The sequence below is a fragment of the Aethalodelphis obliquidens genome, unplaced genomic scaffold (genome assembly GCF_003676395.1).
Source record: "Aethalodelphis obliquidens isolate GAN/ISIS:26980383/991018 unplaced genomic scaffold, ASM367639v1 scaffold7, whole genome shotgun sequence".
In the NCBI taxonomy this organism is placed as follows: Eukaryota; Metazoa; Chordata; class Mammalia; order Artiodactyla; family Delphinidae; genus Aethalodelphis; species Aethalodelphis obliquidens.
In genome coordinates, this window is record NW_020837951.1 from 47,110,301 (window position 1) to 47,182,389 (window position 72,089).

General features: G+C 38.8%; 1 protein-coding gene and 1 long non-coding RNA gene across 2 annotated transcripts; one reads left to right on the top strand and one right to left on the bottom strand.

The window, feature by feature from the left end:
* Window positions 1-5,706: 5,706 nt before the first annotated feature.
* LOC113620242 (uncharacterized) lies at window positions 5,707-28,084 on the bottom strand. Its single transcript, XR_003432702.1, has 3 exons — window positions 28,073-28,084; window positions 25,958-25,963; window positions 5,707-5,776 (listed from the first exon to the last, which is right to left on the bottom strand). It is a non-coding gene; the product is annotated as an uncharacterized LOC113620242 (long non-coding RNA).
* Window positions 28,085-37,501: 9,417 nt separating this feature from the next.
* CUNH9orf57 (chromosome unknown C9orf57 homolog) lies at window positions 37,502-45,209 on the top strand. The gene is given in 5 exon segments (XM_027105961.1): window positions 37,502-37,519; window positions 38,324-38,377; window positions 38,380-38,434; window positions 42,304-42,426; window positions 45,085-45,209. Coding segments are annotated over 5 exon segments (375 nt in total).
* The last annotated feature ends 26,880 nt before the right edge of the window (window positions 45,210-72,089 follow it).

Consider the following 72,089-nt stretch of genomic DNA (forward strand, 5'->3'; position numbering starts at 1 on the left):
TATCCAGGTTGGAAGACCCAGCAAGTGGGTGGTCCAATAGTGAAAATGAGAACTACAGCACATCATTGTGAAATTTCACAATGCCAGGAATGAACATGTCTTTGACACTTTCAGAAAGAAACATATTATGTATCAAATAAAACGGTCTAGGAATCAGAATGACACTGAACTAGGGCAATGGAACGAAGCATTCAACGTTCTGAAAGAAAATTATTTTCCACCTAGAAATCCATATCCAGGCAAAATATAAATGTACATCAAGTGTACAGGTAGAATATTGTGAGATCTCAGAATATTTTCTCTCTTAGGAACGCTTTCCCAAAAAACTACTGGAGCAAACTCTTTGGAGGCAATTTGATAACGGCTATCAAAATTTAGACCCAGTGTTTCCTCTCCTATATATATATATCCTGTAGATTTGTTTATACATGTGAGCAAACTTAGAATTATAGCCATTGTTGACTATTTATACTAGTAGAAAAAGACCAAAACACAGTTAAATACCATTAGTGGTATTTTAGTTATGGTGCATCACCTTAATGGGGAATTCCACACCCATTTAAAAAGGATAAATCTATATATTGACAGATAGGAATTGACCTCCTGAATATACTTTACACAGAAAACAAACAAACAAGAAACAGTGAAGTGTAATTTGTAGGTTTCTAGTTGTTTTAAGAAAGGAAGCAGAAAAAAAAAAAAAAGAAAGGAAGCAGGGGTGTGGATATGTACACATGTATGCTTAACTATATGTACACATGTATGCTTAACTATTTATATAGACTATCTTTTGAGGCTACACAAAAAATTGATAACAAAGGTTGCCTATAAAGAGATGGGATCAAATCACTGATTTGTCCCCCACTATCTATTCTCCAGTTATTCCTTAGTAATAGAACACCAGCTTTTAGCTAACCTCATGGCTGACTTGAATAAAGATGACATATCCCAGCTCTCTTTGCAAACAGGTGTGGCTCTGGCTGGCCAACGCTGTGTCCTTTAAAAAGGAGTTGTGCTCTCTTCTCTCCCACTTCTTCCTGCCAGCAAGATCGTGGACCTGCTTCCTGGAACTCAGGCTTCCTATACTTGGAGCATGAGAGAAAAGCCCCCTTTTGACAATAGCAAAGCAACAGAAAAGAGTCAGTGTCCCTGTTAATGGTGCTCTCATCACACCAGCCTTGGAATGCTTACCTCAGAACTCTGTTTTCATGGGAAAGAAATAAATTTCTATCTTAGATCATTAATACATGGGGGTTTGTATCATTCATACCTAAAGCTAACCCTAGCTGATTCAGGAGGGGATGCTAGGTGACTCAGGGAGCAGGGGTGGGGGGTAGACCTCTATTAATGAGTCCATTTCAGTTTAAGAACATGCCAGAGTATTGACAGTACCATGAACATCTTTATAAAGGACTCTATTTTCTTTTATCTTGAGCTCCTCTAACCTTCCAAAGGCTGTTAGGGCAAGTTCATCCCTTAGCATTATTACAGTTTCAGGATATTCTATTCATCCAAAAAGCCTAAAAGCCCACACGATAGAACAAATGATTTTTCACAGTATTCTGGCTATGAGAATCTATGAAAATAAGAAGTGTGCGTGTGTGTGTGTGTGTGTGTGTGTACACACAGTGTGCAAAGGAAGGAGACGAGAATATTCATTTTAGCACAGCTCAATCTCAGTTGGACTCTTCCTAATTACAGATATTCTGAGGCTGGGCTTTTTATACCATCATAAATTAAGTTGTTTGTTACTGGATCGATTCTTAGCTGGAGTCATTCCAATGCCCTGCTGGGAGAAGCAGCTATCTGATTTAATTTAGGATGTGCTGGCAAGACTGCCAAACATCAACGAGAACTCAGAAACATTCTCAAACGGAAGGCATGACACATAGCAACGATGTCAATAATCTCTTTGCTTTCAATATTTATTTATGGATATTGTTTTAGGAGAGTCAAAGGAAAGAAAGTAAATGCGAGGAACAGGATGCCTTTGACGTCTCTGTGGGTTAAAATAAATTCTTTTCATATTTCTTGTTATATACTTCTGGTCCCCAATCCTAGCTGAACATTAAAATCATCCTGAGGGACTTTTATTTAATACAAATTCTCAGACTCCATACCCCAACAATTCTGATTCAGTAGATCTGTTTAAACATAAAGCTATGTATTTTTTGAAAATTGCTCTGGTGATTATGAGAGCTCAATCCTCGTTCTGCATTTAGAAAGACCTAGCATAAATCAATTCAATATTTTTAAATGCCCGATATGTGCTGTTAAGATGATTTAAAAAGACAATTTAGGCAATAGAAACAAATTTTTAACACTTCATGGAGTGGGACATCTCCACTCTCAAAGAGTTTGGAGAACTGCAAGGTGGGGCAGAAGGAAGGAAGCTTTTATTGGATGAAAAATAGGGGACAAGGAAAATAAGGAATAAAAATATCTGATTGGCTGGGGTTACATAGGAACAGGAGATCACCTGTGTTACTTGGCGATCATGAACTGGTTAGCCAGATGGTCTGAGTTCTGGGCTGATAGAACATAAACAAGAATATGAAACCTAAAAGTTAAGTTTCATTTGCTGATGTGGTTTCCCAAGATAAGTGGCACTTGATCTACCAAGGAAGGTTAATGTGAGATCCGTTTGACAATTCTACCTTTTGATCAACCTCTGGCCAAGCAAGAGATGTGATCAAAGACAATGTTGCAAGTTATTCTAAGTTATAATTGCCTCTGTGGTATATATTTTGCAGGAAATGATGTCACGTTCATAATCCTGACGTTGTCTTTGTTCCTTGGGTCTTTTTTGTCATTCCAGTCTGAAGGAGACCATTTGTTGGCTGGCCCCTGGCTGTGTACAAGCATTTAAAACCCTTGAGGGAATGCAACTGTACCAGGGAGATAATTATTATTATTAAAAGTATTCCTAAGAGTTTTCTGAGGCATGGTCCCCATGAACCAAACCAGTTAGAATTAAATAAATCAAGAAATGATCCTGAAGAGGGAGATACTTCTGTAACCCAGTTGGCCTGTGAAGGGGAGCAGAATAGGCCACTCCAAAATATGTCTCTTTGTCATAGGATTATCTTGAGATGGTCATTTTTAAGAAACAGCAGACACAGGAAAAGCTCCAAAAATGAGTAGGTTACCCTTTTGTAAGGGAAATTTACATTTATAAGGGAAATCTCCATTTTTAAGAGTGTCTCCCTCTTTGTACCAGGAAGGGAAGGATAACTAAATTGTAAGAAACTCATCAATGGGAAAGGCATTTAAATCTATATAACAACCAGACCCTTGTTTTCCAAGCTTTGCTTGATAACTTCCCATAACTGCCCACCCCACTCTCCTAAAATCTTATTTTGTCTTTAGCTGGAAATGTTACTTAAGGTGGTGGCTTGTGCCATTTCTGGGATTTATACAGTTTCCTGGGTATCTCCCATGTGTACAGGAGGTTAAAAAGTTATTAAACTTCTGTTTGTTTTTCTCCTGTTAATCTTTTATTACAGGGGTTTCTCAGCCAAGAACCTAGAGGGGTAGGGGGAAAATTATTTTTCTTCCCCTACACCTATTTTGTGTAACCATGTCTCCACTTTCCCAGAAGCGTTTAACCAGCGAGCTTGTTCCAAAGAAACCAAAGCACTGGAAATCAGAGAGAAGTTTATGATGGGTAGAACTACAGAATCACCAGCATCAAAGCAAATCCAACAGTGCTAAATGCCTGTCAGGCACATGGAGGTGCACTACTGGTCTCGTGGCTATAGGCTAGTACACTCTAGAAATCACTAGTACTGCCTTTTCCACAAACTCAGGAACACTGTCCTCACATCATTTCCTTATTTTGCTTCTTTTTTTTTTCAATTAATCACTGCATTATTGTCAGTCCAGTATGCCCATTGGGCCTTCCTCTACCCATATTGTCTAAGAATGCTTATTCAAACTAAAGAGAGGTGGTGGAATGCAGACAACAGAGAAAGAGGAATCTCCATCCATTCAAATAGTGTCATGGCTTCCTAGTCACATGGGGTTGAAACCAAGTCCCCCTAAAACAGAGTTCCCCTGCCAAGTCTATGATTAACCTCTCTATCCAAAAATTTACTCCCTTTCTTGTCTTGCTCCTGTTCCTATCAAGATTGAGGAATATCAAAGAAAAAGGCGGACTGAAACTGAGCAGGACACTGCAGGGCTTCCCAAGTACAAGAGCGCCTCTGTGTCCTCCATTCCTTGTTTATAGAAAAAGGCTTTAGTCTTCCAGGTCTTCCCCAAGTTCCAAAGAGCAGACTCAAACAGTTACTAATTAGAGAAGTGAGGGAATGCAGAAAGAAAGGAAAAGCAGTCAAGCAAGAAAAGTAATGTTAGCTTAAACAATAGTTCAGCAATAAAACAGAGTCACAGGACTCCTAGCTCTTCCTAAAGGGATATACAAAACAGTCTGAATGAATGAATGGTGAGAACACTAATGCGTTATGGCACCTTGAAGGAAGTCTAATCTCGCTCCTCAGGCCATATATACAAATTCACCCATAAACCAAAGACTCTTGCAGCATCCCTATTAGTCCATCAAACAAATTCAGTAAGGGGTAGTAGAAGGTACCACCCCAAAACATATCTCTTTGGCATAATGATTGTTTTGAGCTGATTATTTTGAGAAACAGCAGATCCAAGAGAAGCTCTGAAAACAGTAGAATTTACCCTTCTGTAAGGAAAATTTACAATTTATAAAGGGAACCTCCATTTGTGTGTCTCCCTCTCTGTACCAAGAATGGAAGAATCCCTAAATCATAAGATGTAAGTCTGCATAACAAACCTTACCCTTATTTACCCTGCTTTTTCTGGTATCCTCCGATTACTGGTTCCCCTTCACTCCAAAACTCTTTCTTTTGTCACTAGCTGAAGATGATATTTAAGGTGGAGGCTTGGGCCATTTCGAGGAGTTAATCAGTTTTCCTGGATTTCTCCCATGTATACAGGAAGTACACGTGTTATTAAACTTCTGCTTGTTTTTCTCTTTTTAATCTGTCTTTTATTACAGGGGGTCTCAGCCAAAGACTCAGAACGGTAGAGGGAAATTTATTTTCCTCCCTAACACCACAAAATGGTGTATTTTCATGCCATTTCTCCATTGAGTGTATCTTTGTAAGCAAGTTGATTGTCGGGCAAATCCCTCCAATGTCAGCCTAATGATGGTATTAATATTAATTAACGATTTTTTTTTTTTTTTTTTTTTTTGCGGTACGCGGGCCTCTCACTGTTGTGGCCTCTCCCGTTGCGGAGCACGGGCTCCGGACGCGCAGGCTCAGCGGCCATGGCTCACGGGCCCAGCCACTCCGCAGCATGTGGGATCTTCCCGGACCGGGGCAGGAACCCGCGTCCCCTGCATCGGCAGGTGGACTCTTAACCACTGCGCCACCAGGGAAGCCCTAATTAACGATGATTTTTCAGCCTACCTGTTACTCCTGTCAAACAATAATCAGTATTTAGGCTGCAAAAAACAAAAAGTTTTATTTGGGGTTTTAAGAATTGCCACTTGGGTAAAATTGAAAGAAATATTTGTCCTGCAGGGATAGGCTGTCACTAGTTATTTTACAATATGGGTCCAATAAGTATCTTCAGTTTTTGGAATATTGTGCAGATGTTCTGGATGTCTGCATTAAGACAATAAGTGGTCAAAGTTTAGATCCCAACTGGGCTGAGATGTGCATAAATCACAATGGCCTCCTGCCTCCATTTTAAAGAGCTCTCTTAGCAGTACTAACTCCATTTTGATTTTCCTTTCACACTCTCAAAGGAAATAAAAACCTATTTTCTGATACACATTAAAAGTAAATATTAATATTCTATACACTATTATAGCATGAACTATAGGATATATTGTAGTATCATCTATTCATTGCCGTATAACAAACCATCCAAAACATATTTACTTAAAACAATAATTTATCATTTCTCATAATTCTTTGGGACAGAGATTTGGGTAGGGCCCCACAGGCAGTTCTTTTGCTTCATGTGGGTTTTTGAGTCAACGGTATTCATTTGTAGCTGGGCTGGGTTCAAAGGTCCAAATGAATAATTATTATAGATGCATTTATTTAATTATATACTTTAAAATAATGAAAAGATAAACCATTTTTTTAAATGGCTTTTTATAGGAGGAGGAAGGGAACATGGTAGAGGGGACAAGAATAGAAGACTTCTCTAAATATGCCTTGTTTTTGTAGGTTTGGCTTTAGAACCATGTAGATATTTTACTTAAAATGCAAACAAAATTAAATAATAAAAACAAGCTCTGAATTTGAAAGTAATATGAAAAAATGAATCTGGCTATATATAGTTTAAAAACAACTGAGTAAATTTGAACATCTAATTGGCTTTATTCAAGGATTCATGAATTGGGTAGCATCCCACCTAATAAATAAAAAGGCACCCCAAGGGGTTGTACAAAATAGAAGATGTTGTAGGCAGGAGGAGGATGGGGCAAGGAAGCTGTTAGCAAAAGAAAAGAAAATATTGTTTCAGGCCAAGTTACATTTTGCGGGGGAAGGAGGAAGTCTACCATGCAAATTACTTCTTCTTTTAAGCGATGGAGGGGCCCATATGACAGATTACCTCACTGGTGCTGACCAGAAAATTCCAGACTGGCTGATTAAGATTACATTTCTGGTGAAGGTCCAAACAGCAATATGTGAGGTATTAAATCTAGGTCTGGTATAACAGGCTTTTTAGTACAAGTGATGTCATCTTGAGCCTGTGGTTTCCTCTTTAACAATTCGTAGTTGGGAGAATAATCTCAAAGAGAGAAATTATAACAAAGGATTTTAAAACACAAGAAATGTATATTCCTAAGGGATACATTAGTGATGTATTTTAAGGACAAAAACAGCTGCAAAAAATTTTTTTCAACCATTTTCAGTAATCATATTGGAGGTGGTAGTGTTAGAATTGCTCTCTGAGATTGCTGTGTGTACTGTATGGGAAAAATAAAACATCTAATTAGGCTAGTATCATAGAGAACTGCCAGGAGATACAGATGTATAATTGATAAGGTTAAGTAAAAACCAAGTCATAACTTGGCCTTGAAAGGATAAGTATGAATTCATGATGTCTTTTACCTAAACAAAAAAAACAAACAAACATATTCCCTAACTCTAATCACTGTAAAGGCAAAGAACCAATGACCAACTCAGTAGCAATGAGCACCCCTAGTGTCCAGATTATAATCTCTAAATATCATTTCCCTCTTAAACAACCAGGGCTCTTTGGGTCTAGGACAGGAAGTGTAAAATACATGCTAGGAAATCTTGTTCTTCTAAAAAGCAAGGAAGCTATTGAAGACCACCAGGGTGGTGTCAAAAGGACTCAGGACTCAATCTAAACAAGTTCTGCTGGGCTAAAATAGGTTATTTGAGCATCAATAAGCATAATAACTTCAATGGATTGAAATACTTTATATATGTTTAAAACTGTGAGTTTATAATTATACTAAACCCAAACTACTTGGTATCCTTTGGAAGATGCCAGGGGAATGTCTCATTGTTTTGAAATCTGATAAATAAAGGGACAGAATCAAGCCCTTCCTGCCCTTCCTATCGAGTCTGTATTACAGGAAAACCAAATAGTTGATGAGGGGAAGTTTCTGTTTACAGAAGTATTTCAAAAAGTAAATGAAAAAGGAATGATAGAATTGTTGTATCACCATTCTGTAACCTCTAATGAAAGTCACAAAAAGAAAGACACTAGGACATTGTTTTCCTCATGAAGGAAAACACACCATGAATGAAGTAGTGTCAAAAAAAAAAAAAAAAAGAACTCTAGGGCTTCCCTGGTGGCGCAGTGGTTGAGAATCTGCCTGCCAATGCAGGGGACATGGGTTCGAGCCCTGGTCTGGGAGGATCCCACATGCCACAGAGCAACTAGGCCTGTGAGCCACAACTACTGAGCCTGCCTGTCTGGAGCCTGTGCTCCACAACAAGAAAGGCCGCGATAGTGAGAGGCCCGCGCACTGCGATGAAGAGGGGCCCCCGCTCGCCGCAACTAGAGAAAGCCCTCGCACAGAAACGAAGACCCAACACAGCAAAAATAAATTAATTAATTAATAAACTCCTACCCCCAACATCTTCTTAAAAAAAAAAAAGTTTAAAAAAAAAAAAGAACTCTAACCTGAAATATATCAAGCCTCTTCTTAATCTAACTGCCAATTTATATAAAATGCAGCATATAAAGAAATACTTTAAAATACCATGGGGATGCAATTAATAAAATGCAGACTGTGGGAAACTATAAGATAAAAAAAAAATTCAAGAAAAAAAGAAAAATGTAGGAAGACACCATAGATTAAAAGAAACTTCAATACAATCAATCATTGGCGAACTATGGACCTTATTTGGATAGTGATTCAAAAAAAAAAAAGTTTTTTACTATATGATCATCTCAATAGATGCAGAAAAGCTTTTGGCAAAATTCAACACTCACTTATGATAAAAACTCTCCAGAAAGCGGGCATAGAGGGAATGTACCTCAACATAATAAAGGCCACATATGACAAACCCACAGCAAACATCATTCTCAAAGGTGAAAAACTGAGAGCATTTCCTCTAAGATCAGGAACAAGACAAGGATGTCCACTCTCACCACTGTAATTCAACACAGTTTTAGAAGTCCTAGACATGGCAATCAGAGAAGAAAAAGAAATAAAAGGAATCCAAACTGGAAAAAATGAAGTAAAACTGTCACTATTTGCAGATGATACTATACATAGAGAATCCTAAAGATGCCACCAGAAAACTATTACAGCTAATCAATGAATTTGGTAAAGTAGCAGGATACAAAATTAATGCACAGAAATCTCTTGCATTCCTATACACTAACAACGAAAGATCAGAAAGAGAAATTAAGGAAGCAATCCCATTTATCACTGCAACAAAAAGAATAAAATACCTAGGAATAAACCTACCTAAGAAGACAAAAGACCTGTATGCAGAAAACTATAAGACACTGATGAAAGAAATCAAAAATGATACAGATGGAGAAATATATCATTTTCTTAGACTAGAAGAATCAATATTGTGAAAATGACTATACTACCTAAAGCAACCTACAGATTCAATGCAATCCCTATCAAATTACCAATGGCATTTTTCACAGAATTAGAACAAAAAAATTTACAGTTTATATGGAAACATAAAAGACCCCATATAGCCAAAGCAATCTTGAGAAAGAAAAACAGAGCTGGAGGAATCAGGCTCCCTGACTTCAGACTATACTACAAAGCTACAGTAATCAGAGAGTATGGTCCTGGCACAAAAACAGAAATACAGATCAATGGAGCAGGATACAAAGCCCAGAGATAGATCCATGCACATATGGTCACCTAATCTATGACAAAGGAGGCAAGAACATACAATGGAGAAAAGACAGTCTCTTCAATAAGTGGTGCTGGGAAAACTGGACAGCTACATGTAACAGAATGAAATTAGAACACTCCCTACCTCCATACACAAAAATAAACTCAAAATGGATTAGGGACCTAAATGTAAGACTGGACACTCCAAAACTCTCAGAGGAAAGCATAGGAAGAACACTCGTTGACATAAATCACAGCAAGATCTTTTTTGACCCACCTCCTAGAGTAATGGAAATAAAAACAAAAACAAACAAATGGGACCTAATGAAACTCAAAAGCTTTTGCACAACAAAGAAAACGATAAACAAGACGAAAAGACAACCCTCAGAATGGGAGAAAATATTTGCAAACAAAACAACTGACAAGGGATTAATCTCAAAAATATACAAACAGCACATGCAGCTCAATATCAAAAAAATAAACAACCCAATCAAAAAATGGGTGGAAGACCTAAATAGACATTTCTCCAAAGAAGACATACAGATGGCCAAGAAGCACATGAAAAGCTGCTCAACATCACTAATCATTAGAGAAATGCAAATCAAAACTACAATGAGGTATCACCTCACACCAGTCAGAATGGCCATCAACAAAAAATCTACAAACAATAAATGCTGGAGAGGGTGTAGATAAAAGGGAACCCTCTTGCATTGTTGGTGGGAATGTAAGTTGATACAGCCACTATGGAGAACAGTATGGAGATTCCTTAAAAAACTAAAAATAGAACTACCATACGACCCAGCAATCCCACTACTGGTCATATACCCTGAGAAAACCATAATTCAAAAAGATACATGCACCCCAATGTTCATTGCAGCACTGTTTACAATAGCCAGGACATGGAAGCAACCTAAATGTCCATCAACAGATGAATGGATTAAGAAGATGTGGTACATATATATATATAGATAGATAGATAGATAGATAGATAATGGAATATTACTCAGCCATAAAAAAGAACAAAGTCGGGTCATTTGTAGAGACGTGGTTGGACCTAGAGTCTGTCATATAGAGTGAAATAAGTCAGAAAGAGAAAAACAAATGTCGTATATTAACGCATATACATGGAACCTAGAAAAATGATAGAGATGAACCTATTTGTAGGGTCGGAATAGAGATGCAGATGTAGAGAACAGACAGGTGGAAATGGGGGGAGGGGGGAAGGGTGGAATGAATTGAGAGATTGGGATTGACATATATACACTACCATGTGTAAAAGAGATAGCTAGTAGGAACCTTCTGTGTAGCACAAGGAGCTCAGCTTGCTGCTATGCGGTGACCTAGATGGGTAGGATGGAGGGGGGGAGGGAGGGAGGTCCAAGAGGGAGGGGATATATGTATACATACAGCTGATTCACTTCATTGTACAGCAGAAACTAATGCAACACTGTAAAGCAACTATACCCCAATTAAAAAGAAAGTTATTATTAAAAAAACAAAAAAAAAGTTTTTTAAAATAGGGCAAGCAATCAGTTCAATGGGAACTTTTTATGTGATGATACTAATAAATTATTATAAATTTGTTTACATGTGAATGATAATGGTATTGTGGGTATGTTAAAAGAGTCCTTATTTTCTAGAAATACAGACTGAAATATTTACAGAGGAAATTATATGATGTTCAGGATATATTCCAAAATAATCTCAATGAGGAAAGAGTTGAGGGAATCTAGATAAAAAAAGCTTGACTGTGTATTAATAATTTTTGAAGCTGAGCAATGAATACACCAGGTTCATTACACTGTTTTCTCTCCTTTTGTATATGTTTCAAATTTTCTAAAATCAAACATTTGAAAACATCAGTAAGGAGTTAGATGAAACACAACTGGTTGAATCACAGAATTCTATAGGCTGCTCTTTTTAATATAATCTTATCCCCAAATGATCAGGTTTTTGGTGGGCAGGTCTTAAGCATCTTGGTAGACTTTGCTTTTGGCACAGTGACTGGAATACAGTAGTCACTCAATAAATGTTTATTGAATGGTAATAACCACTTGTACTGTAGCATCAGTAGCACTCTATTACTCTTGTCAAATTTGTTTAGTCACCTACAGATTTAGAAGGCTTCCGATTTTGTTCATACGTGTTAGCAGTAAAATAGCCCCTGGCGGGAAGGGTAAGCTGTGACAAAGCGAGAGAGTGGCATGGACATATATACACTACCAAACATAAAATAGATAGCTAGTGGGAAGCAGCCACAGAGCACAGGGAGATCAGCTCGGTGCTTTGTGACCACCTAGATGGGTGGGATAGGGAGGGAGGGAGGGAGGGAGATGCAAGAGGGAAGAGATATGGGAACATATGTATATATATAACTGATTCACCCTGTTATAAAGCAGAAACTAACACACCATTGTAAAGCAATTATACTCCAATAAAGATGTTAAAAAAAAAATAGCCCCTGGCAATCTTCTTATGAATAAGACTGGGTTCACTCACATTAAGTGTCACTCCATCTAGGCTTTCCTGCTAAGTCCCCAAAGTAGCGCTTGTATCAAACCTCAGCCCTTAACAGGCTTCTCTGCTCAAGTGTCCTATCTCGCATGTACTTCCCAGAAATAACTGAAGTCTTGGCATTCTTCTTGCTGAAGTTTCAAGGCTTTGGCCAAATGCTAAGCTTCCAAAAGTTTTGCTCCTAACTCACTGAATTTGAGCACTGCCTACTACACAGTAATTAGTTGAAAATAAGAGGAAATCTGGCCAGTACCTGAGGAACAAAATTATATGGGACATAAAACCTAAATATAAAATGATAAGCCAAGTATGTGTGTCTAGAATTTTAAAAGGAAACTTGATGTCACTATTAAAACCTGGGCATGCTTGTCAAAATTCCTGTCTAGTTGGTGGGCGTGTGCAATGGGATGCTGACAATCTAAATTTAAAAGAAGAAAATTTACATGTGGAAGGAATTATTTAAATTTCCATCCACCTTAAGGTAAATCTTATTAACAAGAAACGGTTTGTAGGGGGTAAAACAGAGATGTTAGAAAGATATCTACCTGTGATCCTGAAGGACCCTGACAGCAGCAACAGATGGGATTGCAGAATGCAGAAAGCAGATGGCCATTACTGAACATTTAATTGATCTGGTGACTTTGAGATATCAAAAACACTGGAAGATGAAGCATTATGGAAAATATCTTGGCTTCCTCTTTCCAAGATACTCTTGGCCACCGAATTGATGTTCTTGTAGAAGACATCTGCTTGTAGGTGATGACTGAGAAATGTAATAAATATAGGGCATAAATCTTCTGCCCCCAATTCCCTACTCTGCCAGCCATTACTAGTACGTGGGGGTGTTGATTTGGTAGCTGTCCCAGATTTCAGAAAGGCAGAGATGGCTTTCAGCTAAAAATGGTGACTTGAGGATACATTTAACTGCCTTATATTCCATCCAAGTTTTCTACTGAAATAACCTATAGCTATCATAAATAGGAAACACAGCAATGCTGGTAATTAAGAAATGATGGAATCTTTGCTAAATACCACAAAGACAAGACCTATCACCCCAGGTTTCTTTGAAGTCTGGAAATTAAATGAAAATTAATTCTGACAAAATCTGACTATGTCCTTCATTGTAGTAGCAAGGGCTGGAGTCAACAATAGTCATCAGTGACCTTGTAAGGGGCAAATGTGAATCAGCCTGTAGCTCTGGGGAGTGCACTACATGCCATAGCCACAAGGAGCAGAGATCTTGGGGTCCTTTCAAATATCTTACACTGCAAATGGACTGCCATGCTCGGAAAAAAATTAAAAGGCTGCTACAGATCTCTCCAAATAAAGGCAATTCTGCCAGAGAAAGAATGGGGTTGCTGCCCCAGCTAATCTTAGGCTTAGTTGGTCTGGAACTTCAAACCCACATAAGCTCTAAAAGCACTTAGACCAACAATACTGGACAAACTCTGACCTCCCTCTTCAATTCAGTAAATAACTGAAAAGAGGAAAAGGTAGCACAAGTCAAAAAATGTATTAATCTGGGTGAAATCTGAATAATGAGATTAAATATTTCTGTATGAAAATTTGGAAATTCTCTGATTGGTTGAAGGGGATTTTGCATATTGAACATCAGAATAAGCAGTAATTAAAAAGGAAAAAATATGAAATCAGAAAAGACTGAGAAAATAGAAAACCTGGTTTGTCAAGTTTCAAGCAAATCAGTGAATTGGAATCTAAGCCCCAAGCAATCCTCCCAGAACTTGGGGAAAAAATGAAAAAGCAATAAAAGAGATAAACAAAAGATAAGAGCTGTGGAGTATAAATCCAAGAGATCCAATATATATATAATCAAACCAAAAGAATGAATTTAAAAGAGATAAATATGAAATATTCATATACTGGAGAATTTGAAAATATTTGATAAATTAACCTAGAGGCTAGATTGTAAAAAGACCAATCATATATATAGACAAACTACTAGAAAGACTGAACAAGAAAATATTTTTAAAAGGCAAAATACACAAAATTACCAGATTTGCAAAATTCACATACAAAATTTACCATAAATTTGATATTTCATTTATTTATTTTAAAATATTAAAAAAGTATTTTATTAAGGTATAGGTGATGTGCAATGTAAGTTTCAGGTGTATGACAATGATTCACAATTTTTAAAGGTTATACTCCATTTATAGTTATTACGAGATATTGGCTACTCAGCCTGGCAACCAAGGTGCCAGAGACAGACACTTCAATGGTCATTCCAGGCCCAGCCCAGCAGAAGACCAACCAGAAGTAACATGGTCCACAGTCATGCCCGTGAGGAACCAACCTCCAGATGCTGAATACCTTCTCCCCTTCTGCTTCCGTGTCTTCATTGTGTAGATCTTGTAATCAGCATTTTCTCACCCATTGTCTTAAATCATCCAAGATCCTATGTCTATTTTCCTTTCTTCTAGTTTGGCCCTTTCTACTGTCCAAAGCAGGCCTCAAAAACTTCTTTCCTCACACAGTGCTGAGGCCAATTACGACAGGTGAAAAACAGAAGAAAATACTGACCACAGTTTTTTAAATAAAACATTAATATATTCCTCTAAGTCATTCTTTTTTCTTCATTTAATATTAAGTCTCATACAGTCCTTCGTGCTTAGATGAGCAGCTGTAGTTCACCCGTCCTCGTGGTTCTCTGGTGTTCTACCCTATGACTACATCTTTATTCATCCATTTTCCTACTGATGGATGTGTGGGTTGATTCCAGTTACTTGTCATTACAAACCTTGCTTCTGTGAACATTCTTATACATGCCTGCTGTCTACAGGCTGAGAGGTTCTCTAAGCCCCAGAATCTACTCCTGGGAAGAGAATCTCTGAGTCATATGGTGTGCACAAGTTGGAATTTACTAGGTAATGCCATATTGCGATCCAAAATGCTTGTACCAATATCCACTACCACCAACAACAGTTTCTGTTGCTTCTCAGGCCTAGCAGAATACAATGTTTTAAAACTTATAAATTTTTGCTAATCTAGTGGGTGTAATGTGGTACTTCATTAATGTTTTCATTTGTATTTCCATAATTAATAATGAGATTGAGCAAGTTTTTTCGTTCACATTTCCTCTTTAGAATGCCTGCTTATGCATTTTGCCCAATTTTATATTAGAATATAATTTAATAGATATAGTAATACATGTAGATAGAATATATATGAATATTTTGTTGGTCTTTTAGTTTTTTCAGAAATTCTTTACATATTCTGGATATCTATCTTTTGTTGTATGTATCCAATGTCTTCTCTAAGTTTTCAGCATATCTTTTTTACTTTTTTTCTTCACAGCATTTTTACAAATAGCAAAAGGTATGGAAACAATCTAAGAACTCCAAAAGGAAGTGATTAAGAATGACCAGCAGGACATTTTTTGAGGAGATGGAACTCTCCTTGGACAGGAGATATTGACAAGAAGCCCCCTGAAAGTGGAAGGTAAAGGAGGTGAGGATGGGGGTATATAGTAGTGTAATATACAGCAAGTTATGGGGGCATATAAAGGACAATCAGCATATCTTTTTACTCTCTTTATGATATCTTTTCAGTTACAAAAAAATCTTAATTTTAATGTAGTAAAATTTATTATTTTTATCTTTTATTGTTAGTACTTTTGTTTCTTGCTTAATAAGTCATTTCCTGCTCGACTGTCATAATTTTCTGTATTTTCTTCAAATACTGTTAAAGTTTTGGCTTTTACATGTAGGGCTTTAATACATCTGGAATTCATGTTTGGATATCGTGTGAGGTAGGGATCTGATTTCAGTTTTTTCAGTGTGGATAACCTATTGCTCCAGGAACATCTCCTAAAAAATCATTCCTTCCCCACAGATCGCACTGCCACATCTATCAGGTTTCAATATATTTGTAGGTTATATATATATAGGTTAATTTGTTTCATTGGTCAGTTTGTTTATCTTTGTGTCAATGCTATGTGATCTTTTTTAGTACAGTTTTCAAATAAATCTTTATCTCTAGTTGATCACATCTCTTAGCCCAGTTTTTTTAAAAAGTATCCTGGCTATTTGTCCTTTTTAGAATCAATTAGTTAAGTTCCATTGAAAAAACCTTTGGAGATACAGTAACATTGAATCAACTTGGCAAGATCAATTTGGCAAAAACTGACATCATTATAATAGTCATCCTCATTATTTTGAACATGGTACGTCCCTCCATTTATTTGGTTCTTTATTTTTGAATGATGGCCCCCCAAAGATATGTCCATGTATTAACCCCTTGAACCTGTGAATGTGACCTTATTTGAAAAAAAAAAAAAAAAGGGTCTTTGCAGATATAAAGATCTCAAGATGCTACCATCCAAGTGGACCTTAACTCTAATAGCAAGTGTCATAAGATACAGAAGAGAAGACAAGACACAGAAGACAGGCCTTGTGAAGGTAGAGGCAGAAATAAGATTTATGCAGCCACAAGCCAAGGAACACCTGGAGCTACCAAAAGCTGGAAAAGGCAAGGAAGGATTCTCCCCTAAAGCTTTCAAAAGGACTGCAGCCCTGCCAACATCTTGATTTTGGATTTTTGTCATAAAGAACTGTGAGAGAATAAATTTCTGTTGTTTTAATCTACCAATTTGTGGTAATTTGATACGGCTGTCCTAGTACAGCCACATACTTTCAATAAAGTTTTATAATTTCTTCAGAATGACCTTGCATATCTTTTTTTAATTGAATTATAGTTTATAATATATTAGTTTCAGATATATAACATAGTGATTCAATATTTTTATAGATTATACTTCATTTAAAGTTATTATAAAATAATGGCTATATTTCCCTGTGCTATATAATATATTCTTGTAGCTTATTTATTTTATGTATAGTAGTTTGTTCTCTTTTTTCTTTTTTAATTTTTATTGGAGTATGGTTGATTTACAATGCTGTGTTAGTTTCAGGTGTACAGCAAAGTGAATCAGTTATACCTATACATATATCCACTCTGGTTTTTTTTAGATTCTTTTCCCATATAGGCCATTACAGAGTATTGAGTAGAGTTCCCTATACTTTACAGCAGGTCCTTATTAGTTATCTATTTTATATATAGTAATGAGTATATGTCAGTTCTAATCTCCCAGCTTATCCCTTCCCCCACATTATCCCCTGGTAACCCTAAGTTTGTTTCCTACATCCGTGACTCTACTTCTGTTTTGTAAATAAGTTTATTTGTACCCTTTTATTTAGATTCCACATATAAACGATATCAGACATTTGTCTTTCTGTCTGACTTACTTCACTCAATATGACAACCTCTAGGTCCATCCATGTTGCTACAAATGGCATTATTTTGTTCTTTTTTATGGCTGAGTAATATTCCATTGTATACATGTACTTTTGTTGTACTTATTCCCAAATTCCTCCAATTGCTATTGGAAATGGCATCTTTTATTTAGAATTTATGTTTGTTAGTGGTTTATTGATGATATTCAGTAAAGAAGTTAATATTGGAACATTGATCTTATACCCAGAAACTCTGCTAAAATCTTTTTTTAAAATAAACATGTGTCAACATTTTATTATAATCTTGCATGCATGCAAGAAAAAAATGCTCTTTTTAGGTCAATTAAAATATCTATTTCTAGCAGGGAAATTTTCTAGGAAAAGAGAATGGATTAGATACAGAAAGGAAGAATAAGTCTGGTTGTAAGTCAGTAGATCCCTGACTGAGAGTCAGCTGATAGTCAACTGTATGGGTCAATAGTTAACCAGAACAACTCTTCATTTCATCAAAATTCATTAGAAACTGTCATAACTATTTATTAGACGTGCTAATTTTTCCCAGAAGGAGGGTGTGAATTACATACAGTCTATGAAAGGATTATGTCCCAGACCATTTTTTCTTCTATGCTAGAACTGTCACTTCACCAAGCAGATCTTCCAACTGCTACTTTCTCTCCTCTCCAATTTGTTCTCCAACATGCAGCCCTATTTTTAAAGCACAATTCTTAATCTAATCAAGCTATTCCTAATTGCTAGCAAAATCCCATTGTTTTCAGATAGAAGCCAAAATCCTTAAATGGCCCATAAGGCCTTCTCTCTTAAATCCCACCTCTCATCACTCTTGCCCTAGTGCTCTGGGCTACAACCACACTGGCTTTCTCTCAGCTTTTAAGAACCAGAGTCCTCTCTTGCCTTGCCAAGCATTTCTATAAGCTATTTCCTCTGCCTGTAACCTTCTCTTCCCTTACCTCTCTCCTAGCCAACTCCTCTCCACATCCTTCACAGCTCAGCTTAAACCACTTCCTCAGAGTCTTCCCTGATCCCCCAGTATAAATAATAAATTACAATACCCCCCCTTTATTGTTTCTTGTAACTCCCAGTATCTCTCCCTGCCAACACTCAGGGATTTTTTTCCCATTAATTTTAAAATTTATATCCACTAAAATTCAAAAATGCATAGTCTTGTAACTACAACCACAAACAAGTACAGAACAGTTTGATCACCCCCCAAAATTTCTTCTTGCTATCTTTCTGTAGTCAGTCCCTCCCCTCCAACTCAATCCCTGGCAACCACTATAGTCTTGCCTTTTCCAGATGCCACTTAAATGGTATCAAAGAATATGCAGCCTTATAGGTATGATTTCTTTCATTCAGAATAATGCAACCGAGATCTATTTATGTTGTTTGTATATCAGTAGTTCATTACTTTTTATTGTTGAGTAGTATTCCATTGCATGGAGGTACTGCAGTTTGCTTACCCATTCACCAATTGAAGGACACCTGGATTGCTTCCATTGTGAGGGAACTATGAGTAAAACTGTCATAAACATTCATGTACAGGTTTTTGTGTGAACATACATTTTCATTCTCTTGGGTAAATATGTAGGAGTGAGATTGCTAGGTCATATGCTAAGTGTATGTTTATTATTATAAAAAACTGCCAAACTGTTTTTCCAAGACACTGCCAATTTGTATTCCCACAAAGAATGAGAATTCCAGGTGATCTGTATCCTAGCCATTACTTGGTATTGTTGGGTTTCTTTTTATTTTATTTTAGCCATTCTATAGTATATACTGGTATCTAATTATGATTTTTTTCTTTCATAATTGAGATTTTATTGGTTGTTTTGAGGATCAGTACACAGACATTTCAATTTGTACACAATTCTCAACATACGTACCAAAAACCTAAAAAATCATGTAGTTGTGATTCTTTTCTGAACAGTTATTCCAGTGACTTTCCAGCTTAAAATGTGGGGGCAAATTTTCCTTCACAGGATATCAAGTACCAATATCTTCAAATATTGATATGCTGTTACATCGTAAGTCCCACTAATTCACAATTTAATATCACATACACTACATACTCAAATTGTCAATCGTTCACAGCACATTAACAGTTACTAGAAGAACTGGACTACCACAACCAAAGATGTTACAGAGTGCACAAAATTCTGCCCAGGAGAGCTAAGATCAAGGGGTGCGTGGTTTGCTATAGGAAACTATTCTACCAAAAACAACATGGGAAGAGAAGTAATTTAAAGTGTTTAAGACATTAAATGCACAACTGACTCCAAACTGCCATTTAGTATGCTTTGTATTATAGGATATAAAAGCTACCCTCCATCTGTGGAATGTTAACCTGACACCCAAGACAATCAAAGCTTCCCATATTCAATATCCCACTATTTTCTGGTTGTACCAAAAAATAAACAACCAGCAAATGATTTCACCTCTTAAAAAAAAGCAATGTTCCATGTGCACTTGAAAGAAATCCAGGTCTATATCCTTGCTGATTTTCTATTTGTTCTAGGATTACCAGGAGGCTATACCTCTTGGTGTTATTGTTTTAGTAGTTGCTGTCATGATTATAATATACAAACCTTTCTTGATCTACTTAGAGCTAATATTTCGCCACCTCAAATAAAATGTAAAAGCCTTCCAACCTTATGGAACCCTTCACTCTTCCTCCTTTGTATTATAGTCACCATTTGTACTATGTTGAAAACTCTACCGGACAACGTTAAATACTTTTTGCTCAACTGTCGCATGTATTTAAAGAACTTAAGCGGGGGGGCTTCCCTGGTGGCACAGTGGTTGAGAGTCCGCCTGCCGATGCAGGGGACATGGGTTCGTGCCCCGGTCCAGGAAGATCCCACATGTCACGGAGCGGCTGCGCCCGTGAGCCATGGCCGCTGAGCCTGCGCATCTGGAGCCTGCGCTCCACGACGGGAGAGGCCACAACAGTGAGAGGCCCGCGTACCGCAAAAAAAAAAAAAAAGAACTTAAGGGGGGAAAGCAGGGAAAGGGGTGGTAGTGGGATGAACTGGGAGATTGGGATTGACATATATACAACAATATGTATAAAATAGATAACTAGTAAGAACCTGCTGTATAAAAAATAAAAAAAATTTTTAAAAGAACTTAAGAAAAGAAAAATAGTCGATACTGTTTACGCAGATATTCGCTATTTCTGTTGTTCTTCCTTTAATCTTGATGTTCTAAGTTTCTCCCAGGTATCATTTCCCCTCCAGTCTGAAGAACTCAGAATTTCAGAATTTCTTCTAGAATAAGTATCCTGGTGACAATTCTCTTGCTTTTTCTTCACCTGAGAACGTCTTCATTTTGCCTACATTCCTAAAAGACATTTCCTTTTGCTGGATGTAGAATTCAGGGTTGACAATTCTTTTCTCTTAGTACTTTAATTATATCGTTCCACTATCTTCTGGCCTTTTGTGTTTTTCTGATAAGAAATCCACAGTCAGTCGAATAATTGTTTAATTTTTGCATTCTAATTTTTCTTGAATAATTTTATTAGGAGTTTGTCAGTTTTATTAGTACTTTTAGTTGTTCTTTTTAAGAGCTTTTTAAATTGAAGTATAGTTGATTTTACTATGTTTCAGGTGTATTCTTTCAGATTCTTTTCCATTACAGGTTATTACAAAATATTGAATATAGTTCCCTGTGCCATAGAGATCCTTGTTGTTTATTTATTTTACATATAGGTCCTATTTGATATATTGTACCTATTTGATATATAGTAGTGTGTATCTATTAATCCCAACTTCCTAATTTATCGCTCCTCCCTTTCTCCTTTGGCAACCATGTTTGTTTTCTATGCGAGTCTGTTTCTGTTTGTAGATAGGTTCATTTGTATCATATTTTAGATTCCACACATAAGTGATATCATATGATATTTGTCTTTGTCTGACTTACTTCACTTAGTATGATAACCTCTAGGTCCATCCATGTTGCTGGAAACGGCATTATTTCATTATATTTTATGGCTGAATAATATTCCATTGTATATATACAGTACACCACATCTTCTTTACCCATTCATCTGTTGATGGACATTTAGATTGCTTCCATGTCTTGGCTATTGTAAATAATGCTGCTATGAACATTAGGAGGCATGTATCTTTTTGAATTAGAGTTTTCTCCAGATATATGCCCAGGAGTGGGATTGCAGGATCATACAACTAAACTAAAAAACTCCATTTTTAGTTTTTTAAGGAACCTCCATACTGTACTGTTCTCCATACTGGCTGCACCAATTTACATTCCCACCAACAGTGTAGGAGGGTTTCCTTTTCTCCACACCCTCTCCAGCATTTGTTATTTGTAGACTTTTTGATGATGGCCATTCTGACTGGTGTGGCTGGACTACTTCACTCTGTATGACAGACTCTAGGTCCATCCACCTCACTACAAATAACTCAATTTCATTTCTTTTTATGGCTGAGTAATATTCCACTGTATATATGTGCCACATCTTTATCCATTCATCTGTTGATGGACACTTAGGTTGCTTCTATGTCCTGGCTATTGTAAATAGAGCGGCAATGAACATTGTGGTACATGACTTTTTTTGAATTATGGTTTTCTCAGGGTGTATGACCAGTAGTGGGATTGCTGGGTCGTATGGTAGTTCTATTTTTAGTTTTTTAAGGAACCTCCATACTGTTCTCCATAGTGGCTGTATCAACTTACATTCCCACCAACAATGCAAGAGGGTTCCCTTTTCTCCACACCCTCTCCAGCATTTATTGTTTGTAGATTTTTTGATGATGGCCATTCTGACTGGTATGAGGTGATACCTCATTGTAGTTTTGATTTGCATTTCTCTAATGATTAGTGATGTGGACCATCCTTTCATGTGTTTGTTGGCAATCTCTATATCTTCTTTGAGAAATGTCTATTTAGGTCTTCTGCCCAATTTTGAATTAGGTTGTTTGTTCTTTTGATACTGAGCTGCTTGTAAATTTTGGAGATTAATCCTTTGTCAGTTGCTTCATTTGCAAATATTTTCTCCCATTCTGAGGGTTGTCTATTTGTCTTGTTTATGTTTTCCTTTGCTGTGCAAAAGCTTTAAGTTTTATTAGGTCCCATTTGTTTATTTTTTTTTTATTTACATTTCTCTAGGAGGTGGGTCAAAAAGGATCTTGCTGTGATTTATGTCATAGAGTGTTCTGCCTATGTTTTCCTCTAAGAGTTTTATAGTGTCTGGCCTTACATTTAAGTCTTTAATCCATTTTGAGTTTATTTTTGTGTATGGTGTTAGGGAGTGTTCTAATTTCATTCTGTTACATGTAGCTGTCCAGTTTTCCCAGCACCACTTATTGAAGAGGCTGTCTTTTCTCCACTGTATATTCTTGTCTCAGGCCACTTTTAACATCTTACTTTTGTAATATGAACCCGAAAAATCATGACCTTTAACAAATTATCAACAATTAACTTTTGAAAATTGGTTTTCATATATTCTATTATCTCCTTTTGTAACTTTACTGTCTTTTATGCCTTCTTACTTATCCTCTCTATCACTTAATCCCTCTGTCACATTTTTCATACCTTTGTATTTCTAGGCAGAATTCTATGTTACTTCTTTAGATTTATTTTCCATTTCACTAATTGTTTCTTAAGCTTGAATTGTCTTCTCTTGAACCCTTCCACTATGTTTTAAATTTTATATATTTCCTCACCTAGAGGGTAAGCTGTATGAGGTCAAATATTTTTGTTTATTTTGTTCACGTCAGTAAACCCTACCACTAGTGTCTCTTACATGACACTAAATATTTAATTAAAGAGTGTATGTTTTATTCCTGGAAATTCAATTTGCTTTTTTTCCAATCTATTTGCTCAATTTGGTAGTCTTTTATTTCTTTGTCAGATTTTATTTCCTCCTTTTATTTTGTTAAGCAATAACATACTTTTCTGTATTCTGCATCCAGTAATTCCAGATTTGAATATCTTACAATTCTAATTCTGCTTATTGGTTCTGCTACCTTTGTTCAAAGTAGCTTGTTTTCTCATGTGTTTTAAATTTGCTTGAACTTTGTGGGAATTCTCTGAGGCCTAAAACAAAGAAAAAGTCCTCTAAGGAGAATTTGTGCTGATTTTGCTCTGTGCCTGAGGACACCAGTATCTACTTTAAACTACAATCTTTAGCCTGTAGTTCTTAGGACCACGAAAATAATATAAATTCAGCCAAATATGAAAGAGATTGTTAGGAGGAGACAGTTCTTTTCTTTAATCTCCATTCAGTACCATGCCCAATATTGCTGTCTGCTTCTGAGACAGGAGCTTTCCTTTTCTAGTTCATCCTTTACCTAAGGGCATAGCTCTTTCTATGTCCTGGATTTATATAAGGTGGTTTCCAATAAAATCTATGTCCTGCACTGACCCAAGACTTTGTCTCCAATATCCCTTGTGTTCCAAGCCTCTAGGCCACCCATATCCAGTGGCTTCAATATATGCAAAGGATTCAGGGTTCATTTATTGTCTTAGTCTGCACAGGCTGCCATAACAAAACATTACAGATTGAGTGGCTTAAACAACAATTTATTTTCTCACAGTTCTAGAGGCTAAAAGTCCAAGATCAATGTTCTAGCAGATTTGATTTCTGCTGAGGACCCTTTTCCTGGATTGCAGACGGCCACCTTCTCCCTGTGTCTTCACACTGAGGAAGGAGGTGGAAGCTGGAGGTCTCCAATGTCTTTTTACAAAGACACTAATCCTCTCAGATCAGGGTAGCATGCTTATGACCTCATTTAACCTTAATTACTTCCTCAAAGGCCTCACCTCCAAATATACCCACATTGGGAGCTAAGCCTCCAAATTCAATATGAATTTTGGGAGGACACAAATATTCAGTCCACAACATTTACCTCCAGGTTCTCCTGTTCTTCTTTATTCCTAACCTTGGAGAATTTTCATTAGTTTCTTAAAGGGCTCATTTGATTATTTCAAAAGAGTTTTTTTTTATTGTTGTTGAGTATTTTTAGATGTCACGCAGCAGGCATGAGTTTTAGAATCTCTAGCTTTCCACATTGCCAGAAAAAGACCTCTCTTCTCTATGTATAATCTTGCAGTAGGCAGTTCTAGCCAATTTCATATATATGCTTCAAATAACACATCTAATTTATATTTCCAGCCCTAACTTCTCTCCTGAGCTTGAGATTCATTGCCAGCTGCTACTTTAAATCTTTACTTGGAAGTTTATAGGATATTTAAAACTTAATGTATCCCAATCAGAACTCATAGTTTTCCTCTCAAATCTGCTCTTCCCCTTATTTCCTTATCTCGGTAAATATGAAACACTGAATTGCTCAAGCCAAAATACCGAGACATCAACTTTAATTCCTCATTTTTCCTTTCTTCCCACATAAATTGAAGTACAAGTCCTGCCTTCCCTATTTTCAACATAGACCCTCAATCTGTCTCCTTTGCTCCACCTTCTTTTCTACCACCTCTGTCCAAGCCACCATGATGTCTCATTTGGGTACTGCTATCACCTCCTAAGCAAGCACCCTGCTTCTACACTCAACCTCCTAAAACCAGGCTCCACAAAACATTTAAAGTGATCCTTTCAAAATGCAAATCACATCACATCTCAATAATTTAAAATTCTCTGTTTATTTCCCATTACAATTACAATACAGGTCTAACCTTCTTCTTGACACCTTATGAGGTCCTAAAAGTTCCAACAATTGCCCAGCTCTCAGCTCACCAAGTACATGCTCCCCTGCATTCACCACACTAAGAGCACTCTGGATCTCCTTCTTGTTTCTCAAATTACTTAGTTCATTCCCACCTCAGGGTCCTTACACCTACTGTTCACTCTGCAGGAACATACTTCCCTATGATCACTGCTTCATTGAGTTTTCAGCTCAAATGTCATATCCTCAAAAAAGACCTTCTCTAACCCCTCCTAAATAGTCCTCATTTGCTTCTCCAGATATCCTGTCTACTCTTCTCCATTCTCACCTGTCCCTCAGAAAGCTGACCTTCGTAGAATACATCAACCAGGCCTCTTTGCTCTCTCTTTCTATTGGGTTTTGCCAATGGGAAGCAATGGCGGGAAACAGAAGGGCAGAAGGAAAGAAAGATCTGGGTATTTCCCTGATTCTCCCCATGCTGAGTTGTTGGTTGGTGGTGGTGGCCATTTTTTTTTACCTAAGTTCTATAGCTATCACTTCCCATGAGTTTCCACTAATGGCTCCTTCCCTTCATCCCTTCAGGCTCAGGAGTTATAGTCACTTCCTATTTTGGGGTCTGGGGTGTTTCATCATCCATTGCTGGTTTTCCTTCATTAAAATTCCTTTTACCTTGAGTGTGCCATCCATTTCCTGATGTAATAGTCGGATAGGGTTGCCATAACAAAGTACCACAAACTGGGTGGCTTACACAACAGAAAGTTATTATTCATAAACTGTTATATCACAGTTCTGGAAGCTAGATGTCCAAGACCAAGGTGTGGATGGGGTTGGCTCCTTCTGAGAGCTGTGAGGGAGAATCTGTCCTATGCCTCTCCCCTAGCTAATGATGGTTTGCTGGCAATCGTTGGCATTCCTTGGCTTATAAAATCATCATCCCAATCTTGCCTTCATCTTCACATGATGTTCTCCCTGTGTGTCTCTGTGTCCAAATTTCTCCTTCATGTCGTATTGAATTAGGAATTACTCTAATGATGTGATTTAACTAATTACATCTACAATGACCCTATTGCCAAATAAGGTCACATTCTGAGGTACAGGGGTAGGATTTCTTAGAAATTTTGGAAGAAAACAATTCAACCCATAACACTTGATGGGACTCTGATAGATAGTTCTTATCTGTCATCATTCTCTATCACATTTCCCTATTTTATTTTCTTATAGTATTTATCATTATTTGATATTATTTAATTTGTTTATATGTATGTACATTTACTTTCTGATTTTCTCTCTCTCTCAACAGAATACAAGCTGCATGAGGGCAAGCTACTGTTTATCTTTTTTTTTCTTTTGCTTTAACTATTCAGTATCTGATGCATAGTAGGAGATCAATAAGTAATTACTGAATAAAGGAATAAATGGCAATATCTAAAGTTTGGTTTAGAATCTTAAACTGCTATAAATTCTAGTTATTATTGCATATAAATTATAACATTCATTTACTACTGTAACATCTCTGTCACCCATACAGGAAGTTCAGACTCTATTTGTATTTTAGGAAGCAACCTCATGAAGCATGAGGACGCTTGGTTGTTTTTTGTCCCAGATCTTCATTTACTCAATGTGTCATGTTAAGGAAATCTTGTAATCTCTCTGAATTTCCCCAAATGGGAATAAAAATGTTTCTGTCCCTAAGCAGGTTGTTGGTAATGTTTTCTAGCTTCAAAGTAATATAATTCCACATTAGTCCTTAGCAGAGATTAGGATGACAATGGCTCCACAGGTAAATCATCTTCACAAGTATTAGAGCACTTTTTAACCCTGATTTTACCCTCCTGGGCATAATGTAAAATCATGCACCTTCACATTTCTCTTCATCACAAAATCTACCAGAAAACAGAGGAGAGCACCTTAAATGTGACTCACTAGTGGTACTCTGCAGTGTCTGTATCTATGTGTCCATGGTGACAGGTACCAGCCCCCTTATATGCATATACACTCCTCTTACTATGGTGAGAAATCAAGGTTCATAGAATACAAAGTGTCCTTTCCTGCTACTAAGGAGGTTTTACCTAAGTTGTAGTTTTAGAGTTCCTCCTTCTGCTCTCTACATGGAGGACTAAAATGGAGTTACCAAGTTTTTGAACCAGTAGAACCACAGAACACTATAATCTATCCCCTAGTTACAGAGATGAGGAGATCAAGGCTCAGGACGATGAAGTGAATTATTTAAGGTCATTAAGTGTCTTTGTATTACCACAGAGGTGACCATCCAGGGAGGCAGACAATCCTGTCCTGATTTGCCTGGATAGAGCTCTCCCAAGGTGCTCCAGCCTATCCAACCTTAAAAACTCTGGACTTGGAGCTAGCTTGGATTCTAGGATTTCATTCAGAATGTTGCATCCTAGAGACCAGCTACTTCTTCCTTCTTACTGCCAGGGGAGAACTACCTTATGAGACAGAAAAACAACCCCTAGAAAAAATCAGTTTGCTCATCTCCTCAAGCCTTAACCAGCATCTTGGACCTCAGTCTACAGCAGCCCAAGAAGAGTCCATGCAACCACATTGCTCATCCTTGTCACTCAATGTCCCTTATCCTTCTCACAACCTCTTACCGCCATACTACTCTGAGATTCTTTACTTCCACCAAAGATATCTCATTCATTTGTCAAACATTTATCAAACACCCATTATGTCCCAGGCATCCTACTAGAAGCTGGAGATAACAAGTTGGCATTTCTTCACTCAAGGAGATAACAATCTAGTGAGAGAGAATATAAAGAGATAATTCTTTTAAAGGGTGTTAAGTGGAGTGCTATAGTAGAGAGAGTTAGGACTAAGGTATTCCTTGACTCAAGACCATTAGCATTAAGATAGTGAACACTTAATTCTTAGCATTTCTCTCATTCATTTCCCCTTTTTCATCCCTCCTGCTTCTGCCCTGGTTCCAGGTTTTATCATCTCTTGACAGAGCTAATACAACACTTTCCTAACTTTCTCTCTGCTTCCAGTTTCACCTTTGCCAACTTAACTTTCGCTTTTCTACCAGAATGATTTAGAAAAAAAATTGAAATCAATATGTCTGGAGTACAGTAGAAACTGAATAATGTCACTCCCTTTACACAATTCAGTAAAAACCTAATTCATACAGAAGTGCTTGCAAAACATTCCCACTGATTTATCCCTAATGAAGAGGGTAATGAAAACATATAATCCCTGAAGGTATTATTCAGTAAAATGTACAAATCTAAGATGTACAGCTCAGTACCATTTTACATTTGCATAAACACATGTCTACCACCCAGATCAAATACAGAACATTTTCATTTCACCCTAGAAAGTTTTCTCAAGCCCCTTCTCAAGTCCATCCTCCTTTCCAGAGTTAACCACTATTCCATCTTCAATCACTATAGACTCATGTTGCCTGTTCTTGAATTTCATATGTTTAATGAAATTATACAGTATGTACTGCTATTGATTTGAGTATCATTATTTTGTATCCAGTCACCTTTCTTAGGGCATCTAGATGGAAACTTTTAACCCGAAACTCCAAGACCCCCAGTGGCTACTTTCAGGGCCCCACTTTCCATATTGATTGCTTTCACCAAAATCTATTTCCTGCAGATATCAATTAGAGACTCAAAAAAAAATCTCATTAAAGGAAAGGAGATATAGATAATATATATCAAGGAAAATATCCTCACCTAAGAGTTTATATTTGTGTAAACATATGTTTACAGATTGACTAATCAGATAATGTCACCTTGATTTAAGGAAATACTTTTCTAATAGTGGCTCATCAGGGCCAAATACAAACTTACAAGGAAGGTATGTGAGCAAAAGGAAAACATCCAGAGGGGACTGAAGAAAATTGGCATTAACTGAGAGCTTATTATAGCCTAGGCACAGTGCAAGCTAAGCACTGGGAATTGAAAAATGAATATGCCAAGGTGGGAATGTAAGTTGCTGTAGCCATTATGGAAAACAGTATGGCGAGTCCCCAGTTGCCATATGACCCTGCAATCCCACTCCTGGGCACATATCCAGACAAAACTATAATTCAAAAAGACACATGCACCCCTATGTTCATAGCAGCACTGTAGCCAAGACATGGAAACAACCTAAATGTCTATCGACATATGAATGGATAAAGAAGATGTGGTACTTATATACAATGGAATACTACTCAGCCATAAAAAAGAATGAAATAATGCCACTTGCGGCAACATGGATGGACTTAGAGATTACGATACTAAATGAAGTAAGTCAGAAAGAGAAAGACAAATACCATATGATATCACTTATATGTGGAATCTAAAATATGACACAAATGAACCTATCTACAAACAGAAACAGACTCTCAGACATAGAGAACAGACTTGTGGTTGCCAAGGGGGAGAAAGGGTAAAGGAGAGATGGATTGGGAGTTTGGGGTTAGCAGGTGCAAATTATTACATATAGAATGGAACCATATTGGAAAAGAATTTTTAAAAGACTGTATATATATATGTATAACTGAATCACTTTGCTGTACAGCAGAAATTAACGCAACATTTTAAATCAACTATACTTCAATTAAAAAAAATTTTTAATGAATATGCCACACTATAGCTCTACATTGGTGTTACTTTTCTAGAAAACAATTTACTAATGTGTATCAAAACCCTTATAAAAGGTTTATATCTTTGTTCCTGTAATTCCATTTCTACAAATTTATCCTAAAAATATATTCAGATACAACTACAATATGAGAGATACACAAACATGTGGGAATTATTAAATAAGCTACAGTAAGTCCATTGACTTACTATGCTGGATATTACAGAATCTTTAAAATATATTCTTAAGGAATATTTAATAATGTAATAAATACTCAAAACATCAAATTTTTTTTTAAAACAAGCTACAAATCTGTAATATATACGGTGTAATACAAAGTATTTATATATATGGTGTAATACAAAGTATTTCTTGTGTGTGTATGTATGTATGTATGAGTAAATGTAATAATAGTGCATATGTACTAATACACACACGTACTAATACACTAATGTATATATGAGTAAATGTACTAATAGTATGTATGTACTAAAACACATATGTACCTGTACATACACACGTTAATTTACATTTCCTGACACTGTGACTAAAAGTACATATTTCAGAATACCTTTTGTCAAGAATAACTTTTTCATCTTTGTCAACTTGATAGGCTAAAATATAATGTTTTTTTAATTTAGATTTTTAGATAATAACAAACATTATATTGCAAATCTTTGATTCAGTATTAATGAGGGTATGAGGGAAAAAAGTACTCATACTCTGCTGGTGGTAGGAAGATTGATAGCTACTTTCAAGGGCAATTATATAGGATCTATTAAAATATAACAGAAATATACCCTGTGACAAGCAATTCCACTTTTCAGAATCTGTCTTCTAAAAACTACTTGCATATGTGCCCAAGGACATATATACACATTGTAACATTGTTTGTCATTAAAACAAAACAAAACAAGAAGAGCCTATGTGCTCATCAACCAGGGAAAGGCTAAATGAACATGGTATATCCATACCAAAAATATTATATAGCAATGAAAAACAATGAAGTAGTTTTAAAGACTGACCTAGAAAAATTTTAAACATATTTTTGAGTGAAATACAAAACATATTTTTGAGTGAAAAATAATATGTAGCATATGATACTATGTTTACAAAAATGAAACAAAAAGCAATATTACACATATTCCCAAATTACAAATGTACTATGAAAATACACAGAATAAAAAGGACACCCAACATATTTAATATGGTTACATTTCGGACAGACACTCAGTTTGGTGGGAACACGGTCAAAAGAGATTTCGACAGTCTTCATATTTTAATCTGTTTCAGAAAGAATATATTAATTTGTAATTACATATTAATTTAAAAATAAACATTTTTAAAAATCAAATTGCACCACTCCAGCCACCCCCATAGGGAGCGATAGGCGCTACTTTCAGTGGGCCCAGCTTCTCGCGCCTACGGAGCCACACATCGTGCATATGCCTCCATTCTTCACTGGCTATTGGTCAGAGACCTGCATTCCTTGACACACAGACTCCTCCACAGCCTGCTTGAACAGCCTTGTTTCATGGCATTTGGTTTCCCACAGAAGAAGTGATTCAGGAGGGAGAGAAATGTAAGCAGGTTTCTGGATCTCTCTGTCAGAGCTACTGCTCAAAGCCCTCCTGGAAGATATGAGGTCCACAGCAGGTAGAGTGCAAACAAAGAAGCTTCTCACTGTTCCCAGAATCACCGCATCTGAACACACAGCACACGATCCACAACAGCCTGAGAACTTCCAGCGCGGCAAGCACGGCAGTGGCATCAGCGGCCAATGGAAGAATACAGAGCAGGGTCTTGGTGCTCCGGCCGGATGTGAGGCCTGTGCCTCTGAGGTGGGAGAGCCGAGTTCAGGACACTGGTCCACCAGAGACCTCATGGCTCCATGTAATATCAAATGGTGAAAGCTCTCCCAGAGATCTCAATCTCAACGCTAAGACCCAGCTCCACTCAACGACCAGCAAGCTACAGTGCTGGACACCCTATCCCAAACAACTAGCAAGACAGAAACAGAACCCCACCTATTAGCAGAGAGGATGTCTAAAAAAAAAAAAATATATATATATATATATAAGGTCATAGACACCCCAAAACACACCACCGGACGTGGTCCTGCCCACCAGAAAGACAAGATCCAGCCTCATCCACCAGAACACAGGCACCAGTCCCCTCCACCAGGAAGCCTACACAACCCACTGAACCAACCTTAGCCACTGCAGCAGACACCAAAAACAATGGGACTAAAAACCTGCATCCTACAAAAAGGAGACCCCAAACACAGTAAGTTAAGCAAAATGAGAAGTCAGAGAAACACACAGCAGATGAAGGAGCAAGGTAAAAACCCACCAGACCAAACAAATGAAGAGGAAATAGGCAGTCCACCTAAAAAAGAATTCAGAGTAATGATAGTAAAGATGATCCAAAATCTTGGAAATAAAATGGAGAAAATACAAGAAACATTTTAAAAAGACCTAGAAGAACTAAAGAGCAACAAACAATGATGAACAACACAATAAATGAAATTAAAAATGCTCTAGAAGGAATCAATGGCAGAATAACAAGCAGGAGAACAGATAGGTAACCTGGAAGATAAAATAGTGGGAATAACTACCACAGAGCAGAACAAAGAGAAAAGAATGAAAAAAATTGAGGACATTATCAGAGACCTCTGGGACAACATTAAATGCAACAAAATTCGAATTATACGGGTCCCAGAAGAAGAAGAGAAAAAGAAAGGGACTGAGAAAATATTTGAAGAGATTATAGTTGAAAACTTCCCTAATATGGGAAGGGAAATAGTCAATCAAGTCCAGGAAGCACAGAAAGTCCCATACAGGATAAATCCAAGGAGAAACATGCCAAGACACATATTAATCAACCTATCAAAAATTAAATACAAAGAACAAATATTAAAAGCAGCAAGGGAAAAACAACAAATAACACACAAGGGAATCCCCATAAAGTTAACAGCTGACCTTTCAACAAAACTCTGCAAGCCAGAAGGGAGTGGCAAGACATATTTAAAGCGATGAAAGGGAAAAACCTACAACCAAGATTACTCTACCCAGCAAGGATCTCATTCAGATTCGACAGAGAAATTAAAACCTTTACAGACAAGCAAAAGCTACGAGAATTCAACACCACCAAACCAGCTTTACAACAAATGCTAAAGGAACTTCTCTAGGCAGAAAACACAAGAGAAGTAAAAGACCTACAATAACAAACCCAAAACAATTAAGAAAATGGTAATAGGAACATACATATCAATAATTACTTTAAGTGTAAATGGATTAAATGCTCCCACCAGAAGACACAGACTGGCTGAATGGATACGAAAACAAGACCCGTAAATATGCTGTCTACAGAGACCCACTTCAGACCTACAACACATACACACTGAAAGTGAGGGGATAGAAAAAGATATTCCATGTAGATGGAAATCAAAAGAAAGCTGAAGTAGCAATTCTCATATCAGAGAAAATAGACTTTAAAATAAAGACTATTACAAGAGACAAAGAAGGACACTATATAATGATCAAGGGACCATTCCAAGAAGAAGATATAGCAATTGTAAATATTTATGCACCCAATACAGGGGCACCTAAATACATAAGGCAAATGCTAACAGCCATAAAAGGGGAAATGGACAGTAACACTATCATAGTAGGGGACTTTAACACCCCACTTTCACCAATGGACAGATCATCCAAAATGAAAATAAATAAGGAAACACAAGCTTTAAATGATACATTAAACAAGATGGACTTAATTGATATTTATAGGACATTCCATCCAAAAACAACAGAATACACTTTCTTCTCAAGTGCTTATGGAACATTCTCCAGGAGAGATCATATCTTGGGTCACAAATCAAGCCTTGGTAAATTTAAGAAAATTGAAATAGTAACAGGTATCTTTTCCAACCTCATAACATTATGAGATTAGATAGCAATTACAGGAAAAAATCTGTAAAAAATACAAACACATGGGGGCTAAACAATACACTACTAAATAACCAAGAGATCACTGAGGAAATCAAAGAGGAAATCAAAAAACACCTAGAGGGCTTCCCTGGTGGCACAGTGTTTGCAAGTCCGCCTGCCGATGCAGGGGACGCGGGTTCGTGCCCCGGTCCGGGAGGATCCCACATGCCGCGGAGCGGCTGGGCCCGTGAGCCATGGCCGCTGAGCCTGCGCGTCCGGAGCCTGTGCTCCGCAACGGGAGAGGCCACAGCAGTGAGAGGCCCGCGTACCAGAAAAAAAAAAAAAAAAAACACCTAGAAACAAATGACAATGAAAACACGACGACCCAAAACCTATGGGATGCAGCAAAAGCAGTTCTAAGTGGGAAGTTTACAGCAATACAATCCTACCTCAAGAAACAAGAAGCATCTCAAATAAACAACCTAACCTTACACCTAAAGCAATTAGAGAAAGAAGAACAAAAAAAACCCCAAAGTTAGCAGAAGGAAAGAGATCATAAAGATCAGATCAGATATAAATGAAAAAGAAAAGAAGCAAACAATAGCAAAGCTCAATAAAACTAAAAGCTTGTTCTTTGAGAAGATAAACAAAATCGATAAACCACTAGCCAGACTCATCAAGTAAAAAAGAGAGAAGACTCAAATCAATCCAATTACAGATGAAAAAGGAGAGGTAACAACTGACACTGCAGAAATACAAATGATCATGAGAGATCACTACAAGCAACTATATGCCAATAAAATGGACAACGTGGAAGAAATGGACAAATTCTTAGAATACCACAACCTTCTAAGACTGAACCAAGAAGAAATACAAAATATAAACAGACCAATCACAAGCACTGAAATTGAGACTGTGATTTTAAATCTTCCAACAAACAAAAGCCCAGGACCAGATGGCTTCCTTCACAGGCAAATTCTATCAAACATTTAGAGAAGAGCTAACACCTATCCTTCTCAAACTCTTCCAAAATACAGCAGAGGGAGGAACACTCCCAAACTCATTCTACGAGGCTGCCATCACCCTGATACCAAAACCAGACAAAGATGTCACAAAGAAAACTACAGACAAATATCACTGATGAACATAGATGCAAAAATTCTCAACGAAAAACTAGCAAACAGAAACCAACAACACATTAAAAGGATCATACACCATCATCAAGTGGGGTTTACCCCAGGAATGCAAGGATTCTTCAATATATGCAAATCAATCAATGTGATAAACCATATTAACAAATTGAAGGAGAAAAACCATATGATCATCTCAATAGATGCAGAGAAAGCTTTCAAAAAAATTCAACACCAATTTATGATAAAAACCCTCCAGAAAGGAGGCATAGAGGGAACTTACCTCAACATAATAAAGACCATATATGACAAACCCACAGCCAACATCATTCTCAATGGTGAAAAACTGCAACTACTTCCTCTAAGATCAGGAACAAGACAAGGCTGTCCAATCTCACCACTATTATTCAACATAGTTTTAGAAGTTTTAGCCACAGCAACCAGAGAAGAAAAAGAAATAAAAGGAATCCAAATCAGAAAAGAAGTAGTAAAGCTGTCACTGTTTGCAGATGACATACTATACACAGAGAATCCTAAAGATGCTACCAGAAAACTACTAGAGCTAATCAATGAATTTGGTAAAGTAACAGGATACAAAATTAATGCACAGAAATCTCTTGCATTCCTACACACTAATGATGAAAAATCGGAAAGAGAAATTAAGGAAACACTTCATTTACCACTGCAACAAAAATAATAAAATACCTAGGAATAAGCCTACCTAAGGAGACAAAAGACCTGTATGCAGAAAATTATAAGACACTGATGAAAGAAATTAAAGATGATACAAATAGATGGAGAGATATACCATGTTCTTGGATTGGAAGAATCATTATTGTGAAAATGACTATACTACCCAAAGCAATCTACAGATTCAGTGCAATCCCTATCGAACTATGAATGGCATTTTTCACAGAACTAGAACAAAAAATTTCACTATTTGTACGGAAACATAAAAGACTCCAAATAGCCCAAGCAATCTTGAGAAAGAAAAACAGAGCTGGAGGAATCAGGCTTCCAGACTTCAGACTACACTACAAAGCTACAGTAATCAAGACAATATGGTACTGGCACAAAAACAGAAATATAGATCAATGGAACAGGATGAAAAGCTCAGAGATAAACCCACACACATATGGCCACCTTATTTTTGATAAAGGAGGCAAGAATATACAATGGAGAAAAGACAGCCTCTTCAATAAATGGTGCTGGGAAAACTGGACAGCTACATGTAAAAGAATGAAATTAGAACACTCCCTAACACCATACACAAAAATAAACTCAAAATGGATATAAGACCTAAATGTAAGGCCAGACACTATAATACTCTTAGAGGAAAATGTAGGCAGAACACTCTATGACATAAATCACAGCAAGATCCTTTTTGACCCAACTCCTAGAGAAATGTAAATAAAAACAAAAATAAACAAATGGGACCTAATGAAACTTAAAAGCTTTTGCACAGCAAAGGAAAACATAAACAAGACGAAAAGACAACCCTCAGAATGGGAGATAATATTTACAAACGAAGCAACAGACAAGGGATTAATCTCTAAAATATACAAGCAGCTCATGCAGCTCAATATCAAAAACAACCCAATCCAAAAATGGGCAGAAGACCTAAACAGACATTTCTCCAAAGAAGATATACAGATTGCCAACAAACACATGAAAGGATGCTCCACATCACTAATCATTAGAGAAATGCAAATTAAAACTACAATGAGGTATCACCTCACACCAGTCAGAATGGCCATCATCAAAAAATCTACAAACAGTAAATGCTGGAGAGGGTGTGGAGAAAAGGGAACCCTCTTGCACTACTGCTGGGAATGTAAATTGATACAGCCACTATGGAGAACAGTATGGAGGTTCCTTAAAAAACTACAAATAGAACTACCATATGACCCAGCAATCCCACTACTGGGCATATACCCTGAGAAAACCATAATTCAAAGAGTCATGTACCACAATGTTCACTGCAGCTATATTTACAATAGCCAGGACTTGGAAGCGACCTAAGTGTCCATCAACAGATGGATGGATAAAGAAGATGTGGCACATATATACAATGGAATATTACTCAGCCATAGAAAGAAATGAAATTGAGTTATTTTTAGTGAGGTGGATGGACCTAGAGTCTGTCATACAGAGTGAAGTAAGTCAGAAAGAGAAAAACAAATACCATATGCTAAAACATATATATGGAATTAAAAAAAAATGGTTCTGAAGAACCTAGGGGCAGGACAGGAATAAAGACACAGATGTAGAGAATGGACTTGAGGACACGGGGAGTGGGAAGGGTAAGCTGGGACGAAGTGAGAGAGTGGCATGGACATATATACACTACCAAATGTAAAACAGATAGCTAGTGCGAAGTAGCCACATAGCACAGGGAGATCAGCTCCGTGCTTTGTTACCACCTGGAGGGGTAGGATAGGGAGGGTGGGAGGGAGACGCAAGAGGGAGGAGATACGGGGATATATGTATAGCTGATTCACTTTGTTATAAAGCAGAAACTAACACATGATTGTAAAGAAATTATACTCCAGTAAGGATGTTAAAAAAATTAAGAAAACAAATACCGTATGCTAACACATATATATGGAATCTAAAAAAAAAAAAGAAAATCGTTCTGAAGAAACTAGGGGTTGACAGGAATAAAGACACAGATGTAGAGAATGGACTTGAGGACACGGGGAGGGGGAAGGGTAAGCTGGGATGAACTAAGAGAGTGGCATGGACATATATACACTACCAAATGTAAAATAGATAGCTAGTGGGAAGCAGCCACATAGCACAGGGAGATCAGCTCTGTGCTTTGCAACCACCTAGAGAGGTGGGATCGGGAGGGGAGGAGGGAGACACAAGAGGGACAAGATATGGGGATATACGTATATGCATAGCTGATTCCCTTTGTTATAAAGCAGAAACTAACACACCATTGTAAAGTAATAATACTCCAGTAAAGATGTAAAAAAAAAAAAATCAAATTGCTTTCTGAATGCACCAAGTTCTATTATAAAGATTACATGGCATTTTTAAAAATATTAAGATCAAGTACTTTATATAATGAACCGATAGAATGCCCACATGGCTATGTGTATGTGAACTAATTAATCTGTAGCATAGTGAACACAGAAATCTTTAGCCATATTTACAGTTAATTAGTTTAACAACTGCCTGACTTAGTCTTATTATGTTAATTTCATAAATAAAGCAATTAAGTTCCATATAGATCAGAGCGTTCTGGTGAAATTTTTTCCTGTTTACTTGGGCAAATTTTACTGTTTAAACTGTTTGGAATCTAGAGGATCAGAGACTTGGTTTCAGTTATAACGAACTTTATTACATCAGAAATTTTACTTGTTATCTTTTAAAGAAGTTCAGACCTAGAAAATTCCCACAATACATTTATGAAGAAGGCAGGTAAGTTATGAATAACTGAAATGTCATAGTTTAGCCAATCTGACAATTTCTTTCTCTTCATTTTAATAAGTGTTAACTATTGTTAACTATGATATAAATACTTTCCTTACAAATATGATCATTTGCAATGAAAGCAGTAGTTTATGAGGAAGCATAAATAAAAATTTTTTAGCTAATAGTTAAAAGTATTTTTAACACGATATTATTCTAGAAACGTTATCTATATTATTTCCTATTTTTCAATTCAGGGAAATTATTAAGGGAGGGAATGGTATTTGATAATAAGAAGACAGCTAAACTTAAAATGTTCTGGAACTAAGAAAAGTTTTATCGTGAATTTTTGACATAGACGGGTACATTGTTTTTCCTCCTTCACAAAATGAATTTCTTTATAGTTTCTTAATGAAAGAAATAAACTTATTTAGTGATTTCCCTTTTTATAACAGCTAACAAATGTACAACTTCATTACTTCCCTAGGAAAGATTTAATGGTGGTACATGTCTTTCCATCCATCTTTTTTGGCTAGAAATCTTAGAATGAGAAGGATTGTCTTCGGTGGTGCTTTTATCTTATTCTGCCTCTTAGGTGGTAAGTCATTAAGAAAACATAAATCAAAAAAGAGGAAAAATTACTCAAGAAATTGCAGAATTACAATATAAGTGGAGGGTGGCCTTAAATAAAGTACCAAAGGTCCTTAAAACAAAGCCTGAGTAAACCCTTAAATAACAATGAGCTAACGTTTATTCAGCATTTACTATATGCCAGGTACTGGTCTAAATATTTTATTTGTATTAATGCACTGAATCCACATGACAATCCTATGAGTTAAATGCTATTATTTCCCATTTTATACATGAGTAAACTGAGCTGGTAGATGGTGGCCCACATGTTGCTATTGTTATCATTAAGCTGGAACTAATCAATCTAGGCAGGAAGCCCTTATAAATATGACCCAAAAAATAAATTAGACCAAATAAGCATAGACAAGGCTCTCCCAGCACTTTTTCTATGTGCTCATCACCACCAACTATAATATTCCTTCATTTATAAAAGAACCACATAACAGAGAGCTTTCAATCCCTTTTACAGAATTCCTAAGGCCCTTCAAATTAGGTAGATGTTCATGAAGGTAATATCTCCAAACAGGCATGTTTAAGCACATGGGAATTCTCCTTCCCAATGAAATGGTAATATGGTTAATGAAGATGGCTGCTCTATGCTGAACCCAGGGGTTAACAGGGCAGGGTTTCTTAGAGTCAGAAGATTTAAGGTACATATGAGTCACCTGGGGATCTTGTTAAAATGTACAATCTGATTCAGCAGGTCAGGTGTAGGGCCTGAGAGTCTGCATTTCCAACAAGCTTCAAGTGATGCCAATGCTGTTGGTCTGGAGACCACATGTCAGTAGGAAAAATCCAAAAGGTATCCCAGAGGTAAATAAAATTCTAATACTGAGACTTAGAGACTTTTGGTACCTAATACTGGGATCACCATCTCAAATGCCTCAAGTGTTTGGTCAGATAATATAAATGGGGCGGGGGGGGGGGGGGGCGCGGATCACCCAGTAACAAAACCAGAGGAGGGCAGCCAGTACCCAGCTGACATGGAGAAAGGAGAGCCGAACAATGCCAAATCTGATTCTTCAGGAGAAGCCAGATATTCAGGTTTGCAGGAAAACTCTCCCAACTTTTAAATGTTAACATTGTGAAAGCAGTATGCAAGTTAAACCGACCAGGTCTAGCCCCTGGACCACTTGTTTGTAGTCTCTGCTTCCCACACTACCCTCAATACTATATACAATGCGCAACAGAGTTTTCATTACCCCTTGCAGAAAGGGCAGGAGCAAACTCAAACTGCTTGGGTCTCTGCTGCATTTTAAGTCTTTACACTTCTCTTCTGTAAAGAATGTGGAAGGGAACATAGGAATAGATGAAAAATTTCAAGAGAACATCTTCCCTGTCTTGGATATCATGAAAAAAATGACTCAGGCAGGAGATTGCATTAATTTTGTTGAATACACAGGGAAGATGTGAGGGTAAAAGAAGAAAATTCAGCATAAAGAGAAATTTTGAAGTAAGGAGTGTCCATGAAGTAAGGGATGGTCATTTTAAAAAGATCACCATCATCATAATTTATAATGTTTAAATAATTACATATATATTTATAATATGCATTTGAGTAATTAAATACAGTCTGTTAGAGTTCCCCACAATAAAATCATGAAGTAGGATACTTCAGAATTAATCATGTGAGGAAACTATTAATTTAACATAAAACCTGAAACTTTAAATTTCGTTGTCAAATTGAAATGTACCATATGTTAGTTATATTAATAAAACCAACAATAAATTTTCAGACAAAAAGAGACTGGAAGAAAGGAAATGGATCTGTGAACGTATTTATAAGTATTCATGCAATGGGACAAATACGGTCAGCAGAAAGACCTAAAAGTTAAGGCATCGCCTTCAGCTGTAGTAAAGAATGTCAGGGCCAAGATTTTAGGAAGAAGGCTGTGGATATTGGGTGTGGAATCAGAAGGAAGAAGGACCATCTGAGAGGGAGAGAAAGAAACTAGAGCAGATCTCATCCAGAAACACAGTCCAGGGGCCTTAGGCATGGCAGAGAAAGATCTGGCATCATATAAGCTCTCCACTGGGGGGGGGGGCACTGGCACCAAGGTCTGAGCTATGTAGTGGATCACTAAGGACAAGTTATGAATTGAGAAATCACGAGTCCAGGAGGAAAACTCCCTTAGGCATGACTTGAAGAAGCAAGCAGCCCTAGTATTCTGGGCAGGAGACTGACCCTGAATCTTGGAAGAGTCAAAATCTCCAGCAACAAGAAGGTGACATCAGAGGGTTTGGGATACACAAAGGTAGGCCACTTCAGTGACATGGTGTGCTTGCTAAAAGCAAGGGGTTTGGATTTCAACAGACCTCTTTCAACTCCTGTCTCCATCACTGGAGTGAGCTACTTAAAATCTTAAGGCCTCAGTTTTCTTTTACGTGAAATGTGGGCAACTATAATACCTGCCTGAAAGATTTATTGTGGGAAATGTAAATTGCTTAGCAGAATCCTTGGCATAAGCTTAGTTCTTTAAAAAATATTTGCTGGTTGATCATTGATTATGGATTGAAATTCTGTCATGCTCAATGAGAAAACCAATGTGATATTTCCAAAATATCTTTAGATGAGTTTGAAGCTGGGGAGAATAGTCAACAGAGGTTAATTAGCCTCATCAGCCAGACTATTTTCTATTAAAAGTGATCTCTTCTAATCCCCAATATGTCGGAGATATAAAATACATTGCACAAAATGTTTAGTAAACTCTTCTTTAGAGTTAACCAGTGAATAGGAGTGGAACAGCAATGGTTTTCATATATTAGAAGATTGGAACTATGAACATTAAGACAAATTTCAGCTCAATTTCAGAAGAATTCTTTAACAGTCTGCACTGGTTTAATCACGATGAGCTCTCCATCACTAGCCAAGGCCGCCTACAGGGGTTATTATAAAGGAGATTCCTGAATTCAACAGAACCAGTGGTTCTCAAAAACTGGTCCAGACATCTACATTCAAATCACACGCCCTCCACTGTTTCTGGATATCTAAAGTACGGATTCCTGGGCCTCAGCTCTTATTGATTCTAACTCAGGTTCTGTGGAGGCTGTGGAAATCTGTGTTCATTTTAACTGCTTAAGTGACTCTGATGCATAGTCAGATTTGGAAAGTGATCTTCCAGTTAATGTCTTCCAATCTTATCTACATTGACCAAGGTCAAAAATCTCTGGGCGGGGCTTCCCTGGTGGCGCAGTGGTTGAGAGTCCGCCTGCCGATGCAGGGGACACAGGTTCGTGCCCCGGTCTGGGAAGATCCCACATGCCACGGAGCGGCTGGGCCCGTGAGCCATGGCCGCTGGGCCTGCGCGTCCGTAGCCTGTGCTCCGCAACGGGAGAGGCCACAACAGTGAGAGGCCTGCGTACCGCAAAAAAAAAAAAAAAAAAAATCTCTGGGCTATTTCTACATAACCAAAGTAAATAACACTTTTAAGCCACTGAGTTTGCGTATTGAAGATTACCAATATGTAAATATTAATCAAAAAACCATAAATACAGAGATTTATTTTGGTTTGATTTAATTAGGCTCTGAGAAACTGAATACATTTTAACCAACTAACTTGTTTAGCCCACCTGGCTTCATTTTTTTATTAGTATCAGTTCAGAGTGCTTCCAGTTCTTTAATGTAGCATATGTTATGAAATTTCCCCTATTAAATTCTCCAAATAAAAATATTTTAAATTTATGTGACTTTTTAGAATCAATTTATAAAATACTGCATACTTTTTAAAGTTGAAAATCATTGCTTTATTTTTGGATTTCTCTTTTCTCTCTGTCTTTTTTTCTGGCTCTGGTGTCCATCTCTATTTTTCCCTTATTTTTTCTGTCCTGTATTTGGAGGTGTTGGAGGTGTGATTTGTAGATCATGCAACCTCTCAATCCCCTTCCATGGATGTCTTTTGGACTTTGGAACCTGCAGAACAAAACCTGGACAGTATTGTATAAAAGAGATCCATATTAAAGGTAAGTCATAACACTTTAAAAACATTTAACTAAAATAAGCACAGGAAAACTCCTTATGTAAGAGCAAACATTCACTGAGCATTTACTACATGCTATACTAAGGGCTTTACCTAGATTACATCACACCAATAAATCAATGATATGAGCTGGATCTTGTCGCTATTCCCAAAGATAAGAAATCTGAGGCACAGAAAGATTAAGAAATTTGCATGATGTTACACAGTTAAGGAGTGTTGTAGTCTAATTCAAATGTGAGTACTTAACTCCAGAGCACACATTTCTAAAGAAATCTATATACTGCCTCATTCACACCATTCACATCCTCACAAAAGATTAATACATAATTTCCCTCTAAGTGCAGGGCTCTGTGTAATCACACAGGTTTAATGCCCAGGAAGCTGGCCTTGTCCACATGGATTAAAGAGAGAAACATAAAAATCCAAATGATGAAAACATTAGAAGAAAATATTGAAGAACATATTTTAAGCTTGAAAGAGAGGAGGCCTCCTTAACATCCAAAAGACAAAAATCATAAAGGAAATGATAAATTTGAATGTATCAGTATTTTAAAATTTATGAAATGAATGATAACCCCAAAACTATAAAAGATAAGGAATAAACTGGGCAAAAATAATTGGGAAATAACAAGAAAATATTAATATCTACCCAGAATAAAGAACTTCTAAAAAACTCATTTTTTAAAAGGCCAACAACCAAAAACAAACAAACAAACAAACAAACACTTGTTAAAGACATAGAAAGGCAATTTTCAGAAGAGGAGATATAAATGACTTAACATAAAAAGCAGCTCAACCCATCAGTAAATATCAAAGAAATGCAAACTATAGAAATAATATTTTTAACCCATCAGATTGCTAAAAATTATGAGTTTTATAATATCAAGGGTTGTGACAATATGGGAAAATGGGAACTCTCATACATTTTCTAATGACAGTTTAGATTGGTTTGACTTTTTTGAAGACAATTTGTGAATTTCAGTTAAAATTTTAAATGAGCACAGTTGTCTACAAAGCAATTTATTTCCTGGCATCTACTTCAGAGAAATACTTACATGTAACACAAAAAGGCATGTATCAAGGTTATCACTGCAGCATTATGTTTAATAGTAAAGTAATGGAAATGATCTAAATGTTTGTCTATAGGTGTTAAACTATGATATATTCAGACCATGGATTGCTATGTAATACTTAGAATGAACCAGATCCTTTTGTTAACATGAAAAAAATCTTTAAAACGTTGTTGAGCAGAAAAAAAGTCAGTTGCAAAACAGTACGTATAGTATGCCACTTATGTATAAAAATCCACAAAGCAAAACTCTAAATTTCTCTATGGAAATGGAAGCAGAGAAAAAAAATCAGAGGAAATCAAAGTCAGTTGGGAGAGAGGAAGAAAATTTGGGGTCATGTCTGCTGGGGTTTTGGTTTTAACAGGGTTACTTGAGCTTTGTTCAACCTATGTCCGCTCTCTGAGCCCCAAGTTCCCTCTGACTCTCACCCATACCAGTCAAGAACCCTTTCCTTATTGAAGAGGCAAGGGTCCAAGCCCCCCTGGAGCCATGAAATGTTAGCTCTCAGTGATTTCTCTTCCTGAAGGTGGACAGATAGCCATCTAGTCAACTTACCATAAAAACTCTGCACATAAGAAAGAGCTTGGAAGCTTATACGGCAAAATCTTGACAATAGTTCTTGGTTGGCTCAAGGACCTGGAATAACTACAATGTTGTGGGAAGAGCAGTTTCCTAACATGACAAGTCTGCCACTGCATGCTGATGCAAAACAAATACCACTGGAACTTAGGCTTGATGGTTTTACCAATAGTTTGTCAACACTATTGACATTTTGGCAGGATAATTCTTTGTTATACAGGGATATTTTGTTTATTGTAGGATATTTAGCACACTGCTGGCCTATACCCACTACATCCCAGTAATATCTTCCAAGTTGCAGCAACAAAAATGTTTATGGGCATTATCTAATGTCCTGGGGTTGGGGAGCAAAATCGCCCACAGTTGAAAGGCTACTGTTTTCTCAAGTTTCCAACTATGTTTTGCTGCCTTTAGAGAATTGCTCATTTGTGTTCTCCCCCATACAATTGAAACTGGGAATGCTAAGATTACAGGACATTGTTGTCACTTATTTTGCACTTTTGCGTATTGTCCACATTTTCCACAGTGAACATGCATTACTACTTGTAATTGGGGGAAAATTAAATGAGATCTACAACACACCTCCATTCCTAAAAAGCACTTACACATCTAAATGACCCTTCTGTGGATTCAGCCCTTTGAATACCTCATGACCTGGTAAAACTGGGGGATGATTATTAGGGAGTTTCTAAAAAGCTAACATTTCAAAAATTTCTACACAGAAACTGGCAATTGCATAGCTTTATGAACTGAGTTTGAAAGCTATTTTGCTTTACAATTTCAAAGCTTTTGTATTGCAATGCACACAACTAGAATAACTTTAGGTGGGAGTTCTTAAAAGGCAAGATGATTGTATCCTGGTAGACCTAGAGTTTTTGCTTTGTTTTCCTTTGTCTTTGTTTTTTTAACCTGTTAGTTATCTGAAGCAACTGAGGCCGGGTAGGTTGTACCTGCCAAGGGATTCATCTACCATGACCTCTTGTTTCCCCCAGATGGAATTCAATGGTATTCAGTTCAAGGCTGCACAGAGAGCCAAGATGAGTGCTTCAAGAGAATCGTGACAACTTACGAAATTCACTCTACTCACTGCTGCCATCGTCCTTTGTGTAATTTCTGATCCAGGGGCCCATATCCAAATTGCTTGACTGATCAGTCAATCTCAGAGCCTGAACTCGTCATCCCAAGACAGCAGCTACCATCAGTCAGCTTTCTGCAAAAGTCTCAGACCTGCAGGTTGTAGGAGTTATTGTCTGAAACCAGTTTGGGCTTTCAAGATGCCCAGTTTCTCAGCCACCAGTCCTAACTCATCTCAGAAACATCCTTTCCAGCACAATCTTTCTCTTTTCTTTTTTATTTCCCCTTTCAATGATTTCAAAGCTACAAAGAAGTAAAAACGTGAGTGACTCTCTGAGTCAAATTATACATATCATCTCTAGTTCACTAATTTTCCTAAATATTTCCATATTGCAAAATACAGTTTCAAATTAATTGTATCACAAGATACCAAGTGACCTGAAAGGGTTCATTTGGTTTCCAAAGCAAACTGCCTTGCTCTTTCAGGGCAATTTATTGTACTGGAGAAACTGATTTAACAAACACTGCAGGAAAAATAAGCCAGGAATTAGCAAACCAGGCCTGTAAGAACTACGAACCCAAACGGCAAAGGGCTCGAGAAGGTGTGAGGGTTGGTACTTATTTTTCCCATCTGTGTTAGGATTTGGCAAAATACTGGATTTCCATACTTTAACCACGCCTTCGTGCTTTGGCTAATCTAGTTTTGGCAGATCAAGCATTTCAACGGAAGCAGGGAAATGGATTTCCATCCACAAGGAATTTTAAAGAGTTATGAATATACTCTGAACTACATTTCACATTTTTTAATGTGCCACATATTCAATTATTCTCATTCAATGCCTTACTTTTGCAACTTCAAGATTGTTGTGTTTTAAAATTTAAAGTTGTTTTTCTCTGTATTTCTAGGAGTTTGAGAAATTCAAATGGTAAGTAATAAATCTCAATAAAAACTTTTTTATTATTTTTTTCACAGAACCTAGGACAACATCCCACACACAGTGGACTTTCAGCAAATGCTTTTCTATAAACTTTGAAGTAAAACAAGCATATTAAAAAAGCCCAAGGAGACTAGACATTTTCCTCCACACTCATTTTACCCATGTTCCTTAGACCACATTTCTGAAACTACAAAAAAAAAAGTTTCTTCATCCTGAGATTTAAATACACTTGCTACTATTCTATCACTCTATGCATCAGCTACATTGGTAAACAGTGGTTATCCTAAATCAGTGAACTTCATTGAGATTTTACTTCTATTTTTCTTGTTTTTTAAATGTAACTAATGTTATTACCCAATATATTGGAGGAAACAAATGACAAGATCAGATCATCAGTGACTAACTCCAGGGAGCTTTGCAAGCTTAACTCACAATCCAAGTGATGTAGTGAGAAGAGAACTACGTTGTTTGCTTTTTTGATATTGAGCTGCATGAGCTGTTTGTATATTTTGGAGATTAATCTCTGTCAGTCGCATCGTTTACAAATATTTTCTCCCATTCTGTGGTTTGTCTTTTCATTTTGTTTATGGTTTCCTTTGCTGTGCAAAAGCTTTTAAGTTTAATTAGGTCCCATTTGTTTATTTTTGGTTTTATTTTCATTACTCTAGGAGGTAGATCCAAAAAGATATTGCTGCAATTTATGTCAAAGAGTATTCTGCCTAAAAAAAGAACTAGGAAGCGGGGTGCTGGTATTTTGTGTCACTAATTAGCTGGTAACCTTGGCAAGTCAATTTGGTTTCCCTGCACCTCATTCTCCTCATGGGTAAGATGAAGAAGATTGGATCACATGATCTCTCAGATCCCTTCAAGTTTTAACATTAAAGGCATACCTCAGAGATATTGTGGATTCGGTTCCAGACTGCCACTAATGCAAATATTGCAATTTAGAGAGTCATAAATTTTTTGGTTTCCCAGTGCGTATAAAAGTTATGTTTACACTATACTGTGGTCTATTAAGTGTACAATAACATTATGTCTAAAAAAAATGTACACACCTTAATTAAAAAATACTTTATTGCCAAAAAATGCTAACCATCATCTGAGCCTTCAGCAAGTCATAATCTTTTTGCTGGTAGAGGAACTTGCCTCCATGCTGACGGCTGCTGAATGATCGCGGTGGTGGCTGCTGAAGGTTGGGGTGGGCTGAGGCAATTTCTAAAATAAGACAACAATGAAGTTTCTGCATGAATTGACTCTTCCTTTCACAAATGATTTCTCTGCAGCATGCAATGCTGTTTGATAGCATTTTACCCACAGTGGAACTTCTTTCAAAATTGGAATCAATCCTCTCAAACTCTGCCACTGCTTTATCAATTAAGTTTATGTAATATTCTAAATACTTTGTTTTCATTTCAACAATCTTCACCAGGAGTAGTTTCCATCCCAAGAAACCACTTTCTTTGCTCATCCAAGAAGCAACTCCTCATTCATTAAAGTTTTATCATGAGATTGCAGCAATTCAGTCATCTTCAGGCTCCACTTCTAAATCTAATTCTCTTGCTACTTTCACTACATCTGCCGTTACTTCCTCTACTTAAGTCTTGAGCCCCTCCAAATCATCCATGAGGTTGGGATCAACTTCTTCCAAACTTCTACTGATGTCAGTATTTTGACCTCTTTCCATGAATCATAAATGTTCTTAATGGCATCTAGAATGGTGAATCCTTTCCAGAAGATTTTCAATTGACTTTTCCCAGATCGATTAAAGGAATCACTATCTATGGCAGCTATAGCCTTATGAAACATTATATATTTCTTAAATAATAATACTTGAAAGTTGAAATTACTCCTTGACCCATGGGCTACAGAATTGATGTTGTGTTAACAGGCATGAAAACAACATTAATCTCACTGTACCTCTCTATCAGAATTCTTGGGTGACAAGGTACATTGTCAATGAACAGTGAACAGTAATATACTATTTTGAAAGGAATCTTTTATTGAGCAGTAGGTCCACAGTGGGCTTAAAATATTAAGTTACCCATGTTGTAAACAGATGTGCTGTCAGGCTTTGTTGTTGCAGTCACAGGGCACAGGCATACTAGATTGAGCATAATTCTTAAGGGCCCTAGGATTTTCAAAATGGTAAATAAGCATTGGCTTCAACCTCAAATCACCAGCTGCATTATCCCCTAACAAGAGAGTCAGCCTGTCCTTTGAAGCTTTGAAGCCAGGCATTGACTTCTCCTCTCTAGCTATGAAAGTCCTAGATGGCATCTTCTTCCAATAGAAGGCTGTATCATCTACATTGACAATCTGTTGTTTTGTGTAGCCACCTTCATTAATTATCTTAGTTAGATCTTCTGGATAACTTGCTGCAGCTTCTACATGCTCTTGCTTCTTCATCTTGCACTTTTATGTTATGGAGGTAGCTTCTTTCCTTAAACCTCATGAACAAGCCTCTGCCAGCTCCAAACTGTTCTGAAGCTTCCTCACCTCTCTCAGCCTTCATAGAACTGAAGAGAGTTAGGGGCTTGCTCTGGATTAGACTTTGGCTTAAGGGAATGTTATGGCTGGTTTCCTCTTCTATTCAGGACACTAAAACTTTCTCCGTATCAGCAGTAAGGCTGTTTCACTTTCTTATCATTCGTGTGTTCACTGGAGGAGCACTTTTAATTTGCTTCAAGAACTTTTCCTTTGCCTTCACAACTTGTCTGTTTGATGCAAGAGACCTAGCTTTCAGCCTCTCGGCTTTTGACATGCCTTCCTCACTAAGCTAATCATTTCTAGTTTTTGATTTAAAGTGAGAGACATGCAACTTCTCCTTTCACTTGAACACTTAGAGGCCAGTGTAGGGTTACTAATTGGCCTAATTTCAAGATTTTTGTGTCTCAGGGAATAAGGAGGCCCAAGGAGCGGGAGAGAGATGGGGGAATAGCTGGTCAGTGGAGCAGTCGGAATACACACAACATCTGTCAGTTAAGTTCACCCGTCTTAAATGGATGCGGTTTGTGGCATCCAGAACAATTATAAAAGTAACATCAAAGATTACTGATCACAGATCACCATAACAAATATAATAATAATGCAAAAGTTTGAAATATTGCAAGAATTACCAAAATATGACACAGAGACATGAAGTGAGCAAATGCTGTTGGATAAATGGCACTGATAGACGCTCAACACAGGGTTGTCACAAACCTTCAACTTGTACAAAACACAATTCTGTGAAGCAAAATAAAGCAAAGCACAATAAAACAAGGTATGCTTATATATGACTCAACATTAACACCTCTCTGCTATTGCTTTCTTACATTAAAAATAACACATGCTGGACTTCCCTGGTGGCACAGTGGTTAAGAATCTGCCTGCCAATGCAGGAGACACGGGTTCGAACCCTGGTCCGGGAAGATACCACATGCCACGGAGCAACTAAGCCCATGTGCCACAACTACTGAGCCTGCGCTCTAGAGCCTGCGAACCACAACTACTGAGCCCGCCACAACTACTGACGCCTGTGTGCCTAGAGCCCGTGCTCTGCAACAAGAGAAGCCACCACAATGAGAAGCCCACGCACTGCAAGGAAGAGTAGCCCCTGCTCACCACAACTAGAGAAAGTCTGTGCACAATGAAGACCCAACGCAGCCAAAAAAAAAAGATAAATAAATTTTAAAAAAATAAAATAAAATAACACATGCTAAATACAGCTCATGAGATAGGCTCTGATTATACGATCAATGCTCACTTAGATCTGTATTATCCCAGAAATTGTAAGAGAAATGCAAACCATGACAGCAGTGGCCACTGCTGAAGCAGTTTAGCTGAATGTCAATTTGACCCCAAACTCACCATGGAAACAAAAATAACTTTCACATCCTTTAATTGGTACACTGAGTAATGACCTCCCAAAGAAGTCCATGTTCTAATCCCTGGAAACTATGAATATGTTACTTTACGGGACAAAAGTGATTTTGCAGATGTGCTTAAATTAAAGATTTTGAGATTAGGAGATTATCTTGGATTACCCAGGTGGGCCCAATGTAGTAATCACAAGGGTCTTTATTTAAGAAGGAAGCAGGAAGGTCAGAGTCAGAGAAGATGTGACAGTGGAAGCAGAGTTCAGAGAGAGATTTGAAGATGCCCTGCTGCTGGCTTTGAAGATGGAGGAGAAGGGTTACAAGCCAAGGGATGTGGGCAACCTCTAGAAGCTGGAAAAGTCAAGGACACACTATCTTCTCTAGAGCCTCTAGAAGAAATGCAGCCCTGTGGACACATTTTAGACTGTGACCTCCAAAATGGTAAGATAATTAATTTGCATTCTTGTTACAGCAGCTATGGGAAACAACCACACTTGATCATGCAAGGGGTGGTGTGGCATTTCCCTTCTCCCAAGGTTGACACACCCATTACTTGGTTTACATGGGATCTTATTTCAAGAGTGGCACCTGTCATATTGTCTTCCTTTCATCCTAATGATTTCTCAGTCATAATTTCCCTCAAAACACACAGATGGTCTAGAGACATGCAATTGCATCTTTTCATTTTACACCTCCACTCAAGCCCCATTCAAGATCTCTTCAGCTAACAAATTTACTTTTTTCCTAGCCCTCACACATAAAGACAAAATGATACCAGATTAGCCTGATTTTAATCTATTTATAAGACATCAGACTGAAGTGCTAATAAATCTAAGGACCTCCCTTGATCCTCTGAATACCAGGTTGGCCTCCTTGTTGGTTAGATTTTCTTTCTGCAACTGAAATAGAAACCTCAGTGGTTAATGCCTCTGAATTCATTTAAAGGAAAACTCTTTGCAGTAGATAAATTGGGGGCATCTGGAAGATGTGGCAGAGAAGAGAGTGAAAATGATTATACTAGCAAAGGAGGGATGTTAACATTTTACCTGCTGGCACTCAGTTACAAGGTTTTCTGAAGTTCCAGAGAGCACACATTTTATTATTTTATTTTATTCTAGTTTATTTACTTACTTATTATTGAAAGCATTACTTATTATTGAAAGCACAACTTTTATCATCAATATGGCCATTGCCATACTGGTGAGGAGTCTCAGACTCCCAGAGCTGACAGGTGGCAGAGAGGGATCTTCCAGTGATGTCCATATGACCTCCACTCCTCCACAAGTGCCAGTCCCTGGGAGAAGCACATGGGTGAGCAAGAAATTGAGCCGCTGGGATGGTACGACCCTGACTCCTTAGCATATGCGTAAAGTCTCTGAGAAATGCAACTTAGGGTCTTTGAAGGAAGCACAGGAGCAAAGAAATAGAAGTCAATGGAATGGTTGATGATTGAACTCTGAGCTTCATAAGCAACCCTGAGTCTGACTAGGACTTTGGACAGACCAAAAATACTCAGTTATATAATGATGGAGAAAATTCTGAAGCGCTGAATATTACAAGCTACATAAACAGGGAGCCCTCTTTTAAATTTTGATTTTCTGCAGTGAAGAACTTCATGTGCTAATACCTTTATGGCTAAAACTCCAGGCTGATGTTCAATGTCGGAGACATGGTAAAACACCCACATCTTTGGGTAGACCTGGGGTCATTACAGCACCGACTGTCCAGAGTAGTTCACACTCTCTCTCCCAGTGGCCGACCCATGTGGCTGCAAATCCTACAAGTGAAGGCACTAGAGGTGGCTCTACCTGCTGGTGGATACGTATCTCCTAACTACGTATTTCCTTGATCTTCACAGATTACCACCAGTAAGTAATCCTGTAGTCTTTTTTGGCCGAACCTCAAATCCTAATGCTCCAAATAACAGGACGAATACAGAAAGGCAGGTCCATAATCTATCCTTCCCATCACTTCCTGGTGTGAGTATATTTTATGCCTTCTCATCCCCACACATACTGAATAAAGTTAATAGAGCTGCCATCGGAAATTATTGTGTAGAACGGAACTTCCAGCATCACTGTAACTATCAATTTTGGTGCCAGGGCAAGCATAAAACATTCCCTCAAATTAACTTTGCAATTCATGTCTTGGCTCACATAGGGGTGTTATTGCTAATACTTACCATCTGGTAGTTTCCTGTCTTAACTAATGATTCTTTCTAACTAGGTGTTAAACTTAGTGATACTACATGCATGTGTTGTTGAATTAATTTCACAATTATTTAAAATATGGCACCCTAGGTAAAATTCAGAACCCTGGGGCAAAAATGTAGTGGCAGGTCAAGCTACAGCGCTGGTTATGGAGAAGGAAGAGAGAGAAAGAAGATGTAGTCAATAAGTGTAGAAATCTGAAGCACGTAGAATTCATTACTTCAATAAATATTTATTGAGCAATTCCTACATGTCAACTACAATGAAAGTCATAAAGATCCAATAGTGAATAATTTTGATGTTCACGCAGTTACTTCTTGTGCAAGGGAAGAAACCACAAAAATTGGCATTTGTAATACAATGTAATAAGTCTGTCATATTAATAAATACAGGCTGATATATGGGTTTCAAAAGAGAGGTACCTACTCCAATGTTGGTCACAAAAGGCTCTCAAAGGAGATATGACTAAGCTAAAATCTGAAAGATAGGAATAAGCCAGAAGACCTGGGAGGTTGGAGGGAAAACATTCTCTGATGCTTAATTTTATGTGTCATCTTGTCTAGTCCACAGTATCCAGATCTGGTCAAATATTATTCTAGGTGTTTCTGAGAAGGTATTTTTCAGGTGGAACTAATATTTAAATCAGTAGGCTTTGCATAAAACAGATTAGATTCCATAATGCGGGAGGGCCTCATCTAAATAGCTGAAGGCCTTAATAGAAAAAAAGATGGACCTCCCCCAAGGAAGAAAGAATTCTGCCAGAAGACGGCCTTGAACTTGAATTGTAACTCTCCCTTGGGTCTCCAAACTGCTAGAGTTTGTACTTGCCCATCCCCATAATTGCATGAACCAACTCCTCAAAATAAATCTCTCTATATACACATATACATCCTATTGGTTCTCTTTTCCTGGAGAATCTAACTGATACAGATTCCAAATAGAGGGGTCAACATTCTGCTTTGAGGCACAAGTAGAGCTCAGGATGCCTGGTGCCCAGACTAAGAGATCAAGACCCGTGCTGATTCCCAGCTACGAGATAAATAATATCAGGGGATCAAATGCACAGGATGATGACTGTAATTATCAATACTGTATCATAGGGACTTCCCTGGTGGTCCAGCGGTTAAGAATCCGTCTTCCAGTGCAGGGGACGCAGGTTCAATCCCTGGTCGGGGAACTAAGATCCCACATGTCACAGGGCAACTAAGTCCGCGCGCTGCAACTACTGAGCCCACGCACCACAGCTAGCGAGAAGCCCGTGTGTGGCAACGAAGAGCCCACGTGCCACAACTAAGACCCAAAGCAGCCATAAATTAATTAATTAAGTTTTTTAAAATACTGTATTACATACTTGAATGTTCTTAAGAGAGTAGATCTTAAATGCTTATCACCACATACACACACAAAAACTTGTAATTACGTGAAGGGAGGGAGATGTTAACAAACCTTATTGTGGTAAACATTTGCATTATATACATGTATCTAATCATCACACTGTCCACCTTAAACTTACATATATTCTAAGTCAATAGTATCTCGGTAAAGCTGGGGAGGGGAAAGACCCATGCTGAGCTGGAAAAGTAGGTGGAGTTAGATGTGGCAGGGTCTTGGAGCATGCCAGGAGATTGCCTTTCCTCTAGCAATGAGGGACTGTGACAGCCTACTGTGTGTTGTCCATCTAGCACCTCTCCACCCTTTTCTGGGAACTGGACCTCATCCCCACACTCCAGCCAAAGGGCTTCCACAGAAAATGCCTGTGTCTTACTCTACCCCCTGAACACTGTTACTGTTTCTTGACTAGGCATATGACCCAAAACAGGCCAAGTGGAGTTCTGACTTGGAATTTTTCAGCTAAACTTGAACTAAAGAAAGGGAGAGTCACTGTCTGTACAATGGGATGGAAAACCTGTAACTTGTGAGCAACTGTGTTTTCTGTTTGTGAAAAATGCCAGTGTGCAAGGCGAGAGGATAAAGTTGATAACAGAAACATCACTGAGAGATGGGGAAGAGGGAGCATTTGAATCCCCCATCCCCTTTGTTCTTGAAATCCCACTGCATCCCAGCTCATCCCACACTTTCGTGACTCAACAGTTTCTTAGATTCTTGTACCCTAGAATTTCTTTTTGCCTGAGCAAGCTGGGTTTCTGATGCTCGAGATCCAGGGTCCAGACTAACACAGATCCTCCCAAAAAGTCTAAGAAGGGCAGCAGATGAACAGCTTTGCATTTTAGGAAGGTCACAGTGGCTTCAGTTTGGAAAATAATTGGAATTGGAGACAAACAGAACATTTAGACTTTCGCAGCAAGCCAGGTGAGAGGTAATGGTGTCCTATATTGGGAAAGTGGCAGTGGGCATCTAAGAATAAGAAATATTTCTTGCACTTCTATGTGCAGGAACCCTTCTAGGTACCGTAGATATAGCAGTGAACAAGTTCTTGCTCTTAGAAATCTTACATTATAGTGGAGGAATGAGACAACAATAACCTAATTCCTGTTAAGCAAATACAATGGGAGTAAAATTAGGTGGGCTAAAGTGACAGTGCATGCTCTATTTCAGATAGGATGAGTAGAGCAAGGCATCTCCAAGCAGAGATCTGAAGGAGAGTAAGTCATCTACAGTGTGGAAGGTGAGCATTGCAGGCAGCAGAGATCTCAGTGTTCTCCTCTAGACATATTGAGATGCTGATTAGATGCCCACATGGAGACTGCCCTTATGAGGTCAAATATACAAGTCTGAACCTCAAGGGAGAGGTCTAGTAGAGAAATTCAGGATTCATCAGCAAAAATATGCTATTGAATGCCTTTGAACTGAAAGAACACCTAAGGTATAAGTGTAGGACTGAGCTCTGGGCTCTGGAAAATTTAGAGGTAGAGCTGAAGAGAAGGCACGTTCTGGCTTCTGCACTGGGGATATCCACTAGATAGAGGCTGGAAGAGACATTAAAAGAGCACTTCCTCAGAATCTGCCACAATGACTGAGACGGTTTGTAGATGGGAATAGGGTCAAGAAATAGAGTCCAGCTTGTTGAACTTTAGTACCTATGGCATCCGGCATCTGGGTTTGAAGCTCAAGAAAGAAGTATGGGCTGGAGACAGATTTGAGCATCCAGCATATAGGTCAAAAACAGAGGTCAGTATGAAGACTGAGAAAAGAGAAGAGACCAGAGAAGAACTTTTAGAAAGACATATGTTGAATGGGGAGGGCAGGGCATAAAATGAGAAAAATCTGTAAAGGCTCAAGGGAAAGCTCAGGTTATTAAGTTCAGGTTATTGGGAAAAAGGAATGTACACTGGGACTTAGCATATGGAAAGTGGCTAGGCTTCAACCCTGATGCTCAGTTGAATAAGGTCTGTGTCAGAAGAACAGAGGCTTTGGAGCTTTAAAAAAAAAAAAAAAAAAAAGGATCAAGGCTGTAAGTTTATTTCTACCATTTAGTAACTGTGTGACCCAGAACCAGTCACTCAACTTTTTGAACTTTAATTTTCCTCTTTGTAAAAGAAGGTCAATAACATTTACTTCACTGGATCTCATAGAATGTCTGGCACATGACAAGTGCTCACCACCTGATCCTCTCCTTTCTTCCTCACTGCTCTAAAGTTTCCATCAAGAAGGCAGGGCAGGATAAGATAAATAGCAATTCTGAAAATGGGAATGTCAGAGGCGGGTGAGGCCCTGGTGGGCAGAAGAGGTGGAAATTGTATGGACATTTGTCGACCAGGGTGGGGGGTTCTCAAACTATCAGGGCCATTAAACCACCCCGGGGAGCTTGTTAAAAATCAGGTTCTTAAGACCTGCCCCCTGGCAGACTTTAGGTTAGAGGGGGAGTCAAGTGATTTTGCTACAAGCAGAGCGCAGACCACATACTAAGGAGACACTAATTTAGGTAAGTGGAGGAGTGGACAGAGCATTCTGGGGGTGGGGCACAGGGATGTACCTGGTTTCATGATCTGTTTCTTCTAAGTAGAGGGTTCACGTGACAAATTGCAGCATGTAAAGAAGAAAACTGAGTATCCGGTAAATGAATTATTGAATCGTGGGCAAGATTGAGAAAGAAGTGAGTATACACACAGCTTTGATTTTAAAGCTCTGCATTTAATTTCATGACTAGGAGGGGTCACAGAAGAAGAAAAGGCCATGGAAAAAGAGAGGCAGACAGATCCATGAAAGGGAGAGTACAAGACAGATAACTCTAGAGAAGGGGAACAGAGGAGTGGCTTGGGAAAATACACTGCTACCGAAGAGCCACTCACGTTGAGCAAAGACTTGTTAACCAAAATTTGAGAAATGGAGACCTGACTGAAATAAAAAGGTGTTTATTTGGGGTTTGTTAGGACTGCAGCCCAGGAGACACAGATTCAAGAAGCCCAGGGGACCGCAGATTCAAGAAGCACTTGAACTGTGTTCCACCAAACTACAAAATGGGGGAGGTCTGTAAAGGCAAAAACTGCAAGGTTCCGGTTAGTTACATGAGTGGTTTATCAAGAATCATAATTGGAGCCAGCAAGAAGTAAGGGTGCTTATGAAGTAAGGATTGGTTGGGGTCCGAAATGGTTGCATAATTAGTTACAAGGGGGAACAACCCTGAGACTCAAGGTTGCAATTACCAGATGTTGTTTTAAAAATGGCTGGAGTCCTTGGCGTAGGCATAGTTCACAGGAAGCTCTGGTTCTCAGTGGTGCAGGGACATGTCTGAGACCAGATACTCAATGGCCACCTGACTCCATTTTTGTATGCCTGAGCTATGATGACTCCATCATAATCTCAATTTATCGTCAGACTTAATGTCACACCCTTCGCTTCCCACATATGGAAAAGACAGGATTGGTTTATAATTCCTGAGATTCTTGCGAGCACCAACTTCCTGTGGTTCTCAGTTGGGTGTGGGGTGTGGAGGAAAGCAGTCCATGAACTTGGATAGGAAAAAAATTACACGTTTATTCCTTTCTTTTCACTCACTGGTAACTGAAATCTAGTTTTTCCTTCCATAATGAATAAAAGCAGCATGTGGCCGTAGTATCAGAACTACCTGTGACTTTATCAAAAAGTAGCAAATATCTTTATATCATGTTATTTATATCACAGGCAAAAAATGTCTGCTGTGTGTACAACTCCAAACAATCAACACTTTGACATTATAGTCATTATACGCAACACTAGATCTTATTTAATACACTGATGAAAAGCACATGTATTGTCATATACTGGGTCTTTAATCTCTCAGTGTGCCTCTGTAATCCTATATATGCTCTTTTAGCACTTGGAAACATTATTCTAAAATGGGGTCTGTTTGTGCTATCTATTGCTGTATAACAATTCATCACAAAACTTTGTGGCTTAAAACAACAATCCTTTTATTTTTCTCTCTCATGGTTCTGGGGCTGACCGACCTCCACGAGGCCAGTCTCCCTTAGGGTTTCTCATGGAATTACAGTCGGGCAGTGTCCGGGGCTGGAACCATCCATTTACGAGTCTAGCTCCTAGGCTGGGAAGACCTGAACCACTGGGGACAAGAACGGGTGGGCTCACTCAGCATCTCTCTACCTGTGTTGCGTATTGGTTTGATACGATTTCAAACGCACTTATTTATGACAAAGACCAAAAAAAATGTTTTTAGAAGTAAAGCTGTGTCATCGTCCTTGACATGCACGGCTGCTGAGGGGCCCCGCTGGGGGCCTATCGATAAGAGCACGTGGAGAAGCAAGGGGACTAAAGGCAAGGGGACATTTAGACTGTGAGCACCTAGAGTCTGTGAGGAATATCCGAGAGTTTCCGTCTGGGCAAAAGCTACAGACTTTGAGTTGATGATCTAGCTCTCCACTTGCTCCTGCCGTGGCCAGGCTGCTCCTGGTTGGCAGTGGTGTTCAACTGTACAGCAGTCTAAAGAAGAGAAGGGACATCTTTTTCCTGTCTTGAGCACTCCTCGTTCGCAGTGGTGTAAGGTGGGCAACGGTCCCTGGAGGGATAACCCTGGGAGGAGCCTACCCTGCCCCACAGGTGCTGTGGTTCCCTAGCAACGAGCTCCAGCAGCAAGGGACTTTCCTTTTGTACTGGCAGCTGAAAGTCAGCTCCCGTTTGCTTAAGCCTTCTTTCCCTAGAAACCAAACTTGCATAAAGGTACACCTCGACTTACTTTGGACTTTACTCCTGTCATCTCCCCTTGCCCAGAACAAGAGTGTGATTAACCTATCATTGGTTTAGAGTATATTATTTCTTTATTGTCTTATTAAGAGACATGACCCTGTATACCAGGGGCTTGTGAAATTCCTGTAGTGAACATGTGTTAAATAAACTACTGGCAAAGAGAATATCAGTCTCAGCATAATTTGCCATTCCCAAGACAAAACACTGTGTCTTTCCATGTGGTCTCTGTAACGCGGCAGCTTCAAGGTAGCCTGATTCCTCACATGGCAACTCAGTAACCCAAGACAGAGACAGCCAGAGGGAAGCTGTACCACCTTTTATTACTTAACTTTAAAAGTCACACGTCACTTCTACTGTACCCTATTAGTGAGGCAGTCATGAAGGCCCATCCAGGTTTATGGGGAGCATACAGACTCCGCCTCTTGATGGAGAAGAACTAAGCTGCTGGAAAAAGATGAGATCTGAAATATGGTTGAGGCCATTTTTAAAAAATATTATCTACCACAGGATTTATAAATTTCACCAGCCTGTCAAATGAGCTCATGGCATTAAAAAAAAAAATTAAGAACCCCCCCCTTCTAGAACCTCACTGCAACAGAAGTCCACATTACATAACTCACCCTAAAATGCTAATCACCTGGACTGAATCCTGCCTGGTGATCATATCCAGCCTGTTCTCTAGTTCAACTGTTCATCTTGTGTTTTGATGTGGTTTCTTTGAAACTATGCCTTTCAATGAACCACATCTCCAAAACACACACACACACACACACACACACACACACACACACACACACACACACACATACACACACACAGAGAGGCATGCACTCTTCTGCATTTCATTTTTCTGGCATAAATCCTGTCAGAACCAAAGTGAGCCTGTTTGAAACTCACCAGTGAACTCTATTTTCAACCTTTCTGAATTATATTTGCCTAAACAACTGGCCCTCCCTGCTTAGAACGCTGTCAACAAACCCTTCTGCTTTTGGCTCTCAGGCCTGTGAGGAGCCTCACCTCAGCCAGGCCCTCAGCGCACCTGTAGCCTCCGTGCCACGTTTCCCTGAGTGTCTCTGCCATCTGGTGGCCAACAGTGGTAACTGCACCCTGCAGTCCATCATAGTGACTCCCTGCACTGCTCTTTCCTTTATCCATCAAGCCAGGATGCTCTACTTATTATCTGTTTTAGGTCCCAGTATACTGCACCAAGTTATGCAAGGCAAAATCCTTGAGTTACCAAAACATATGCTAAGTGGTATTTGTGGCAAGTTAACTAATCACAACCTGTAACAGTGCCTGTGGATGTGGTTTGAAGTCTGACAGAGGGGGAAAAGGTAAAAAATATAGGAAAAAGAAAGGAGGGAAGGTAATTCTTGGGGTGTAGTGAGTTCAACTGACCCACTGGATTATATAGCTCTGAAGTTCAAAAATCAAGTGGGAGGGACTCCCCTGATGGCATAGTGGTTAATAATCCACCTGCCAATGCAGGGGACATGGGTTTGATCCCTGGTCCAGGAAGATCCCACATGCCGCGGAGCAACTAAGCCCACGGGCCACAACTACTGTACCCACGCGCCGCAACTACTGAAGCCTGCACGCCTAGAGCCCGTGCTCCACGACAAGAGAAGCCACTGCAATGAGAAGCCCAGGCACCACAATGAGAAGCCCATGCACTGCATCGAAGAGTAGCCCCTGCTTGCTACAACTAGAGAAAGCCCATACACAGCAATGAAGACCCAATGCAGCCAAAAACAAAATAAATGTTTTTAAAAATTAAAATCAAGTGGGAATCCTATATTGCATCATTGAGGACGACAACTGGATTCTGTCCTAGCTGTATAACTGACCAGCTGTGGGCAAGTTACTTGATTTCTCTGATCTGTGGTGTCATCATCAACAACGTCATGATTATAATATTTGCTCTGTATAATTGTTCTCAAAGACAACAGAACATTTTTTTAACATCATTATTGGGGTATAATTTCTTTACAATGGTATGTTAGTTTCTGCTTTATAACAAAGTGAATCAGTTATACATATACATATGTTCCCACATCTCTTCCCTCTTGTGTCTCCCTCCCTCCCACCCCTCCAGGCGGTCACAAAGCACCGAGCTGATCTCCCTGTGCCATGCGGCTGCTTCCCACTAGCTATTTACCTTACATTTGTTAGTGTATATATGTCCATGACTCTCTCTCGCCCTGTCACAGCTCACCCTTCCCCCTCCCCATATCCTCAAGTCCGTTCTCCAGTAGGTGAAAGACAATAGAATACTTTAAGAAAAACACCTAGTCAAGTGGCTAGCAAGCAGGAAGTGCCCAGTCATTGGCTGCTTTAACTAATGCTACTACAGAGATGGTTCAAAATGTTAGAATCCTTTCTGTTAAGACTAGACAAACTCTAATTACACCCATGTAATAAGTGCTAGAAATTTAGAAGGGGGTTAGATGCTAAACATTTAGAGGGGGTTTAGATATGCAGGAGAACCTGAGGGAGAATCTGGGACCGGGATTTCTTATTTACGAAGAAGCCATTTAAAATCTTTTTCTAAAAAGGCTTTCCCATGGAAAATGGTAACAGCTCACTGTCCCACCTCATGTCCACTAAAGCAGGGGTCCCCAACCCCCACCCGCAGCCTGTTAGGAACTGGGCCGCACAGCAGGAGGTAAGTGGCCAGCGAGCAAAGCTTCACCTGCCACTCTGCATTGCTCCCCATGGCTCGCCATCACTCACATTACCGCCTGAACATTCCCACCCCCCGTCCGTGGAAAAACTGTCTTCCGCAAAACCGGTCCCTGGTGCCCAAAAGGTTGGGGACTGCTGCACTCAAGGAAGAACCAGAGGAAATGAGGCCAAATGGTTTGTTAGCAATTATGCTTAAACCAGAAATAACTCAGACATTTATGGATCCTCTTTATGCTTTTAATCTCAAAAAAAATTGTATCTCCCCTTAAACAGAATGAAGTCCCAGATATGGATTGGCATAATATGGTCTGAATTGCCACTGCCAAGGTGGAAGACGTCTAGTGTTATCAACCTGCCACTGGGCAGCTGGCTGATCTCCAGGTATTGTACCCCCCTGAGGGTTCAGTGTCATTCCTGGGTACTAACATGCTGGAAATTCAGCCTCGGAGGTAGCCAGTAACCAGTAGGTCAGCCTTGGTGAGAGGCAGCTCCATTCTGTTAGAAAAATACAGAGCCTCAATTCATATTAGTACAGTCACTCTATTTACGGGCTCATTGCTCAAGCATTTGGTGACCAGGGAGAGATATTGGCTGAGTCATCCTGTCCACCTGGTTATTGAGCATCTCCACTAGAGTGGATGCCCTTGTATCCACTCTTATCGGTCCACCTACATATCTCCAATCTTCCAATCTTGCTAGTTTCATGCCCCTGACCAACTAACCAAACTATTTGCTCCCTACCCAGAAGCCTATATATATATCCATATCGCTGGCCATCTCTCCTCCCATACAAATCAAACAACCAAGTATCCCAGCCACAGCTCTGTCCACTGGGAGGATTCCCCTCACTCTGTCCTTGAAGATCAATATTGAATGACTATTATGTGACAACTGTTCATTTCCTTCTTCCAATATACTGACCCAACCCACCTATGAACCAGACACAAGAAGTTTCCTCTTCGACCATTGGATCATCTGGAAGCTGCTGTGAGATCAAGGGCATAAGTTGAGGAAGAGGTGCTATGCCACCAAGGTGACACACCCTCTAAACCTGCTTGGGCGTGATCTGCATGAACCATTTTTCATCATGCAGTGGATTGTGGCAGCTCGTTATGATTCAGTGGTTACGATGTCGCCTAGCCCATGGTGATATCATAGTCACTTGATATCCATCTCTACAATGTCGCAGTAGCCCTCATGGAGCTTTTTTTTTTTTTACTATGGTGAGTTGTTCTCTGCTACAGAAGGCATGGTGATGTCCAGAACCCTTCAGGTCTGTGCTGTGGTTCTCCTATCAGAGCTTGTCAGACACTAAACAGTATCCTTTCCACCATGGGTACATCTAGCACCATTTGGTCTGTTGAATCATTTAAGCACAACCATCCGGGCAGACTGTAATGCAACCCTAACCTGTGATAAAGTCCTTTCTTGCTCTGGTCTCCACTCAAAACTGGCTGTGTCCAAAATATAAAGAGGCCCAACAAGCACTGAGCCTCTTTCTTAGTGATTGAAGGTATAAGGTGCTATAAGTTGGTTTTCTCCCTTAAAGGGATGTCCCAGCATACTCCAGACAATTGAACCCCTAATAACTTCACCAATACGGCAGGACCCGGAATTTTTTCAATTTGTCTTTCATCCTTTGGGCCACATATGTCTAACTAAATCATCCATAAGATTTGCTACTTTCTGTTCACCGGCTCCAATTAACATTGTATCAGTGATATAATGGACCAGTGTGTTATGCTGCAGAATATCAAGATGATCAAGGTTTATGAAGATTATTTTGTGCCAGAGATCAGGACAGTTGATATAACTTTGGTCAAAATCAGAGAATGCGCCTCACTGTCTTTTCCACATTGTGAACTCTTTCGATCATCTTCACTGAAAGAACTGAAAGAAAATGCATTCCCCAGACCAACAGGCATATATCAAATGTCCAATCTGCAACAATAAAGATGCCACATACAGTACAGCAGCTATAATTGGGGGTACCTTTGTTTAAGTCTATATAGTCCAGCTTTACTACAACAATCCACCTGGTTTTTGCAGGGGTCATGCAGCTGAATTGAACAGGAATACAATGGAGAGCCTTTAAGATTTTGAGCTCAGTCCCTATATCTGTGTGGACAGTGCTCAGATAGAAACTGTCTCAGTATATACGTCTATTTGGGGAAGAACTGAAGGAATATATATTGTATATACTTGCTGGAGAGTTGCAGAAGCCTACCTCCAGGGACCCTTCCTCCCCTTCAAGTGATGGGCTTTGGGTCTTAGAAACACTCAAATATGAAAACTGGGAGAAAGATTATTTATAGTGGAAAAGTGACATCAGTCTTTTGCTCACCAATTCTTAATTTTTTTCTGGTGATGCAAGTCAAGCATCTCCCCAGTTGGCAACCCATTTTTCTCATCCCCAAAAACACCATAGTCTATTAGCCATCACTATTCATCCCTGCAGGTCAAGGTGCTCTACCTGATATTCCACCCTCGCTGTTAATTATGATAATTATGCATACTTTGCATCTGATGTTTACATGCTGTCACTGGCCTCTGTTACTCTTCCCATTGACACTAGGAAGATTAATTTTGCAAAAGCACCTATGATTGATAATCCCCGCCTACAAGGACAGCCACCACTGAGCTTTCAGTGATTTTGGTGCCCCTCACGAGTACATTCGTTGTCACTTTTATACAAGCAGTATGTGCTGGGTCTTCTTTGAGAATCCAGCCAGCAGGTGGCTTCTCTGGTCTTATTAATAAATCCATTCTTCACGCCCACCTCTTTGATCATACCGACTCCTTCCTCCATATGCCTTCACATCAGTTCTGGCATCTCCACATCATTTGCTGCAGGTCATCATCATGTTCAAGCTTCCCATCCCAGTGGCATATGGGGACCAGCTGCATGTTTAATCCCAGGTTACGGGAGATGCTCCAGCGTCATTTCACTCTCCCCCATCCGGCATTATATTCTGCTCCTCCACCACCCTGCCCATCCCAATAGTCTCAAAATCCATTCCTGCACATGCTCCCCTGGTTCTTCACAATACATACTAGTCATGCCCTGCAATTATTTGGGTGAATACCTATTTCTACCACAGTAAGTTTTTTGGTTTTTTTTTTTTGCGGTGCGTGGGCCTCTCACTATTGTGGCCTCTCCCGTTGTGGAGCACAGGCTCCGGACACACAGGCTCAGCGGCCATGGCTCACGGGCCCAGCCGCTCCACGGCACATGGGATCTTTCCGGACCAGGGCACGAACCCACGTCTCCTGCATCGGCAGGCGGACTCTCAACCACTGCACCACCAGGGAAGCCCTACCACAGTAAGTTTTAAACCTCCCCTCCTGGGTTATCCTGAGACCTAACCCCGGTTATTGCCTCCAGGCAATGAGCTGGAGGCTGGGGATGGGAGTGTCAGATCTTGAGAACAAACATCATCTTGTAACACAGCCACCTCATAGGTGGTCTTTGAATGTTCTCCAGGCAAGAGGAGACTGTTGCTTCTGCCAGCCCCGTGGGTTCACAGGAATATAGGGAGGGGTTCAAGGTTCTTAGACACATCCTTGAAAATGTCTTCATCCTGAGGCCCTGACTTTAGTACGGGAGACTGGTGGAGGCTGTGCACTTGAATGGTGTTCTTTGCAGCCCAGCCACCTTATTTAAATCTTGGGCCTGATTTTTAGCGCAGATTGCCCTATAGCTGCAAGAGATAAGACTCTTTTTATATGCTGCCAAGCAAGCCTTCTGGCTCTTACAGCTTCCTTTGAGTTAATAGTTGGCTGACCAGGATGTGCTCTTTTCCTTCAAAGATTCCGAGGTAGACATCCAGCCAACTCCATCATCTTTATAATAGCCACTGCCCATACCACTCAAGTGCTGAGCTTCTGAACAACTCAGGGCTTCCCCTTTCACTTATACCTCACACAACCCACCACACTGAGAGCCTTAGCAACTGTGATGCTACCGCAGGCAAAGGATAACATCACCCACATACCACTAGCCAACCACCAGTAAGACATTTCCAGAGACCATTTTAATAGCTTGTTTTCTAGGGCTAGTTCTGGTCCAAATATCTTAGTTCAGATTCACCCTAAAGCAGAACTTGAGACTAGGACTTGAGTGCAGGTTGTTTATTTGTAAGATGAGCCCAGGAAACAAGAGTGAAGAAGAGGGGAAAGTGAAACAAGAAAGAAAAGTCAGTATTAGTGTGCATTGTCAAGGTTGGTCCTATCTTGATTCTTCTGGTACCTTCTGAAAAGGAGAATTTTCCATCTTAAGGATGGAAAGCTGTAGCATTTATTCACTGGCTCCCATCCGCCATTGGCTGAGGACTGCTCCTGGGGCCATTAACTCCCCTCACTTTCAAGTTGCTCTTGCGGGGGCGGGGCCTCATCTTTGAATATTAATTAAAGTAATAATCTACAGAAAAGTATAACCTCATGAATCCTGAGTCTTATGGACATAAATTCTTTCTTTAACCCAAAAGACCCTCATAATCATAGGCTTATAGATAATATTCATCAAGTTTGGGGGTTTTGATACAATTTACTCATGGCAACATTACCTGTTGACTATATAGATTCAATGAAACCGACCATTTTAACTGACCATATCAGTTCTTTACATAAGACTAGAAAGCCATAGAAAAGTAGGCAGTAGAAACTTTAAGTGAATTTTTAGCAAGATCAAATATAGATAGCAATTTAACTAAGATTTCCATAGGTCTATTATATCTTAACCTTATTGTCTAAAATGTTAATTATCTTGGCACTAAACTTTAGATTTCATAAAGTTGTTCCTGTACAAATTTCATGGTTATTAAATGTGGTAAAAAATCCAACATGAGCACACAACAGTCACTATAAATAGTCCCTTCAACATCAAACACATACATACACAATTACATTTCATATTTATTAAGACTTGACTGTTAGAAAACAATCATAAGAAATATTTAAGACTAATGAGGAATATGAAAAAATAGTCAGAGAAATAAGAGCTGAAGAATTTATATACATACATGACTATGGAATTCTCTTGGCCAAAAAACAAAGTCACCATATGTCTGCCTCTTGGGAGATATGAAAGGTAGTAAGTATTGAATGGGTCAGACGGTCATTGAGAAAACATGAAAAAAATGACTGGCTAGTGGGTCTGTTGCAATGGGGTATATAGGCTGGGGTTCTTCCACACACCGTCCTAGTTTCCTAGTGGCTGTCACTTTATCCAGCTCTTCCTTATGGGAGAAGTTGTGGCTTTAGGCTTTAAGCCACATTCTTGGTCATGACTTCTGCCTCTTTAAATCCTATACCTTCCTCTCAGCAAGACTCCAGAGCTACTTTTTTTCAATCCAGCATCTCAGTGGACTAATGACAAGAACACCTGAAATGCTGTTGACCCCAGATTTGAGTATCGTGCTTCTGATTGGTGGAGGCCTGCTATTCGGTCCAGTTTAAGAGAGTGGTCCTCCTTGGGGAGCCTAAGAGGCAGCGGAACGTAAAGCGAAGGGTATGAATTTAGGCATTGGGCACACTTGGATTTGAATCCGAGCTCACTGGATGACTTGGAGAAATTATTTATACTCTCTGAATTTCTATTATCTACTACATGAGGAAACTAATGATGGCCATATTTCAGGGCTGGGTCAAGAATAATTTGTATAGAGCTCCTGTCCTATTTTCCACTCAGTAAATAGCAGTGTGATATGGGGTTGAAAAGTGTGGGCTCTAGGGCTCTTGCCACGCAGTCACTGTTTGATCTTGGGCAAATTATTAACCTCTCCATGCCTCAGTTCCCATGTCTACAACATTGGAATAATGACAATACCTTCCTCACTGGCTTGATGTGAAGAGAAAAGTATTGCTGCTCTTTGTACACTGACCTCTTTCTATTCATCCAACATAAGCTTATTAGTATCTCAAAAACTTTGTGCCTTTTTCCCTGACTGTAATGTTCATTCAAAGACTGGTTTGTTTGTGTGTGTGTGTGTGTGTGTTTATAAAACATTTAGAACAGTGCCTGGCACACAGTTAGTGTTCCATATGAATGAACTATTGATAATAAGGAGAACAAAAAAAAAGATTGAGCTATTACAGTATCACTATTATCCCGTAACCCTATAGAACTGAAAATCCTGAGGTCAGGCTCTTCCAGAACCAGTTCCTCTGTCTTCTAGAAATCTTCAAAAGCTAGCTGAACTGCTGCATGTAAGTTCACTAAGAAATATATCTCTCCAGGACACCTCCATTCCCCAATCCCTTTATCATGTACTTAGTATGTGTGCAAATAAAATACCACATCCACACTCTTGTCCCTGCCATTAATCTTACTTGGCACTCAGCTGGTGCCCAGAGGACAACACTGGACTTGGAGTTTGAAGAGCCAGGTTTCAGACTCTGCTCAGCCTTTGCTGGGTGACCTCTGGATCTATCACATAACTTTTCAGTATCTTTCTTTCTTTGTCTTAAGCACTAATTTCCTCATTATCTGTTGAAAGGATTAAATAAGTAATATAATTTGTATATATGTAAATAATATTGGGTCACTCACCTGCTCAATGGCTCTCCTTTTTCCTCAGAACATTTAAACTCCTCACCATGGCCTTTGCCTGTCAGACGCACCCCACTACTTCACTTCCCCTCTCTCCACTATAAATACATCAAACACACCAAGTTTACTCATAGCTCAGCAGCTTTGCCCTCGTGTTTTCCCCCGTCTGTAATGTCCTTCTCCAGATCTGTTCACAAGGGTTTGGGGGGTCTATCTGTTTGTTTGGGGCCTTCTTCAGATTTCTCGCCAAGTGTCCTCCCGTGGGAGGCTTTCCCCACCTGCCGCGTCTAAGTGGTGCTGTCCCAGCTGCTCCCTATCACATCATCCTCTTTCATTTCCCTCATTGCACTTATCAACATCTGAAATTATTTTGTTCACTTATTTAATATTGCTTCTGTTTTATGTTTTGGTTTTTTGGCTGCAAGGCATTTGGGATCTTAGTTCCCCAACCAGGGATCGAACTCGCACGCTCTGCATTGGAAGGCAAAGTCTTAACCACTGGACCGCCAGGGAAGCCCCTGTTCACTTATTTAACAATTTTCTCTGAAGGCAAGGGCCATGTCTGTTTGGTTGACAGCTCTCCCCACAGTGTCTAGACAGCACCTGGCCTATGGGAGATGCTCCTTAAATATTTGTGTATAAATGGATGTGGACATGCTCCACAAAGGGGTACGAATGCTGGTGTCCTAGAGGATGTATTGCACTGGCTGTGGCCACTCACTGCTAGAGCCACAGCCAAGAGAGCAGCTGTTCTCAGGGAGCCAGCCTCAGAATCCCCTGGAAGGCTTAAGACACACATCGCATCAGGAACCCCCAGCGTTCCTGATCCAATTGGTCTGTGTGGGACCCATGAATGTGCATTACTAATAAGTTCCCAGATAGATGCTGATACTACTGGTCCACAGACCACACTTTGAAAACCACTGCTTCCAAGGATCTAAGATCCTCCTTTGCGTCTTCAGAAGCAGAGGGGAAACAAGGCCAGACATTTGAAAAGAGACCATACTAAAAGGCTCCGGAGGAAAACAACCCAACACCAAACCAAAAGACCCACAAACACCCAGAGCTAGACCCAACCAGATAATATGGTTTATATTTTATGGCTTTAAGTTCCGGGAGCCCTCTGAGTCCCAGCTTCCTGACAGATCCAGCCTCTCTTCCCCAGCCCCTTTCTTCAGAGCATATGCACATGCCACATAGAGATAGTAAGATGTTTCACCCCACAGCCTTAGCAGGAACAAAACCAATGAGAACATAATACAACACAAGAATTGCATAATCTGAGCAAATGTGATACATATAATATAGCAGGAAGTCTTTATTTCCTTAACAGTGTCTTATGTATTTTGCAGCTCCCTCCAGTTCCTAGGGCAGGGCTTTGTCCCTGGAGTGTGCCTAATAAATATCAGAAGTGAACTGAGTTATGGCTTACAACATCCCTTCACCCACAGAAGCACAATATACTTTACTGATGTTACCCATTTGTTCTTATCCAACTGTATTTATCCATAGTACCTGGGATCATTTATTATTTTTAAAGTTGCTGTAGCTTTCTAGATAGCACACAGGCTCAATAAACTACACCTTTATCCTTCCTTCTCTCTGTACTGTCTTTCTGGATCATTATCTTGGAAACCTGTGCTTAATTACTAGCCTTGTATTTATTTCAGTTGTCATGGCTTGCCATGACTGTGGGCTGTTTTTGAACAAAAATATGCATAAAAATTTCTCCCTTAAAGCTCAACAATAAGTAATTACCCTTTAATGCCATCTATGATCCTCCTGAGAATGAAAATTAAACTTCCCACTATGTTTCCCTTCTTATCCTTTTTTTTTTTTTTTTGTGGTTGTGTGCCTCTTACATATAGAGGACCCTGTTTTCTTGCACACAAGTATTTCCAAAAGCCTATTGGTCTTCAAAACATAGACTAAAGCAGGAGTAGGAGGACATGAGGACTGACAAGAGATGACCATAGCATCTAGATGCACAGTAACGTTTCTCTGTGGATATCACTGAGTTCCAAATAAAGAACAAGATAAAGTAATGGACAGAAGAGTACTAGAAGGGGTGCAGATCAAGCTCCACCTGTGGTAGTCATGGGTGTACCAGTCCTCTTCACTCCCCAGCCCTAAGTCTCAGGCAAAACCTTTGCTCTAGACCTTAAAAGGACATGCCAGGAAGAAACTGGAGTCAAAGCAGGTCTAAGACAAGGAGCAAAAGAGAATCTTAGAGTGTGAAAGTAGAGAAAATGAGTGAGAAGATGGAGAGAGCACAAAAGAGGAGGAGATAGAGATGCAGAGACTCTTCTAGAAGGATGAATCACTCTTCCGACCTAGCTACACACACACACTCCCCCAAAACACCCTGCAAGTCCCTCAACCTGGAAGTCCAAGCTTCCACAGACTGATTCACCACCCAAGCCCTAAATAAACTGCTTGACTTAGTTCTGAACAGGATTAATCTCAGCCTTAGTCACTCTTAGATTAGTATTTCCTTTATACCTGCAGTGGGCGCCTGTTTTGTCCACCCAAGGTGATTAATGGACTGAAGTCATTTTTCTGACATCAACTTCATGCAGCCAGGTTTTTTTTTTTTTCTTTTAAGACCATTCAAAGCCTCAATAAAATAGAATGTGGCCTCAGGATTCTCATCCAGATTCAAACAATTGAAACAATTCCTTCATTCCTAGACCAGGTTAGAGAAACGTAAACAAAGAAATCACAAGAAGTTAAAATGTGGCAGCTGTTCGCCAACCCTCAGCCAAAAGGTAATCTTTTATGAAAGGATGTCTTGAAGAGCAAGTGTCATGCTTGCAGATCTCTGGGGAATGGAGGGAGTTAAGAAATTTCTGACTGATGATTTATGGGTGAAGACAATTGGTATATCACATTTGATCCCCATAATGGCCCAGTGAGAAAAAAGAATTTCATTTTATACATAAGGCAACTGAAGTTCAGAGAAGGTAAGTGATACACCTATGATCACACAGCAGGGACCAAGAACTAAAACCCAGGCCTCCTAACTCATAGTCTAATGCTTGTGAAAGTATGTACAGGCAAAATGTTGGCCCTCCCCAAACTTAAGACAAAGAAATGTATCTCCTTACAGTCAGTACTATTAAAAATCTCCCACAAAAGTATGCTTATACTTACATTCGCCCATAGAAAGCATAATCGTCTTATTAAAAAGTCAAGATTGGGGCTTCCCTGGTGGCGCAGTGGTTGAGAGTCCGCCTGCCGATGCAGGGGACACGGGTTCGTGCTCCGGTCCGGGAAGATCCCACATGCCGCGGAGCGGCTGGGCCCGTGAGCCATGGCCGCCGAGCCTGCGCGTCCGGAGCCTGTGCTCCGCAACGGGAGAGGCCACAACAGTGAGAGGCCCGCGTACCAAAAAAAAAAAGTCAAGATTGCTTGCATTTTTTTCCTCCCAAGACAATAATGTATGAAGTTGAAAGGACAATAATCAAGAACTAGATGTCTAGTTCAAAAACAATGGCAGCCAAAGCAAATCCTCTTTATCCTTTAATTTCCTCTCAGTCTCTCAAAGAATATATTGTTTGCTATGAATCAAGGATAGTCAGACATTGTTGAAAGCTTCAATAGGAAAAATAGAGGCCCAAACCAAACACAAAAAAGGGAACCCAGAGGAAACAGGTATAATGTAGGAAGTAGCATAAAATATTTTTTAAAAACCATCATTATTTTCATTGAGACAAGAGGAGATATTTCATCCATAGAAACTAAACAGTGTGCTATGGAAAAAGAATCAAGAATAAAAAAAGTTCTTTGAAAACTCAGAGTATGACCAAACAACTTACAAATTCAATAGAGGAGTTAGATGATAAAAATTAAGTAAATCTCCCAAAATGTCTTACATAAAAGACAAAGAAATGGAAATAAGAGAAAAAAGACAAGAAACTTAAAGAGGAAATCAAAGATATCTACCAAGTGACAAAGAGCAGCACCAGAAAAAGGAAATAGATAAAATGGAAGGAATATTATCAAAGAACTAATACCCAAAACAAAACCATCCGGAATAGAGGAACATAAGTCTCCAGTTGGAAAGAGCTCACCAACTGCCTGATTTAAACAAATAAAAAAAGACTCACACCTCAGCATAGCACAAAAAAATTTTTGGAGGAACAAACTAAAGATTCATACCACTTTCAGACAGGAAAAACAAGTCACAAAGGATGGGGAATCAAAAGGATATTTGATTAAATATTAAAGGACTAAAAAATATATATATATATATTGCCAAGAGAAAAAAGAAAAAATAACTTCATTAAGTGAAGTGCACCCTTAATTCACAACAAATATGTTTTTGAAAACTAGATATGGCTTGGCTGTCTTAGAAACCTTTCTTGTTATTCATTTGCATCAGACTCAGTCATTATTAAAGGAAATTTTGCAAAAAAAAAAAAGGATATTTGATTCTGAAGAGCAACACCAACACCAAAAGGTGTGAAGACAATTACTTCAAAATGTTTAAGCAACAGTGCCTGCCAAATTCTGTATCAAATTACAAATCAAGTGTGAAGA